The sequence below is a fragment of the Pelophylax lessonae genome (genome assembly GCF_965119305.1).
Source record: "Pelophylax lessonae genome assembly, chromosome: 1".
NCBI classification, from domain to species: Eukaryota; Metazoa; Chordata; class Amphibia; order Anura; family Ranidae; genus Pelophylax; species Pelophylax lessonae.
Genome location: NC_138768.1, coordinates 467,055,971 through 467,128,059, shown reverse-complemented (window position 1 = coordinate 467,128,059; position 72,089 = coordinate 467,055,971). Strand labels below are relative to the sequence as shown.

Genomic DNA, 72,089 nt, shown 5'->3' with positions numbered 1-72,089 from the left:
TTTGCCATCTCCCTGATGGGGTTGTTTTGTTTTTTTTTCAGCCTAATGATGGCTTGTTTCACTGATAGTAACAGCTCTTTGGATCTCATATTCAGAGTTGACAGCAACAGATTCCAAATGAAAATAGCACACTTGAAATGAACTCTGGACCTTTTATCTGCTCCTTGTAAATGGGATAATGATGGGACCAGCTGAGCACCCAATTGTCCCATTACTTTTGGTCCTTTAAAAAGTGGGTGTAATTCCTACACCGTTCACCTGATTTGGATGTAAATACCCTTAAATTAAAGCTGAAAGTCTACAGTTAAAGCACATCTTGTTTGTTTCATTTCAAATCCATTGTGGTGGTGGTGTATAGAGCCAACTAAATAGAATTGTGTCGGTCTCAATATTTATGGACCTGACTGTAAATAGGAAAACCCAAAGGCTCCATTTACATGGGACGTTAGAAAAAACGTGCTGTAAAGCTAGTTCTGACGCCGGGTACACTGTACCCCTACCCATTCACCCCATAAAAGGCAGTGTATGGAAATAACGACAGGAGACGTTTTGGAAAGTTTATTAAAAATCTTCATCCGGACTTCTCCGCTCTGGTCTTCTCCCTCTCCGCTCTTCTTGTCTTCTCCTCTCTGCGCTTCTTGTCTTCTGCTCTTTTGCTGTCCGCTTTTCTGCTGTCCAATCTTCTGCTCTTTTGCCCTCGGCTCTTCTTCTTCCCCCGGTCCTCCTCAGACGATGTCTCCGGTGATTATGCTGGTCTCCGGTCTCTGCAGCATGTTAAATAGCCATTAGGGGTGTGGCCTCCCGATGACGTCATCGGGAGGCCCCGTCCCCTCATGTCACAGATGACGTCAACCTGACAGCCTGGGTACATCTAGTAAATGTAAAAGCGGCGGTGGGTGTATGAAATCTAAATGACAGAGATCTCGGCTCCTTGATTTATATTTTCATACACCCGCCGCCGCTTTTATATTTAGTAGCCGAGATCAGGGAAGTGACAGGGGTAGGAGCGGAGATGACTCATGTTGCAGCCGAGCTGTTTTAATGTAACCACTGCAACAGCTGAGGCGTTGTAACGTTACACACACTACGGTCAACATTCCATACCCTCCGAGCATGTGCACTAGTAAGCTCCTTAGCTGTTCAATAACGTAGGTGCTGACATAGGTGCACCGGAAGTGACGAGGGTATGGATTTTTTACGGGTATGGTTTTTTCACGGAACACCGGAATCTCTGGGAGTTTCCAAGGGGCTGTAACTGACAGGGATATTAGAGTCGCGAACCACGTCCTCTTTGGCCACCAAGGAGCAATCAAGATGAGACGTAGTTCCGGACATCCACTGAGTTTCTGTAGAACTCTTGGAATCAGATTTTGAGGAGGAAATGCATATGCTAGTTTGAAGTGCCACGGCTGTGCCAGAGCAGCCAAGCCCAACATGTCCTTTTGTTGTGTCAGGGAGAAGAACTGGCTTACTTTTTTGTTTTGCCAACTGGCAAACATATCCACCTCCGGCTGACCAAACTTTTGAACTAGAAGCTGAAATATTCTAGGATTCAGTTCCCACTCTGTCTGCTTGATGGAATGGCGACTGAGGAAGTCCGCTTCCCAGTTGTTCTTCCCTTTTATGTGCACCACTGATAGGGAGATCATTCTCTTTTCTGCCCAGCCCAGAGTCTCCAGGGTTAACCTTAACAGGGTGTCTGATCTGGTCCCTCCTTGATGATTCAGGTAAGCTACTGTTGTAGCATTGTCTGAATTAATCTGGACTTCTTTTCCTGAAATGTCCCTTTCGAATGCTTTTATGGATTCTTCTACTGCCTTCAGCTCCTAGTAATTGGATGAGGCCTGACATCTGTATATCCCAGGTGCCTTGGACATGAGCACCCTCTAGGTGAGCTCCCCACCCCTCGGAGCCCGTGTCCGTGGTGATCCTTAAGGGTTGCTCTTGTCCCCTGAATCTGCCTTTCCTTAAGTTTTGTGGGACTGTCCACCACCTTAGGGACGATATTATTTGAGGGGACAGCGTAATCTTCTAATCTAGGGACTCCTGTCTCTTGTTCCAAGAGAACAGGTGGAAAAATTGGAGGTCTCGTGAGTGAAGTTGGGCCCACTCTACTGCTGGGATACAAGCTGTCATCAGACCCAAGACCCAAAATCCTCATAATCTGTCTCCTGGAACACAGAGGGTGAGAACAGACATTTTTCACCTCCGATGCCACCTTTTCTTCTGGGAGAAAAGGTTTCTTCACCCTGGAATCTATAATCTGGTACCCCAGATAGACTTGGACCTGTGCTGGCTCTATTGAAGATTTTCCCACATTTATAAGCCACCCTAACGTCTGTAGGACTATCTAAATTTAGATATGGGTTTCCTTACTCATTATCCCACAGTTTTACAACCCCTTCTGTGACTATCCCCCCCACCTTCCCCCGTCTTCAGCTCTCCCTCTGTCTTATCTCACTAACTATGCTAATTTTATTACCATTGCCAGTTAAATTTGTTTATGTTTGTTTGGTTTTCTCTTTTTTTTTCCTTTGGCTTAGAGATTGTGCTTTTTTACCATTCTGCTAAACATTTTGTGAATCAGTACTGCTTGGATCTTGAAGAAGGGGACATACCCCGAAAGCTTGTCCTGAAAAATTGTATGTTTGTGCAAATAAAAAAAGTATCACGGACAGTACTCAATTGTTCCTTTTGGAACTATCCCTTTCCTTCTCACTATCGCTGTCTGACCCCTCCTCTGAACTGGAAGGGGATCTGATCTGACTGGTACCTTCCCCTGGATCCTCCTCATCCCTTGCTTGTGCCGAGGGAATGGGTTGGGATCCCGAAAGGAGAGATGAGGGTCCTGTTCTAGACCAAACACTATCCTGGGAGGATAGACTATCCCTGGAGATTTCCTCTGCCTGTGTAGGGGTCTGAGGGGTAGCTGCTGTAGTCCTGAATGACCGAATAGTAGCTAACATCTCATCCTGCACTGATTTAAGAAAATCCTTCATTAAAACAGATGCTTCCTGCCCTGCCAGCTTATTAATACATGTATGGCAAAATGGCTTTGTGTAAGATCTAGACAGCCTGTCCCCACAATTACCGCACTTCTTAGACATGCTAGTGCTAGCTGAATTTGATGGGGGTCTGACAGGGGCCTCTTGGGTTGAGGGAAGACCCGGTCTCTCTGAATTCCCTGCAGCCACCTGCACCGCCGCTTTTTCCTCTATGGGATGTGCAGTTGTTCTTGTCTCTTTGGGGTGTTTCAGCCCCTTAGTAGCCGGAGAGTCTGCCATGATTACTCGTGGGTCCGGTGTCTCCTCGATCTTGAGCTTCCTTCTGGGTTCCGCTCGCTCCTTCTCTTGACCGGAACTTCCCGTCTTCAAAGCGAGGCTTGAGGTGCACTCGCTTGGCAGGAAATATGAATCCTTACCGCTTCCAGCTACAGGGGAGCCATGGAGGAGACTCTTCCTGCAGAGACAGCAGGACTTCAGGTATAGAGGGACCTTCTCATTAAGGTAATCGACTACCTGGCATGTTTGGCGACCTGTAAGCTCCTTGCTAAAGGACACAGATAGGGAAGAACCACCCAGAGGCTGTCCGTACCTGCCTTACAGGGGTACCTATCAGACACTCATTTGCCTTCAGGTCAAGAAAAAAAACAAACGTTCCGAAGTAGGTTGGAAACACAACTCAACTGAAGCTCAAGGTATGGGTGGGAACTTTTTAACAGCTGCAAATTAGTTGTGTTTCCTGTAGGGTGGAGCCACAATCTCTCATATGTAGGCCATCCTGGAAGGGTGAAATGAGAAATAGGGTTTCCATCCATCCAGATTTGACGGATTGGATGTCAGCGGCATGTCTCCGCTGACATCCGATGCCCCATAGAGATGCATAGGGTGTCCATTCAGATCTGTCAAAAAAACTGACGGATCTGAACGGTCCACCTGTGTGAAAGGGGCCTAAGGGAAAAGATAGTAGTACCCTCTTAAAGGAGGGAGTGCTATGACAAGCCCAAGAAACCACCTGGCTGCTATAAAGGATACTGCTGCTAAGCTCCCAAGGCAAAGGGAAGTACTCACCACTGTGGTTTTCCCCCTTTACCACAGCCACAGGGCTTGCTTTTCTATCCTCATGATCACATGGAAAGGAGAAAATCTTACATTAACTCTGAGGCCTCCTTACCAACCAGTTTGTTAATACACCTATAACAAAAGGGCTTGGTGTGAGAACTGGACAGTCTCTCACCGCAATTACCACATTTTTTAGAGGTGCTAATGCCAGCAGGTACAGGGGGTGCTTTATCAGAGGCCTCCTGGGTTCCACATGGGGATTCTGCAAGAGAAGAGGAGATAAACAGATCACTCTTCCTGCCCCATAGTAAGTTGACTACAGGCCCCGCTTATGGGAGAGCATGGGAACTACCAAGGATTAAGCCTAATACTGGTACCAGTCCCAAACAGCAAAGAAAAATGGCACTTACCCGATAGCCACCTGAACCGATCCTTCCCTTCTTTTCCACGAGGTGGGTTGCGGCAGGCTTCATTTCTTTGGCAGCTTTCCGGCCTGAGAGTCTGCCTTCCCGCCAAAATGCGGGTCCGGCGTCTCCTGCGTTTTTGCTTCCCTCTTCCGGGTAGCGCTGTGCATGCTCCGTGCTCCGCCTTTCCAACACAAACCAGACGTTCCAGTTGCCAAAACGAGGCTTGAAGCACGCTTTCCGGCATTTTTTTTTAAATTTCACAATGCAAAAAAAAACAGTACAATGGCCCGGGAGAACCGGAGGAGACCCCTGCTGAACAGCAGGTTACAGGCCTGGAGGGACCACAATAGTGACTGACGGCCTGTACTTTGGGGCGACCTGTGAGAAGCCTAGGAGGTGGCAGGTAGAGTGTGGCTTTCACCGGCGTTCCTGAACCTGGCTCACACGGGGACCATCCAACTCAAAGTCTTCAGGTCAGAGACAAAAAAAATAAATGTTTAGCTGTGGGAGAAATACAAACTGAGGGAAAAGGGCAAGGGTGGGGCCTATTAACAAGCTGTGAACAGATTGTGTTTCCTGTAGGGAGGAGCCTCTCATCTTTTATACGTTTGCCATCCTGGAAGGTGAGAGGAGAAAGCGTAAATCAGACTATACTGACTAGGCCTGCGGAATATAATCGGAGCATCGATGCATCGCGATTCGACCCTTCGCGATTCTGCATCGATGCGGGGTGCCGGCAACATCGATTAGGAAATTACGTCATCAGCCGCGGCCACGCCCTATCGCGCATAGGAGAAAAAAGTCACAAGATCACAGCTGATTGCTGGATTAGTGCGGGAAATCACAAGAAGACAGCTGATTGGTGGATTAGTGCGGGAGCTTGATAAAAAGGCTCCGCCCCTCCTCTTCCGTCTCTTTGACCCGGGCCGAGGCGCAGCAAGAACATCCTCCGCGTTTATCGGCGTCCCACCTGCGGCCTTGCAGCCAAGAAGCCAGTCAGCCAGCCAAGCCAGTCCACAATCCACACAGGAGCCCCGAGTGTTGCATGCAGCCAGCATCTAGGACCTGGAGCCCAAGCGTCCCCATCGCAGCCAGCCAGCGCCGCCCGCCTCACCGTGGTCGTCACAGGCCCAGCCGCCACACCACTGACGCCAGCCACCCGCCACTGAGCCCAGAGAGCAGCACAGCACCTGTCCTCCTCTGCAATGCAGTGCACAACAAACCACACAGTCACACAGCAGGTATGTTAAGTCTGAACGAATAATTGTATTAATCATTCATGGGGGGTCTCAAGTCTGTATCTCTGGGGGATGTCTGTGATGGGGGTCCTGGGACAGGGGACGGTCGGTCGGGGCCCGGGGGTACTGTTCTGCGGTGGCAGGCTGGCAGCCAGGGGGGGTCTCTGAGTGTCAGTGGGGGGGTCTCGGTCAGTGTCAGCTGTGGGGGTCTGGGCAAGGGGGGGACTCAGAGTTTGTCAGTGCTGTGGGGGATTGGGGAAGGTGTGGGACTTCCAGGTCTCTGTCAGTGTGTCAGGCTGTCAGCTCAGCTGTGGGGGGGAGGTGGGTCTCTGTCAGTGTCACAGGCAGCTCAGCTGTGGGGGAAGGAGGGGGGTCTCTCTGACTGTCAGTGTCAGTCAGGCAGGCAGGCAGCTGTGGGGTAAGGGGGGGTCTCAGTGGTTCTGGCTCAGTGCATGCATAAGAGGGACTGACAGACAGTCATATTTTATGAAAGATGTTGCTTGCTTGTTGCGGCTTAGTTTACAAGTGCTATTTTTTATTTTTTTTTAACACTGACAGAGTTTGGAAACTTACGTCATCTGTCTCCGTCACATACGTGGTAGTATGGTAATGGCAGAAGGAGAGAAAAATCGAGAGATAAAAAATGCACCTAGCGTTTTAAGAGCAAACATCTGGGCACATTTCAGATTTTATGAACACACAGGGAAGCGTGAGTTGGACAAGACACAAACCGTGTGTAAAGCCTGTCACACAAAAATTAAATACCTAGGGAATACTTCGAACTTGAGAAACCATGTTAGCCGTTTTCACTCTGAGTTAGTAACAACTGTCGCCATCAGCAGTGCCACCACTGCCAAGGAAAGACTGCTAGACCCAGATCAGCCAAGAATTGATGCCATACTGTCAACTTATCCGCCCAACTCTGAAAAAGGGAAGAAACTAACCAAAGCTGTGGCAGCTTTCATCGCCAAGGACCTACGGCCTTACTCAGTTGTGGACAACACCGGGTTTCGCTAACTTTTGAAGAGGCTAGAGCCACGTTATAAGATCCCATCACGCAGTCACTTTACAGAAAACGTTATACCTGCACTCTACCACGACACCAAAGCTCAGGTACTTGCGTCAATGAACCAAGCCAGTCGAGTCGCAATAACGTGTGATTCATGGACTTCAGTCACAACGGAGTCCTATGTTACAATAACAGCACATTACGTTACTAAGGACTGGCAGGTCTTGTCACATGTGTTGCAAATGAGAGCCATTTATGAGTCTCACACAGGTGCTCATCTGGCAGAGCTACTGTCTCATGTCGTGGAAGAATGGCAGCGGTCTGATAAATCTGTAGTGCTTGTGACCGACAATGCGGCGAACATGATAGTTGCAGCTCAAGTTGGTAAATATCCTCATGTTAAATGTTTTGCCCATACACTCAATCTTGCATGTCAGCGGGCACTGAAAGGGGCCACGCTCTCCAGGCTTTTCGCCAGAGTGCGACGAATATCCACATTCTTTCATCGCAGCACTAGAGCAAGCCACTGTCTAAAAGAGAAACAGAAATGTCTGGGGCTGAAGAATCATAAGCTAATAACTGATGTGCCAACAAGATGGAACAGCGCATAAGACAACCTGCAATTTGTGCCACCTTGCTGTCTCCAGAAGTCAGAAAAGGAGAGTTTGATCTCTGCACTCTCAAATAAACAGATGTGTCAAATGCAGAGGATGCTTTGAGTGCATTAAAGCCAATGAAGGATGCAACCTTGCTGATGTCAGAAGAGCGCAACCCAACAGTGTCTCTCATTGCCCCTCTAAATGCACAACTGCTCCAGAGCATGACAGACACCATGGGAGACACACCCATGAGATCAAGAATGCCATCAAAACAGATCTCCTGAAGAGGTACAGCAGTGAGGCAGAGAAGAAGATCCTTCATACAGCCTCTGCACTGGATCCTCGCTTTAAAGGACTGCCTTTTATTCTCACAGAGGAGGAGAGATCGGAGATATACAGAGGAGTGACTGAGGAGGCTGCATCTTTGGAGGTAATTAGAATTTCATCATGTTTCCTCCCAGACAGCTAGAAGCTCAGCTACATTGTGTTGTGTAATAACAAGCCCTGATTCACTGATGGCTGTGTGGAACTGGAAGTGGAACTGTATGGTATGGATTACCGTGCGGTTTCCCACACCTCATCAATGAATCACACTCTTAGTCAGTTCAGCTCTTCTTATACTATTATCTTTTGTTCAAACACAGATTACATCTAATAGCAGGACAAATGTGGATGAAGTGCCTAGGGAAAAAGCAACTGTGGAAGAAGAAACACCCATTGAGGACAGCCATTCTCCTCCCAAAAAAAAGGCCACAACATCGCTGCTCATGACTTTGCTGGGGCAGTCTTTCACTGATGGTGCAATAGAACCTAAGACCCCCTATGCCAAGGCAGAAAACGAAATGGAAAAATATTGTAAAGCCCCACCTCTGCCTCTCACCGAGGACCCTTTGAAATGGTGGCGTGAGCATGAGGTCATATTTCCCCTCCTCTCTCAGCTGTCAAAGCAATACTTGTGTATCCCAGGTACAAGTCTATCTGCAGAGCAGGTTTTCTCTACTGCAGGAGATGTTAGAACAGCGAAAAGAAGCAGTCTGAAACCTGAGCATGTGGATCAGCTAGTGTTCTTACAGAAAAACCTACATGTTCCCAAATGCTAAGCACTGCAATAATTACTAATTCATGTTTTTAATGAATTAGTAACTACTAATTCAGTCTGCCAGTCACACCAGTGTTGTTTTATAGCTTTATAGCACTGATGGTTTGTTTTTGAAGATTGTCCTGTCCAATGTGTCCATTGCCAATCCATAATCCGTTGCTTCACACTAAAAGTGTCTAGGCAAGTAGGCAGGGGTTCATTTAACCCTCAACCAAATAAATAATATTAAAGTGTATTTTCTTCTAGACAACTGACACCAAGCCAGCCACGTTGCCAGCATTATAGGAAGGAAAATCATTGAGAGAAATAACTTGTACATTTGAAGCTTAACCTCGAGTAAATCTTATCTTATTGGATCACAAATAAATACACCAATTGTGGATTCTTGTGTAATATACTATATTTGTGAGTTTGTGAATGTGACCCCATAGGATTTCTTCAAGTTTAAGCTTCAGTTGACAATTTATTCTCTCAAGGATTTTCCTTCCTCTAATGGTGGCTTGTTGGGTAGCTTGGCTTCAGTTACAGATGTAATCGACGTGGTAGAGTGCTGATCAGTGCAGTGCAGGTAAAGTTTTTTTTCTGTAACGTGACTGACTGTCGTGACAACTCAAGAGCTTATAACGCAGCTCTAGCATTAACTCAACACACACACACAGTGTGTGTTGAGTTGATGCTAGAGTTGCGTATAAGCTTTTGAGTTGTCACGAGTCACGACACACACACTCACACAGACACACTGTGTTTAGTTGACTGGCAATGGCAGGGGCAAACACAATCACAGTGAACCTGGAACATTTTATATTTTTACAGCTTTTCTGGCACTGGAGAGATGGAGAATGGCTTGTTTTCAAAAATGGTCCATTCACATAAGTGAATTGATATTTAAGCTTAAATTTATATAACTCCCCTCTAGCAGCCATCAACTCACTTGAGTTGACTGGCATTTGCAGGGGGAAACAAACATCACGGTGAACATGGAAGTTATGCAGCAGTGCACTATTGCCAGATTCACCTTTGATGTTTGCTACTAGTCAGGAAGTGCTCTGTTGTGTAGAGGACAGGTTATGGCAGCACACACCTGGAATTTATTGCAATGCATGTCTGTCTGGTGTCTGTTGTACTCTGTAGCAATAGCAAGTGTAGGGGGTTCCCTCAACCAAACAAATACTAAAGGTAAAAGTGTATCTATCTAGACAACTGAAGGCAAGCCAGCCACGGTACAGGAAAGGACATCCTTGAAAGATTAAATCAATCATACATTGAAGCGTAAAACCTTGATTAAATCTTTACTGGATCGCAAATACACACAAACCTGACCTACCTAACCCATATGCCTTGAGTTGTACCAGTGCCAATGCCAAACCTTTCTTCAGTTCTCATGATTCTGATGCAGACAATCGTGTTGTGTGTTTTTTTGTGATCGCATGAAGATTTACTCAAGGTTTAAGCTTCAGTTGATGATTTACTCTGTCAAGGGTTTTCCTTCCGCTAATGGTGGCTTGGCTTGGCTTCAGTTGGGTTTAATCGTGGTAGAGACAGAGACTGTCTGCAGGACAGGTAACGTTTTCTGTAAAGTAAGTGACATAAGTGAATGGATAAGCTTAAAGATTATATTTATAACTCACCTCTAGCAGCCATCAACTCACTTGAGTTGACTGGCAGTTGCCGAGGGAAACAAACATCACAGTGAACATGGAAGTTATGCAGCAGTGCACTATTGCCAGGTTCACCCTTGATGTTTGCTACTAGTCAGGAAGTGCTCTGTTTTGTAGAAGACAGGTTATGGCACACCTGGAATTTATGGCAATGCATATATTCACATAAAAGGGATTTATATATAAGGTTTTGTGGGAATTTATGATGACCATTTTCACAAGAATATTAGCTTGGCTGGCTGGCTGGCTTCTTCTATCTTGGCTTTAAAGTACAACTATAAGCAAAACTTTATCCAAAATCAAAAAAGTTTTGCCTTTAGTTGTACTTTAAAAAGGTGGTAGACCTTATATTAATATTTTTTTTTTTTTATGAAGCAGTAAACTGCACTACTACAGTTTTTTTTACTAATTTTACTGTTACTTCTAGTAAAATACTAGTGTTGTTGTCTGTCTCTGCTATTTTCATTTTCAGACCTTCCTATATGTTTGCAGTGCAAGTGCACTAAAGTATGCAGGGCTTGCAGGCCATGACAGGGTCCAGGGAAGTGTCCTTTTAAGCAAATGAAAATAAAAAGGATTCTTTAATTTGTGACTGCTTGATTGTTTGTTTGTTTTTTTATAAAGTTTTGAAAACCATTGGGCAGTGGGCTGGGCATGGGGCGGTAATCGTGATGCATCGCGGAATCGAATCGTATCGAATCGCAACCCTAATAATCGTAATCGCATCGAATTGTGAGGTAAGTGAAGATGCGCAGCCCTAATACTGACCCCAAGGGGCTACCAGGGCATCAGCCAGAGGATCCTGAGACTTTGACACAAACCTCTGCACCTTCCTGTTAAGACGGGAGGCCAATAGGTCCACATCGGGGGTCCTCCACCAGAAACACATCTGATGAAACACCTCCAGGTGAAGAGACCATTCTCCTTGATCCAACATCTGCTGACTGAGATAGTCCGCTTGCTAGAATGTGTACAGCAAGAGGGCCAGAACATATAGTTCTGCCCACCTCAGGATGTCGGCTATTTCCCAGGCCGCCAGGGCACTCCTTGTGCCCCCTTGGTGATGGACAATGCTACGGCGGTGGAATATGTCAGATTGAATCCTCACCGGGCATCCCTGCATACAATCCGTCAACTGAAACAGACAAAGCCTGATCGCCCGAATCTCTAGGATGTTGATCGGCAGACTGGACTCCTCTCGAGTCCAAACACCTTGAGCTGAGAATACTCCCAAGACACCTCCCTGCCCAGACAGACTTGCATCTGTGGAAATCACTGTCCAATACAGGGGAAGAAAGGACTTTCCCAGGCCAAGTGCAGGGGAGCGGAGCCACCATATAAGAGACCCCCTCATACCTCGACTCAACAGGATCAGATCGTCCAGCGACTGCAGATCCTTGTTCCATTTGGCAAGAATCTCTCTTTGCAGAGGTCTGGTATGGAACTGAGCAAACGGAACCACCTCGAAGGTGGAGACCATCAGACCCAGCACTTGCATGCAAGTCCTGAGCGACAACCAAAAGTCGGAGGACAACAGGAGCCGAATCACATCCTGCAACTTCAGTAGTTTCACCTGTGGACCCATGCTGAATCCAGCGTCAGACCCAAGTACTCCAGCTTGTTGGACAAAGGTTAAAAAAAAAAAGTAAAGCCACAAATTGATAATGCTCCTCGCCCACGGCAAAAAGAAAAAAAAAAAAAAAAAAAAACGCTGGTGCCCGACTTATATTGGAATATGAAGGTAAGTGTCCTTGAGATCAATAGAAGCCAAAAGATGCCCTTGACGGAGGAAAGCTACTACTGTGTGAATGGACTCCATCCGAAATTTCTTAACACACACAAAGTGGTTCAGAGCCTTGAGGTCCAAGATCAGGCAGACCTTGCCTTCCTTCCTGGGAACGGTAAACAGATTTGAAAAAAGGGGGAGGAGAATGAGGCATATATGAACTTTAATGGTACCGTAACAGAATTGGTAATAAAAAGGTTTCTTAAAACATATTATCCGAAAATATATGAAAATGAAGAAGCATCTCCCTATTTAAAACACAAATACAAAATGTTCAACTGCGAATATTCAGTACTTTAACACTTGTGCTCTACAAATGATACATCACAGATGGGATCACCCTAAGGGTATCATGGCTATTAGTATGAACAATACCATCTGGATTGATTGGACTCAAACATGTTTCGCGGGACATTTGCCAACTCTTCAGGAGCTTATTATATCATCATACAGAGCATCTAATACTCTCAACCATGATAACCATACATGTATATCTAGGGACAAAATGCATATCCATAGAATACCTTGTGGGTTGACTGAGGGGGATATTTCCAAGAGAAACAGATATCACAGTCCTGGACCACAGGGAAGTAATAATCTACCAGGGAGGAGCCCCCCCCACCGCAGTGCAATAAATGTGCCAGTGGCACACTCCCACCACCCTCAGGCCCAGCACCAATTTAAATACCCCCAACCAGAAACACCCATGCACCCCAAAAGGGGGACTAGGGGAGAGGGCTGGGGGCAGGTTAGGGTGATGCAGGAAGAAACCCGCTGGGGGGGGGGACTGAGGGGAGGAAGGACACAGGGGGGCCTACCATCCCCAAGAAGGACCCACGACCACCCCAGCAATTCCCAGAGAAAAAGAGGGGGGGGGGGGGGGACAACTCACCACACCTTGGCATTAGGCGAGCACCACTCCCAGCAGTCCACCGCACCATATTGTAATGGGGGTGCTGCGGCCAGAGGTAGGTGCGACTCTGATCATGACCGTTGTCAAGGCCAGGGCTATGCGACCTCAGGAGGTGTTTCACTCACCAGTCAGCCCCCATCAAGTGGGGCTATGTCACAGCCAACCTAGCGTGGAGCGAATAGTTGGGTCTTGCGCACAGGCCAAACTGGGAAGGCCATAAGGATCTAGGATATCCAGTGCATCACCCAGTCCAGCTGTTGGTAGTAGTTCACACAGGAACAGAAAAAGCGAAAAGAAAAAATTTCATTTTAAAAAAAAAAAAAAAGGAAAAAATGCCAGGACCGCAGATCCCAGCAGGGAGCCAGGTCCTTTCTCCTGACTAGGCAGAAAAAAACTGAAGTCCTATAGCAGGAAATGATGGTATACCCCCTGGGGCTGCCTCAAGGGCATAGTCAAGATTGTTTCCGCCTAGTCCCACTCCTGAAGAGAGCAGCATAAGCCCAAGGGTCTAAGAAGACATGGAGCTGTGTCAGTCAGTGAATGTAAGAGAAATGCTGATTTATGCAATTCAGACTGTCCTACCTGACTGGATTGTTAGCATTTATGAGAAGCACAAACATGTGCAGCTTAAACTATACTCATTCAGTCAACAAAACAAAGTTTCATGTAGGGATTGCATCAATGTTTTAAAAAAGGAAAAACCGGAAATTCTTTATTGACTTGTATAGGAGAATGTATATTAAAAGTTACCATTAGCAAAAGCATTCTATCTCAATGGTTAGAAAGAAAATGCACACCATATCAGATATACTTTTATTTTCTTTATTAAATATTTTTTAAAATAAAAGCAGAGAAAATTCAAAAAACCCACCCACAAACCATGGTAAATCAAAACCCCACTTAAAACAGCTGTGAACTAGACTACCCCAAACAAAAGTAAAACAGAATGCGTGTCTTCAGAATAGTAAAATCATCGTAACCAACCCGTCAAAATAAAACAAGCAATTCAGTGTAAGCAACCTACACGCTCTCTCATAGCCCAATTTCAGCCCTGCACTGCAGCCTGAAACAGCCCTGGTAACAGTGAGTTAAGCAGCAGAACTTGCAGAGCACTCTGGTGCACTCAAGTGGCAGAAGCCTGTACTGCAAGTATTAAGACACGTCTAAAGCTCAAGAAGCATTCCTGGCACTTCAAATTAAAAAGCTCAGAACTCCCTCTTTTCTCTAGCACTGCACACATCAGGTGACTGTTAGCCAACAAGGTCACTTTCTCAAGTTCTTGCAGCCTGGCCACAGAAATAAAGACTGAAAATGTTCAGCATCTGTTTTATTAACAGGAAGAGAGGGTAAAAAGGTAGGCACCAGCAGGAAGAACTTGCTGGAAGCAGGAAGGGTCAGGATTCTTCATTGCCAGAGTCATCCTGGTCTTCATAGCAGCTGTCACCCTCATCCTCCATGTCATCTTCATAGCAGTCATCATATAAAAGATCAGATCCCTCATCTGGAGCTGGAACTTTTGTTTTTATACAATATTCAGCCAGTGTTGTTGGGACCTTGACTCCATCAATCTCTGCATCTGCATTTGTACTGAGAACCTGTTTTCTGTGAACGTAAACAAGAAAGATGAGTAAATTCTTCTGTTTTTAGTGCCAAAGATGACCTGTATTGAGAAAAATGAAAAGGCTTACTTACACTGTTGACACCTATTGCCACCTACTGTCAATGTTGTATGCCTGGTTCTCCCTGTGATCAACAATTATTGACCCAGCACAAATATATATATATCAGGAGTTTTGACCTCAGTGACGTAACTTGCTGCATACCTATTCTGGGTCAGTGTAAAAACAACCTTGTATTTTCAGAAAGAGGCAGCCTTTGCATGTCGTTTAGTAAAAAGGTATCCAAAGTGTATGTGTTCATTCTGCTTAAAGGGCAAATCCAGGAGACAAATAATAGCATTCAAAGAGATGCATGGCCAAGAACTGTAGCACCATGGAATTCTCCATTAACATAGCCAACATAAAGGAACACTTTGAAAACACATCAGATTTCAATAGGGAAAAATATCATGCTGAATATCTATACTGATATGAACTGGGTAATGGGTTAGGAATGAAAGGATGCCACATCGTTTGATGGAAATGAAAATAATTCAACCTGCAGAGGGCAAAAATCAAAGACACAACAAAAATCAAAGTGAAAAAATTATGCGGCAAGCTAGTCCATTTTGCTGAAACTTCATTGCAGCAACTCAAAAAAGGTACCCAGTAGTTTGTATGGCTCCCATATGCTTGTATGCATGCCCGACAACATCGGGGTATGCTCCTAATGAGATGATGGATGGTGACATGTACATGGGGTATTTCCTCCCAGATCTGGATCAGGGTAACAATGAGCTCCCGAACAGACAGAGGTGCAACCTGGCGGCATCAGATGGACCAAAACATAATGTCCCAGAGGTGTTCCCTTGGATTAGGTCAGGCGAGCCTGGGGGCCATTCAAAGGTATCAACTCATTCATCCTCTAGGAACTGGCTGCATACTCTCGCCACATGTGGCGGGGCATTGTCGTGCACCAGGAGTCACTGCACCAGCATAGGGTCTGACAATGGGTCCAAGGAGTTTATCCCGATACCTAATGGTAGTTGGGGTGCCATTGTCTAGCCTGTAGAGGTCTGTGCATCCCTCAATGGATATGCCTCCCTGACCCACCACCAAACCCATCATGCTGAACGATGTTACAGGCAGCATAACATTCTCCACGGCTTCTCCAGACCCTTTCATGTCTGTCACATGTGCTCAGGGTGAACCTGCTATCATCTGTGAAAAGCACAGGGCGCCAGTGGCGGACCTGCCAATTCTGGTGTTCAATGGCAAATGCCAATCAAGCTCCACAGTGCCAGGCAGTGAGCACAGGGCCCACTAGAGGATGTCTGGCCCTCAGGCCACCCTCATGAAGTCTGTTTGATGATTCTGCTTCTCAATGCTTCTGAGACTGTGCTGGGAGACACAGCAAACCTCCTGGCAATAGCACGTATTCATGTGCCATTCTGGAGGAGTTGGACTGCCTGGGCAACCTCTATAGGGTCCAGATATCGATATCGCCTCATGCTACCAGTAGTAACACTGACCCTAGTCAAATGAAAGACTAGTGAAAATAGTCAGAAAAGAGGAGTAGGGGAAAAAAATGTCAGTGGCCTCTACCTGTAAAACCATTCCTGTTTTGGAGGTTGTCTCATTATTGCCCATATACTGCACCGGTTAACACCAAAGCAGCTGAAACTGATTAACAACCCCCTCTGCTACTTAACTGACCAGATCAATATCCCAGGAGTTTAATTAACTTGATGCTATACTCAGATTAAAAAGGGTTCATTTATTTTTTTTTGAGCAGTGTAATTCGATGTCTTCATGCTGTGGGGATCAGGATGTACAGATGTTAGCATTGGCTAATAATTTTAAATTCACCATGCATGAAAACCATTGCCATTTGTAGACATTTTTGTACAGGAGAACAGGATGCTTGGCACATCACTATATAGAAAACCAACTACTGAGAATACCATCCTCCATGCAGGTAGTGCCCATCCTCAACCTTAAAGCAGAACTAAAGTTAGCAATACTTACCTCTCCTTCAAACAGTCCAGGTCCCTCACCAACATCTTCTATTTAGCTTCTTTCAGGTGCAGGACTGTGGTCATCTTGATGGGCCAGTGGGATAAGGTCAATCCTATACATGCGCAGGAATCAAGTCATCCCTGCACACAGAATCTCAGTCAAAAATGTAAACTGAGCTGCGCAGGCAGATTTATTACTGAAGAGGAATTGCATGTCTCTCCTGAAATGAACAGAATGTTTGCTCACAGTTTTTTAATTGGAGACTTTATTTCTGCTTTAACTAAAACAAAAAACATTTTACTCCTGGCTGTTGTGGTTAGAAATTTTCCTTCACTTCAGCCTTTTACCAGGAATAAAGTGAAAGACCCTCTGATTGGATATTTCTAATTCTTCTAAAACATCTGGAACCACAAAAATAGGTAATAAAAAGCCGACAAGGGTTCCAGTAAAAAAAAAAAAAAAAAAAACCCCACCACACAAAAACACTTACACAAACGTACATAGGACGCATCTTAATCCCTTGTCTACCAAGGCACATTTATAAGCATCCTGATATTCAAGGGGTTGAAACAAGGACACAGCTGCTACATACAGTATCTCACAAAAGTGAGTACACCCCTCACATTTTTGTAAATATTTTATTATATCTTTTCATGTGACAACACTGAAGAAATGACACTTTGCTACAATGTAAAGTAGTGAGTGTACAGCTTGTATAACAGTGTAAATTTGCTGTACTCTCAAAATGACTCACACAGCCATTAATGTATAAACCGCTGGCAAGAAAAGCGAGTACACCCCCAAGTGAAAATGTCTAAATTGGACCCAAAGTGTCAATAATTTTTATAGACCCCCACTAATGGTAAGAAAAAAAAAATATTGGATGAATGTTTTTAAAATTTTTTTTTTAAAAAAAATGTAGTTTGTGTATGGCCAGCATAAGTGACAGCAGGTGCACAGAGCTTGTATAAAGCCACCTGCCTATTAATAAGGGAGTCTATCATGAATATTATTATACCAATCCGGTCTGAAAATTTGCAAAACAGTGTTTTTGGTCTTTTAAAAACATTGATCTCGGAGTCTGACATGTACCACATTTAAACCTCTAATAATACATATATCTGTCTCAGAGTGGATTAAATATCCAACTAAATAGCTGGATGTTTATATTTAACACTGCATTTATATATTCAAGAATATTAACTAAAGTATACACCAACCCTTTTTTTTTTAGGTTTTCACCCATTAGTCGATTAAGGCTGCATTCACACCTGAGCGTAGCGTTTTTGCGCGTTTTTTTTTTACCGCGATTTTCAGGCTTTTTTTCAGGCGTTTTTGGAGGCAGGCATTGACATCTATCAAAAACGCTGGTAATCAGCCCAAAAGAAGCTCATGTACTTTTTTCAGCTACAGGCGTTTTGCTTCAGGCGTTAAAACGCTCAGATGTGAACAGGGGCCATTTAAATGAATGGGGTTTTACTTGTTGGGCGTTTTGGAGCGTTTTTGGAACTGAAAAACGCTCAAAGACGCCCAGGTGTGAATGGAGCCTAACAAAAAAAAAAAATCGGCCAACTAATCGATTATAAAAATAATCGTTAGTTGCAGCCCTACTTGTCTTTCTACTCCTTACCTGGTTTCTGCCACACACTAAATAAGTTTCTCTTGGTCTCATCAGACCACAGGACATGGTTCCAGTAATCCATGTCCTTAGTCTGCTTGTGGGCTTTGTGCGTTATCTTTAGAAGAGGCTTCCTTCTGAGACGACCAATTTAATGCAGTGTGCGGCATATGGTCTGAGAACTGACAGGCTGATCCCCCACCCCTTCAACCTCTGCAGCATTGCTGGCAGCACTCATACATCTATTTCCCAAAGACAACCTCTGGATATAACGCTGAGCACGTGCACTCAACTTATTTGGTTGACCATGGCAAGGCCTGTTCCGAGTGGAACCTGCCCTGTTAAACTGGTGTATGGTCTTGGCCACCTTGCTGCAGCTTGGTTTCAGGGTCTTGGCAATCTTCTTATAGCCTAGGCCAGTGATGGCGAACCTTGGCATCCCAGATGTTTTAAAACTACACATGATGCTCATGCACTCTGTAGTGTAGTTAAGCATCAAGGCAAATGTAGTTCCAAAACATCTGGGGTGCCAAGGTTCGCCACCCCTGGCCTAGGCCATCTATGTGGAGCAACAATTCTTTTTCAGATCCTCCGAGAGTTATTTGCCATGAGGTGCCATGTTGAACTTCCAGTGACCAGTATGACAGAGTAAGAGTGATAACAGCAAATTTACCACACCTGCTCCTCATTCACACCTTAGACCTTGTAACACTAACGAGTCACATGACACCGGGGAGGGAAAATGGCTAACTGGGCTCAATTTGGACATTTTCACCTAGGGGTGTACTGACTTTTGTTGCCAGTGGTTTAGACAATAATGGCTGTGTGTTGAGTTATTTTGAGGGGACAGCAAAATGTACACTGTTATACAAGCTGTACACTCACTACTTTACATTGTAGCAAAGAGTCATCTCTTCGGTGTTGTCCCATGAAAAGAAAGATATATAATAAAATAAAAAAATGTGAGGGGTGTACAAAAAAGGGGAGAATGATAGAGAAGGATAGCGATAGTTAGAGATATATATATATATATACATACACACACACACTTACCATACAGTATACATACAAGATATTCCCAGGAAGTGACCTCACCTGATGATATCCGTATACTCGCGATCACATCCCTTGCTTTCTTTCCATCTTCGATACATAACTGATGCATCCACATTAGCCGGAGAGAACGTGTTTGGTTCGTTCAGAAGGGAGATTACACTGAGAAGGATTGTTCTGTGAAAATCCATTATACAATATCAAGTTAGGTTAACCATTTGATTATCTCGGAATACAACAATGAAAATCAAGCTGTAAAAAACAAATGGTTGAGAAATTAACCAGCATAGGGGGTCAGTTTATCTTTTTTTTTAATTAAACAAAGTCTTTATTGAGAAAAAATAAACTCAGAAGGAATACAAGTACTTTTTTTGAGACAACGCATCTCAGGAATACAGCAGGTCATGTACAACGAGTAAACAATACATAACATCTCATCTGTAGTGGAAAAGTTATGTAGGGGTCAGTTTATCTTTAATCTGAATTTGGAGCACACAATTTTTTATTATTTATATATATATATATATATATATATATATATATATATATATATATATATATATATATATATATATATATATATATATATATATATATATATATATATATATATATATATAAATATAAAAAAAAAATAAATAAATAATATTAAACTTGCAATAAATTCCTTTTCTTTGAGGGACACTTTTGGTAATAAGCAAGCAAAGGTTATTTTTCCACTCACAGGAGAAAGGGACACTAGACCTAGAAACAAAAGACTGCTCCCCTAGAAGCTAGAATGCCTGTCACCGCACACCTGCTCTGGAGTAGCAAGCTATTTTCTATATTATCCATTTAGGGACACAGCTTTGTGGTAATAAACAAGCAAAATTACATTTAAAAAGCAGTTCAAACAGAGGCAGGCACACCAAAAAACACAGGCAAAACTCAGAACAAGGGAAAAGCAAGGGTTGAGCAAAGCCACTTGCAGATTTATCAATCTTGCAAAACAAATTGTGTTACCAGAAGACCAAGTTGCAGCCTTACAGATCTGAGATACAGAAGCCCAAGAAGTACTTCTTGCTCTAGTAGAGTGGACTTTGACAGGAAAAGGATGGGCTTTATCTCAACTCATGCATAACAACCCATCTAATCCACTTAGAAATAGTGGAACCGGAAGTCTTTTAGGACTTTCTGGAATAACATAGTGAATCAGACTAAAAAGAAGCAGTGGCTGAGAGTGAAATTGTGTGAAACAGTTAACGCTTAGTCCTCTCCAACACAATCTGTCATTCACACAACATCAGATCATAGCTAAACTCCAACCATCCCAACCTAGTAATCAAATCCTATAATAAAAGGGAGGTAACAATGTTCTTTTCATATGCATTAGCGAGAAGATGTGCTTTGATGTATTCTCTTATAAACCATGTGTGACAGAAGGCGGACACCCCGACTGGGTATCTCCGCCAAGAACCTGCTTCCCAAGCTCTGGAACCTGGGATCCGTGAATCTGGCTATAGTTACCCCAAGAACTCAACAGTACAAGTTTTGGAGTCAAACCAGAATCAAACTGTTTATTGAAACACAAAGCACAACAGATATACACTCTAGGACAACCCCTCCCCCTTAGAGCCAATCCACACACACATACACATCCCATAATAAGCTTACTCAAGGCAGACAGGAACAATAGAACAATGCAATGCAGGTATTCAACAATAACAAACCCCCACCCCCACTAGTAAGGGTCTATGAAACACTTCTGCAATAGCCTAGCAATCTGCAATATATTTTTATATTTCCTGAGGGACACTGTTCAGAAATATTATTGTCCCAAGTGAAAGAGCCCCTTCACTCTTTCAACACAAACCACACATATAGAACCCAGGATAACCGGGGTAACATGAAAGGCTGAGTCCAGTGTGGTTGTACAGCAAGTCTGATTAGTGCAGACCCGACTGGGGTTCTTGGTCACCCTGTGCCCCTAATAGACACAGGGTGACTCACACATAATAGGGGCTGGGGAAGCTGGACAAGTAGTCTCCCAACCTCCCTAAAGCAATCTGGGTTCCACAAGCCCCCCCAACCAAAGTGACTCACGTCACACCATGGTACCCCCGCATATTGGAGGCGCACACTACGGGGTTTCAAACCGAGGATAAATCCCTTATTGGGGAGGCCTACCAGGATGGACTCCTTGATGTGGACAGGTATCATTTTTACAAAAGGTTCCCTCGGGAGGCAACGTTTTACACATTGCCCAAGACACATAAAAGTCTTATTTCACCCCCTGGCAGACCCATTGTGTCTGGAATTGGGTCCCTTACGGAGAATGCCAGTAGGTTCATAGACTTCTTGTGCCCCATGTTATTCGGTTACCATCCTATGTAAAGGACACGCCTGACTTACTCAAAAACATCAAAGGAATGGTAGTCCCTCCCAACGCCCTACTCGTGACTTGGGGTGTTGAGGCCCTCTACTCGAGGATCCCTCATGAAAAGGGCGCTGAAATGGTACGCACCTTCCTTATGGAACAGGACAACACTTTGTGGCCCTACAATTTAATTTTTCCTAAGACTTATGCTTATCCTTCCACACAACTGTTTTTTTTTTTTTTTTTTTTAGGGCTCCCACTACCTCCAGGTACATGGCGTGGCCATGGGCACTTATTGTGCACTGGCCTACACCAACTTGTACCTGGGTAGGTTGGGTGCGTGAACTGTTTTCAGACGACACACCAGGGACATACACCAGCTATGCATCTGTAGAGCTGTGTTATATTGATGACATTTATTGTCTGGACAGGCACCGACCAACAGCTTAGAGCATTTGTCGATCTGCTCAATAACAATCGTTTTAATCTGAAATATACTCAGAATAGCCACCCAGACACTATTACCTTTTTGAACCTTCAAAGGATTCTGAGAATTATTTGGCCACCAGTCTTCATCGTAAGGAGACCGCTGGCAGCACCACCTTTACATGCCCACAGTGCGCATCCCACTGCATAAATACGCAGCATCCCCATACGCTCAATATATCAGGCTGAGAAGGAATTGTACACACCTCTCAGACTTTAAACACCAGGCTAACCTGCTCCGACAATGACTTTTACAAAGAGGCTATACCAAATCCCTCTTAAGAAAGGCCTATAACAAAGCCCTCAAACAATCATGTAACTCACTTTTATATAGAGCTAATACCAAGCAGCAAAATATCCCTACTGTCATCAAATTCCTCACGAAATTCTCTGGTCAGCAACACCAACTAAGGAACATACTAAATAATCATTGGCATTTACTACACAACGACCCTACTTTAAATATAAACTACTAAAAATATTTACGAGAATTCCCCGAAATGGTCTTTAGATGTGCTGTGTTGCTCCGGGATAGGCTTACTAGCAGTCACTATGCTCCTATCCAGAAGCGAGGCAAGCGTTCTAGAGGCAGTTTCAAATGTGGTCATTGTGCCTCCTGCCCCTGGGATTTCCCATTGGCTCTAGGTTCATGCTTCTGAATGGGGAGATTTTTCCCCCCAAATTTCAACCAGACTGACACCCAAAGGTGTCATCTACCTAATGACCTGCAATTGTGGGGAAGACGGTTCGACAGCTGCAACAGACTGAATGATCACATTTATTCAGCAAATGGGAAAAATGCTTACCCCTGTAAGCAGACATTTGGATCTATACTATAGATTGAATACAACTTGGTAAACTTTTTGGTGTTTGAAGTTGTTCCCCAGAACCCCAGAGAGGGGGGGGGGGGGTGGGAATTGGGATAAATGAATACTTCAAAAAGAAACCTTGTGGATAGAGCGACTCAACGCCAACTACCCACCCAGAGTTGATGAATTACAGTCTTGAGCCTTTTCTTTAGGTCTATCCTTACTATGCAGTGATCCAATCTTTGGGATACAATGTCTAGGTCTGAAATACCATATATATATATATATATATATATATATATATATATATATATATATATATATATATATATATATATATTTTTTTTTTTTTTTTGTTTGGTTATACCCATGTGACATATGATAATCAAGTTTGACCTATGATCATTCAATGAGGGTTGTTCTTTTCAAAGAATTTACTTTATTTTTTTCTTCTATTGGCTTTTTTTTTATAAAAGTTTCTATAAACCGATTTTGTGTTTACACAGCTGTGTTGGAGGTCTATGTTCACGTGTGGAACTGTGCATGCTCAGCCTTGCTGGGCATATGTGTGGCTGGAAAGCCGCAGCCTAGCTGTCCCCACTTTGTCCCTTGGATTGGGGAGAAAGAAAGGACTGCAGCATTCAGGGGCTACACCAGGAGGCCTGGCGCCTGAGTGAGCTGCTCCGTCCCAGCCTACTCTATGGGCAAGCGGTCATCGATCGCTCGGGCATGCGCACTGTGACTCAGGCATGCGCACTGCAGACCGGCTGGGTGACGCCACAACCAGGACACACATATAAGGCGCATATGTGGGCCTTCTAGCATCAGACACCACCATTCACTATGAAGGACATGTGGAGAGCCTCGGTGACCCCGGTATGTGGAATGCTCCGTTTGGCCCGGTTTCTGGCTACATTCATCTCAGTCTCTATCCTACTGTTCGTTCTATCATACACATTCTTTGCACAGTTCAGATGCCCTTTTGGTTACTTGATGATCTTTTATATTGCAGATCCTTGCACTTTGGGAAATCCCCTTTGTTGGGAATATAGTGTTATACAACAGCCCTATTCTTGATACAACTAGTGACCCTGCTCTAGCTGGATATCTTGTACCTCGACTGCTTACAGCTAGAGATATATAAATATATATCCCCAACACTTAAATCTGGGCCATTCCCCCTTTTTTGGAGTATACTGTGAGGTTAGCACCCATATATTACCAATTATGACAAGTTAGGGGCTGATGCAGCCTCTATGGGCTGTCACATTCCCTCAGTCCTTGTTGTTGCAATACATGTTTTAAATAAATAAATACATATATATTATATATATATATCCTATAGTTGGTTTGTACCTATCAGATCAGCTTGTATTACGATACAAGTTGATCTGATTGATCCTCCATTCCATACACACTGGTGTAATTGCGAGGAAGTGTTTTCTAGGTCTTCCTCTATGTCCCATTAGTGGAGATATGTGGGGTATGTGCCTCCATATATTATCTACCTTTTACTGCTCTTAGAAGGTGGCGTGTCTCTCTTTCTCCACTTCTTGGCTATAGTTTCATCCCTTTAGATCAGGGATTCTCAAACTACGGCCCTCCAGCTGTTGCGGGACTACACGTCCCATGAGGCATTGTAAAACTCTGACATTCACAGATATGACAAAGCATGATGGGAATTGTAGTTCCTAAACAACTGGAGGGCCAAAGTTTGAAGACCCCTGCTCTAGATAGAAGGAATACTTTACTATATTATGATATTGGTACCGTGTGCGTCCCCTCGTTTGCCCTTGGCCTCTCTGCGTTCAGTTTTCCACCTCTGGACCTCAAGCATAGTCTTTTTATTTTTGGCCTACTTAGTAAAAATTGCCTAAACAGGTTATAAAATAAACTTCTGGTTATGTTTTCTATCCATTTAGAATACTAAAATGAGTTCCTGAAGAAGCGAAATATCACAAAATATGTCGAGCTTGTGATATTGATGCTGGCCAATTTCAAGTGTAGCGGCTATCACTAGTGGGCCCTGGGTTGCCAGCATATCCCAGTTAGCGCTAGCTTGTGGTTTGGTGGTTTGTTCAGAACCACTGCTTGGAGGACTTTCCTCCTAAAACGCTTGATCCTGGCTACCCAAAATGTCCAAATCAATAGTGTCGAATAAGGGGTTGACATACTTGACAATGTGACCGCTTTACATATTTGTTCTGGGGTAGCTACCGCTCACTCTGCCCAAGATGTGCCTAATGCTCTGGTGGAATGTGCATTCAGCCCCTGTGGAGGGTTCAAGTGTGGAGTCTTGCATCCCTCTGAGATGGCTATCTTTATCCAACTAGCTATAGTCCTATGGAGGCTTGCCTCCCTTTACGCTTTCCTGAGGGGAGGATAAACAATGCCTCTGATCAGGGGCATAACTACAGGGGTTGCGGTCGCAACCGGGCCCCATGCTCCAGGGGGCCCTGTGCGGCTCCCATGTACACCTGGATAGGAGGGGCAGCAGGGGCCGCATGTAGAGAAATCACTGCCCTCCTTTTTCCTCCTGTAGCTGCAGGGGGAAAATGGAAGAGATTGGTTCCTCTGTATGCTGCCCCCGCCCCTCCTCCTATCCATCCAGTTCACTTGTGTTCTGCTGTCTCTGGGCCCCTGTGTGCTCCCCTGGTCCCCCCCCCCTACTGTGCTTCCCCCCCTACTGAGCTTCCCCCCCCACTGTGCTGCCCCCCCCTACTGTGCTCCCTACCCTCTCCTGCCGGCTGCTGCAGGGGATGTGTCACAAGAGTCATAGTCAGTGACATTGTAAAAAAATAAAATGATAAAAAATAATACAATTAAAATACCAAAAAAATAAAAACAACTGACACCAGTGGGTGAACTTCCAGGATCGTAAAGGTCACACTTGCAACCGGGCCCTGGCATTCCGCCACTGTGGGGAGGCCCCAACATCGCAGGAAGGTGGCCCACTGCAGAACTTGTGAAAGGGTCCCGCAACGAGAGTAAAGGGCCCCAGGATCAGTGGGAAGAGTCCCAGGCTTGAAGGGAAGGGCCCCGGCCAGGGGTCCAGGGGGCCCTTCATGGTTTCCTGCACCGGGGCCCTGAAGGTTCTAGTTACGCCTCTGCCTCCGATGTTCTAAAGCTCTTTATTGCTTCCAAATAAGCCATAAGACCCCTTCTGACATCTACCAAATGTAACTGCTCCTCTTTGCTATTAGATGGTCTATTGCAGAGAAAGGTTAGTACAAGATCCTGACTCCTGTGAAAAGGTAGAGGCGACCTTGGGAATAAATGCTTGATCAGTCTTGAGAACAACCCGATCCTCCAATATCTGTAGGAAAGGCTCTCTGACTAATAAAGTTTGTAGTTCGCGGGGCAGACGTAATTGCAATGAGAAAAAAAGTTGAGGTAATAAGAGAGCCCAGATTTCTTGGGCCCATTGTCCCTCCACATGGGCCCCCCATCCCCGGCTGCTGGCATCTAGTCAGTATGCTGGAGATCAGAAAAGCCCATAGCAATCCCTCCCGTAAAATGGCTTTCACCACCATAAGGCCTGCTTTGTTTTGGCTCAGAGGAATACCCTGTCCTCTAAGCCTTTCTTCTCCAAGTTTTAAGGAAAGGAAGTACTTAGTTTTAAGTAAAAGGATTGAAGTGGTCTCTGGGGAAATCTGGCCCATCCTACTGCCGGGATTGAGGCAGTCATAAGCCCTAGGCTAGACATTCTCTCGCTTATCGAGACCGGGAGATTGGTTTGCCTTTCTGCGGTCTTTTGACTGATGCGATTTACTTTTTCCTCTGGGAGTACAATCATTTGTTCCTTGAGTGGATTAAATAACACAAACAAAATTTCTTGCGAGGGTAAGAGATTTGATTTCTCTATATTGATAATCCAACCTAGACGGATAACCACTGCTGTGCAACCATCAGGTTTTCAAGTAGCTTCCTTCTCGAACAGTTTTTATGCTTTTTTTTTTGCATAGTAAAGATTAGTAAAAGAAAGAGGGACAGTAGGGGAGGAGAAGGGGGGGAGGGAAGGGGACCCCCGCCTCCAAAAAGGTGAGGGGGGCAGGAATGTGCTCAATTGGTAGGAATGGCATCCCAAAAAGGACAACAGAGGCGACCTCAACCCGAGTGTTGCCGGTCCTCTACTTCGGGCCAGTGAAGGCCAGATACTCATCCGAGACACCTAAAAAGGTTCCAATGCATCCACCCATTCCAGTGTGCCTCACTCGTCCCCAGGATGGCCGACGCAAGATCCTCCATATGTTCAAGCTCGTTCACCCTGGCAAGCCATTGAGAGGTTGTTGGTGCGGACTGCTGTTTCCACATAGCCGGGATGCATGCACGAGCTGCATTCAACAAATGTTTAAAGCGGAGTTCCGGGCACAGATCTCATTTTTTAATGAGCATACCCCCGGGACTGTCAGGGCTAGCACATTCCACAATGGCTAGCCTCTGATCTGTCCCGGTTCGCACTTACCTTTTAGAAGAAATACTTACTTTGAAAATTTCTTCCACAGCGTTTCCATCTCTCTTGTGGGCAGCTGAAGCCGGCGCGGTCCTCTTCGGTGTCTTCTTCCGCGTCTTCTTCTCCCAGAATGCGCCGCACCGGCCCCTCTCGTCACTTCCGGTGCGGCGCCGCATTCCTAAACAGCTTCTGGGCATGCCCAGAAGCTGTTTAGCAGGTGAATGCGGCGTCGCCCGGAAGTGACGTGCGGGGCCGGTGCCGTCGCATTGATTCCTGGGAGCGATGACGTTCAGCTCCCAGGAATCATCGCGAGGCAGGAAGTGACGGGGTGAGCCTCGGCGCTGGAGGAGGAAGTACCCTGAGGTGAGTATTTACGATCTTCGATTACAAGGTGAGTATACAAAAAAAAAAAAAAAAATAAATAACTATCCAATTCCTTTTCAGGTTATGTGTAGCTAGCGGAGGGGCACAAAAAAAAAAAAATACCGATTTTGTGCCCGGAACTCCGCTTTAAGTAAAGATTTGTAATACCGGTTCTTTGACATAGGAGTGAGGTTAAGCAACACCGCTTTTGAGTCGTTCTGCAACACCATGTCCGTGAACCGCTGAACAAGCTGGAGCACCGGTCCCCAGAAGGTAGCAAGCACAGGACAATCCCAAAAGATATGCAGGAGGGTACCCTCAGAAGAGTGGCACCTCCAACATTTGTCACTTTGTTGGGGGGGAACAATTTGGCCAGAACTGAAGGCGTCCTGTACCATCTTGTCATCAATTTATAAGTGGACTCCTGGTACCTGCCACAGATTGAGGATTTGTGAGCGAAGTAAAGTATTCGATCCTCTGAGGATTGGTAAAGGCGGCCCCAAGCTCCCTCTCCCATTTTGCCAGAAAGGGGGGCTCCGAACAGGACTTGAGCTCCAACAGAAATTCTCACAGCGCTTTTAATTAAAAGTCTAGATTTCTTGCTACGCAGGTCATGGCTAATGCCAGCCTTAGGTTGGTCATAGAGGTATCCCATGATCTTTTCAGGATTATATCGCTCCTATTGTCCATGGGGTCTGCTAGGTGCCCCATGTCCTCGAAGGCCAGATCTGAATGTATTGAAACCTACGCTATGAGGGCATCCAGCTCTGGGCACCGATTCCAGACTGACTTTAGGTCCTCATCGAAGGGGAACCTTCTTTTTATGCTCCTTGAAAAAAGGGCCTTCCTCTGGTTCTGATCACCATATCCGTCATGACTTGGTGCATATCCGTCATGACTGGGAATATCTCGGGCTTCTTCTTACTCAGTCCTTGGTACACTCTACAATGCTTTGATAGCAGAGCTGCTTCTTCCTTAATCTCTAAGGTATCGTAGATAGCTCCGAGATGTTCATCCACTTCCTGTAAAGAAAGTCTGAACCTGATAGACTTTGAGGCATCTCCCTGACCCTCCTCCTGTCCAGAGTCTGATTGGGAGGAATCCGGGTCAGTAATCTTAGGGGGAGAGGTCTCCCTACTCTCTGTAGGCTCTCCAGAACCTGAAGATAAAGGAGTAGGAGAGGTGGGCACCTGATCTGAAGTGCGCACCATTCCCCAAAACTCGGCTGAAGAAACGGGAGGGACCATTGGTCTGAGTATACAGGGGACTTCTGCTCAAAGAGATTGAGAGCTGATGGAATGTTGGAAAAACATCCTTTACCTCATACGTTTCCTTTTGGTGGAACAAAAGTGTTTATGACCTGCTGGTAACACAGGGGTCTTACAGTGAATTGAGCGCATTGTATTGCCTATGGGTGAAGGGATTGTCACCTGAAGTGGATTCCCTCTTTCCTCACAGCTTGTCTCACTGGATATGGGAAATCAACCGTATACCAAGGGACTTTTGGGCTTTACTGATAGATCTGTGTCTGATGTGGTATATGTTAACTATAGAGATCACCATTTATTGCACTGCACCGTATATTGATTGATGGAGTCTTAGTAGTGTCCTTAGACTCCTGGGAGGGGACAGAGAAAAAAAAAAACAAAAACACAAGGGAAAGGGTAATCCGTTTAATAACACCACCTTTCTGATCCCTCCACAGTGCCTAAGCACAAGGTGCCCAAATAGATGTAAAGATTCCCCCAGGATGTTCAGCGTTCTCCCTGTAATGCCCAACCACCTCCACTAATCAGAAAAGCATACACAGGAAATAATGGTTCTGGCCACTGCCAGCCTACCTGCGATGAGCCGTTGCCTGCCTCCCCTGGAGCATGGGATGCCTCCATGATGTCAATCTGCTCCCGGTCGCTGGTGCCTTAAGCCCGTGCGGTTTCACCTTTAAGACACCAGGTCAGCCCTTCCCTTGCTCTCTGCACCTGAAAGCCTAGAACCGCGACCTCCAGTTTCTCCAGGCAACAGAAAATGGTTTCTCCAGGCAACACATCTTCTCTGGAGCGAGGAAACAAAACTGGCCAGGTGCCTGAGGGACCGCCTTTTAAAGAGCTAGTGGCAATGTGTTTCCTGTCCAGTGGGAGGAGCGCCATCTCAAGGGCTGTCCTGTAAGACGACTGGGGAAAATATCCATATTAAAAAAGGTGAAAGGCAGAGACCACTGGGCAAAAAAGGAACAGGCCCTTGATCTCAAACAACCTTGCCTTTTTGCAAAATCAAATGAGACTCCTTGCTGGCAACTCATCACTTCTAGCCAAAGTGATGGCCAAAGGAAAGGCCATCTTACAAGATGCTAACAAAAAAAGAAAAAAGTGGAAAGCCACAAGCACAAATAGCAGTACCACGGACACAGAATTAGAAAATTATGTAAATAGAGGTGTCCTGGTAAACCCCTTCACTCACAACGGTGTCAATTGTACAGCGCAAATGAGTGATAATCTTAATGGTAAAAGGCATATAGAAAAAACAGGGACAACCAGAATCAAAGAGGGGGAAGGCCCTAAAGCACCATATAAGAGTAAAACGGGGTATAAATGAAATAGTTCCCTAACAAAAAATACTGACAGAAATATATCAAAATGACAATTTATTAGAAATACAATGTAATCCAATGTGAAAGAAAAAAAAAAAAAAAAGGAACCAAACCTTCCCCTTGATCACACTAAAAAACAGACTATATAGTCATTAACCGCCTTAGCGGTATCCCCGAGCGTGACTCGGGGTAGGAATTTTCTGCTATTAGCGGTATCCCCGAGTCACGCTCGGGGTCAATGGGCAGAGCTTTGCAGAAAGCGCAGCGGAGCTTCTCTTACCTTATCCTGGCGATCCAGCGATGAGCTCTCATTGCTGTGACCGCCAGTGAGATCTCCGCCGCTCGTCTGTCGGTAGGAGGACTTCCTAGTTCCGTTCCCTGCAGCAGCAATGCTGCATGGGAGCGGAACTAGGGAGGGAAATTAAAAAAAAAAAAAAAAAAAAAAAAAAAAACGTTGCACAAAACACATTTTATATTATATATATGCATATATATCTATATACACACACACACACACATATATATATATAATATATAACGCATAAATTATAATCTAATCAATAATTTTATTATATATATTATATATTAAATAATAAAATTATATTATTGATTCGATTATAATTCACTTGTTTGTGTTTCAAATTTATCACATCTGGGATGTCTACTAGAGACTTGTTTTGGTCAGGTTTAAGTCAGTAATTACTAAGAATTGTAGGCCTATAATACATAACGCCAAATTTCCATGAAAAGAATTGTACCGCTTTTGGAACAGAATTCCTGACAGAATCATACCGCCAGGGAGGTTAAAAACAAGAACACATGCACCCCACACACATACTGCTGCGAACCACCAAAAAAGCATATATTATATAGAATAATTGATAACTAAGATAATCAAATCAAAATCTTGGGTCAAACCAGGGCTATCACACAAAGCCAATCAGTGTCAGGACCCTTACACATGCAAGGATGGACATTTGCTGAAACCAGTGAAGGATCCAGGCACTGAGCTAAAGATGACGAACAGCCGCTGGATAGATACACACACACACACACACACACACACACACAGGCAGACCAAAATTTGCGCGTCCCAACCAATCCGGCAAGGGACCAGTACTGTCTGGGTGTGGTAAGCCAGCCAACAAGATGGAGCCTGTCTAACACTGGAAGTAAAGCATTACCTCATAAAGCAGGAAATGCACAGCAAAGCCATATCTCAAAGAGAAAGGGCATAAAAAGAGGGGGCTCTAACAATTCCAGTGATAGACAGAAAGGAGCCTAGCATAATCGCATAAAAAGTTCCAATATCCATAGAATAAATAAATGAATTGGGTAAGTGTGAACTAGGCAATAAACAGTGTATTCATATAACCAGTTCCTCCTGAGAGGCGCAACGAGGAACCGATACTCTAAATGGAATGAAGAGAACGATGTCCCACATGGATAGATTAAATCCCTCCACAAGTGATAAAGCCAATGAGCTATGGAGCTGAAAAGGACACAACAGAGTCAATTAATGATAAAGACTGATACCGTCCATACCGTCCAGCGGGGTACCTTTGGAAAATTGCATGCCAGAGAGTGCTTCTCAGTAATTTGCTTCCATCGAACAGCCCAAACACTTTAGAGTGATCCAGTATATACTTCGGAGGCCGGTAAATGAAGCTTCGTCCTGACGAAGCTGATTGGTCAGCGAAATGCATTGACGTCACACCACCTGTCTGCTGTGTCTCACCTGAGCTCTCGTCAGCCTGGAGCATGAGAGGTTGAGATTGAATGTCAGCCTTTAATGTTTGAGCTATTTGGAGATGCCATGGACTCTGCAGTTTTTCGGTACTGATCTACCATACATTTGCTGATCCATCCACTATGATTCCTGTGAGGTACCTTCATTTTTAGTGCTTCTCTTTTTGTGTGCATGCCCTACGGGCTCTGCATTGACCCCCACCACCTCTATTTCTGGAGTGTTCACTCGGCCATTTGATCCAGGGCCAATCCCAGTGTCAGACTCTGTACATGTGCCTGCAATGGTGAATATATCCTTTATTCCAGCCCTGGAGACCCGCACTGAATGGTTCCATCTTCAGTGCTATTAGTGATAACTTTGTATCATTGTATCCTGTGAGTTACAGCTTTCCAGTTGCTGCTAATATTCAGAAACAGTATAGCTCTAAGTGTGTGGTCGTGACTTTGAAATATTTGCTTTCCAATTTTGGAGACCCGCATTGAGTGGATGCACTGATCTGCGGAGGTTTTCTGTTACTCACTATATTGCACCTATTTACGTGCTGATCTATGACTCCTGCTGCATCAGGTGCTACATGATTGCTACACATTTACCGGCCTCCGAAGTATATACTGGATCACTCTAAAGTGTTTGGGCTGTTCGATGGAAGCAAATTACTGAGAAGCACTCTCTGGCATGCAATTTTCCAAAGGTACCCCGCTGGACGATATGGACGGTATCAGTCTTCATCATTAATTGACTCTGTTGTTGCCTTTTCAGCTCCATAGCTCATTGGCTTTATCACTTGTGGAGGGATTTAATCTCTCCATGTGGGACATCGTTCTCTTCATTTCATTTAGAGTATCGGTTCCTCGTTGCGCCTCTCAGGAGGAACTGGTTATATGAATACACGGTTTATTGCCTAGTTCACACTTACCCAATTCATTTATTTATTATATGGATATTGGAACTTTTTATGCGATTATGCTAGGCTCCTTTCTGTCTATCACTGGAATTGTTAGAGCCCCCTCTTTTTATGCCCTCTCTCTTTGAGATATGGCTTTGCTGTGCATTTCCTGCTTTATGAGGTAATGCTTTACTTCCAGTGTTAGATAGGCTCCATCTTGTTGGCTGGCTTACCACACCCAGACAGTACTGGTCCCTTGCCGGATTGGTTGGGACGTGGTGTGTGTGTGTGTGTGTGTGTGTGTGTGTGTGTGTGTGTCCAGCGGCTATTCATCATCATCTTTAGCTCAGTGCCTGGATCATTCACTGGTTTCAGCCAATGTCCATCCTTGCATGTATAAGGGTCCTGACACTGATTGGCTTTGTGTGATAGCCCTGGTTTGACCCATGATTTTGATTTGATTATCTTAGTTATCAATTATTCTATATATGCTCTTTTGGTGGTTCGCAGCAGTATGTGTGTGGGGTGCATGTGTTCTTGTTTTTAATGACTATATAGTCTGTTTTTTACTGTGATCAAGGAGAAGGTTTGGTTCCTTTTTTTTCCTTTCACATTGGATTACATTGTATTTCTAATAAATTATTGTCATTTTGATATATTTCTGTGTCAGTATTTTTTGTTAGGGAACTATTTCATTTATACCCCGTTTACTCTTATATGGTGCTTTAGGGCCTTCCCCCTCTTTGGTTCTGGTTGTCCCTGTTTTTTCTTTCTTACAAGATGTCAGCATGTCCCAAATAGAACTGAGTGGGGCTTTTAGTAAAACACTGACAACACAAAGTTTAAAATCACACAAGTGGAAAGGATTCAAATGAAAATCAGACAACCTGAGGAAGGAACAACGGACAGAGGCAAAGAACCAACTCATCTCTAAACCACCACCATGTATGGTGGACAACAGGATAATGCCGCCAAATTCCGACAACCTGCGCGCAGAGGATATATCCACCAAAAGGCCAACAGCGAAAGCAGGGGAATCTCCTGAAGGACCAAAATTAAGGCTCGGTTTCCACTAGTGCGACTTGCTGTGCGACTTGACATGTCAAGTCGCACAGCAAGTCAAAAGCCATTGTTTTCAATGTGGCCCGTTTCCACTGCCGCGTCTTGGGTTGCGGCGACTTCAAAAGTAGTTCGTGCACTACTTTTGAGCCGGCTTCAGTGCGACTTCCCTCTAGTCTCACTGAAACAAGTCTCACTGAAAGCCGCAAACAACGTTAGCTACGAAGTCGCGCTAGAAGTAGCACGACTTCGTAGCCGCACTAGTGGAAACCAAGCCTAAAAGGTCCCAAGGCGGTAACAGAGACCACACTGGAGGAGCCAAGTGCTGAACTCCCTAAAGAAAAGCATGCACCAGGGAGTGTGTGGCCAAGGGCCGTTGAAAGAAGACCGCTAAGACCGACACCTGGCCCTTGATATTACTCAAGACCAGTTTCTGCTCAACCCCCCTGTTGAAGGAAGGTCAAGATCCAAGCCACCGAAAAAGAAAGAGGATGAACCCCAAGAGACTCACACCACCTAGAAGTAGATTTTCTACCTTTTAAAAGCGTTGGAATCACCGACTTACACAAACCTCTATTTGTCAGCACCTGGCGTTCAACAGCCAAGCTCTCAAAACCAGTGACTAAAGCAGGATGGAAGATGGTCCTTTGAACAGCAGATGCTTCATGAGAGGACACTTCCAAGTAACGCCAGCCACCAGCTGCAGCAGATCGGCGTACCAAGCTCAGCGAGTCCAGTCTGAGGCCACCAAGATGATCGGAATGCCTTCTGCCTCAATCCTGCATAGAGGTCTTGGCAGAAGTTTGAGAGGAGGAAAGCCTTAAATCAAACAATACTGACCCCACAGGGCCTACAGCGCCTCTGTGGCATCTGCCAGAGGATCCCATGACCGAGCCACAAACCTCTGTACCTTTCTGTTGAGCCAGGATGCCAAAACAGATTTACCTCAGGAATACCCCACCGGAGACACAAGTGATGAAACACTTCGGGATGAAGGGACCACTCCCCTTGGTCCAAAGCCTGCAGACTGGAGGTAATCCATCTGCCAGTTTCCACCCCGGGAATGTATGGTGGAGAGGGCTGGAACGAACTGTTCTGCCCACCTTAGAATGCCGACTACTTCCAGAGCCGCCAGGACAATTCATGTGCCCCCCTGGTGATTTACATAAGCCAGTGGCATTGTCCGATTGAATGGTAACTGGACATCCCTGAAAGACGATCTGTCCAATGTTCCAGGCACTGTCTGATCGCTCAGAGTTCCAAGACATTGATTAGTAGTCTGGACTCTTCCAGTGTCCAGATCCCCTGAGCAGATTTTTTGCCGAGGATGCCACCCAGCCAGACAGGCTGGCATCTGTGGTGATCACTGTCCAATACAAGGGGAGGAAGGATTTGCCCAGCCAAAGCGCCGGAGAACGAATCCACTGTATCAGGGACTCTCTTTACCCAGCTCAGCTGGACCTGATTGTCCAGAGACTGCAGAGTCTTGTCCCATTTGGCCAGAAATCTCCCTTGGCAGGAATCTCGTATGGAACTGTGCAAACGGAACTGCTTTGAAGGGCGACACCATCAGGCGCAGCAACCGCAATCAAGTCTGGTGGGATGACCAGCTGCTGGACAGCAGGAGATGAATCGCAGCCTGCAGTTTCTGGAGTTTGTCCTGAGGAAGGAGCACTCTGGCTAAGGCCGAGTCCAGAGTCAGACCCAGATACTCCCTCCAGCTATGTGGACGTAACCAGAGCAGACTTCTGAAAATTCAGAATCCAGCCGAACTCCCTCATAGTTCGTACAAGGATTTCCAGGTTTTCCACCAGAACAGTAAAAGACTCTGCTCGCAGAAGGAGGTTGTAGAAGTAGCCCAGTACCGCCAACCCCGATTGGCATAACAATGCTAGCACCAGGGCCAACACTTTTGTGAGGACCCGAGGAGCAGAGGCGAGACCAAAGGATAACACCACAAACTGAGAATGCTCCTCTCCCACGGCAAAGTGGAGGAAGCGCTGGTGACCGGCGCATATTGGAACGTGAAGGTTAGCATCCTTGATGTCGATAGAGGCAAGAAAATTCCCCCGATGCAGGGATGCCACCACCGCGTTAATGAACTCCATCCTGAACTTCTGCACCAGCACAAAGCACTTCAGTGCCTGAAAGCCCTGAAAACATTCCGATGTCAGAACTGGGACAATCTGGGAGTAAGAGCAAAACTTGATCTTGCAGCCGGACTGTATGACTGTGGACCTACTGTACTTGTCTTGTACCAGGGAAGTCCACGGGTCCACAAACCAGCGAAGACATCCCCCCATCCTTGATGCAGCTGAGGGCGCACCTTCATGCTTAAGGAGCCTTGTCCGCGGGTAAAGATAAAGCCGCTCTTGACTTGCCAGGCCAAGCCACAGAAGGACCACTGCTGAAACAGAGCCTAGCGACTAGGCGAGCTGCATCCAAGGAGGCATCATAGATAAACTGCAGCCCCTGGACCAACTGGTCCACCAGCTCAGCAAAGGCAAGGGGAGCTGCTCCCTCTCCAGGTCACGGCATAAAATCCAATAGGTCAGCGTTTGTGTCTAGTGACACTCCATTCCCAGTTGATGCCTGCAAGAGGGGAAAACGCATAGGACGGAGTAGCTAGCACCAGTTACATTCACAGGGTCCGCACTGCAGGCGGCTGTGTGTGCTTCCCATTCACTTTGTTTGGCTTTTTCTCTTGTCATTTGATGGAAGTGCATTTCTTTAATCACAATAAATGGTTTTAAATGGTAATGCACTACGAGTCCTCTTTTTTTCCCCCCTTGTATGCTGATTATCCACAGAGCTTTCTCAGGTGAAGTTGAGAGTGAAAGAGGATCGAGATTATCTTTCTGAAGAGAACAGCAACTCAGGTCTATGCCAGATGCTTTTATGGAGAAGATGCCTGCTTAAGAAAACATACGGGGGGGGGGGGGGGAAATCACATTCCTGATTTGTGGAGTTGGGTTATATTAAGCTGCATTCCTGCAGCCAGCTGGTAAGTGGCTATTACCTTTCTTACACACAGAGGGTATCCTAATGTCTCACATGCCAGTACCTATCAAGAGTTACTGAAGAGGATTGCATATGGGACTCACTTCAAATTAGTTTTTCTATGAACTTATTGTCGGGTTTTCCATTAGCTCATAGGAATTATTTGCACGAGTATTTTACACCGTATCAATTATATTTTCACCAGTATATATTTATTTTTCACCAACCTCTTGAATATCATCATATTTATGTGCATTGGTCATTACTGATGATACACACGCTCAGAATCAGGATTCTGATTGAATCCTCACAAGTTTTTATTTAATTATATGGTTTCATATCACCTTTGGTATATGTTGCACACACATAATCATCTACTTTGATGTCTACTTTGACAGCGCACTTCACTTTATACTTTATCATAACTTTACATACCCTGGCAGAATTTATGATTTCTTGGCCATTTTTCAGAGAATATGAATATGAATAACAAAGAACTTTTTTCACTCATGGTTAGAATTTGGCTGAAGCCATTTATTATCAATCAACTGTGTTTACTCTTTTTAAATCAGAATGACAACAGAAACTACCTAAATGACCCTGATCAAAAGTTTGCATACCCCAGTTCTTAATATCGTGTATTGCCCCCTTTAAAATCAAATGACAGCTTGAAGTCTTTTGAGGTATTTGTGGATGAGGCTCTTCATTTTCTTAGATGGTAAAGCTGCCCATTCTTCCTGGCAAAAAGCCTCCAGTTCCTGAAAATCTTTGAACTGTCTTGCATGAACTGCACGTTTGAAATCTCCCCAGAGTGGCTCAATGATATTGAGGTCAGGAGACGGAGATGGCCACTCCAGAACCTTCACTTTATTCTGATGTAGCCAATGACAGGTCAACTTTGCCCTGTGTTTAGGATCATTATCACGTTGGAATGTCCAAGTACGCCCCATGCACAGGTTTTCGGGCTGATGAATGCAAATTTTCCTCCAGTATTTTTTGATAAACTGCATTCATCTTGCCATCCATTCTGACCAAATTTCCTGTGCCTTTGTAGCTCACACATCCCCAGAACATCAGCGATCCACCTCCGTGTTTCACAGTAGAAATGGTGTACCTTTCATCATAGGCCTTGTTGACTCCTCTCCAAATGTAGCGTTTATGGTTGTGGCCAAAAAGCTCAATTTTGGTCCCATCACTCCAAATGACTTTGTGCCAGAAGGTTTGAGGCTTGTCTCTGTGCTGTTTGCCGTATTGTAAGCAGGATACTTTGTGGAATTTGCACAGTAATGGCTTTCTTCTAGCGACTCGACCATGCAGCCCATCTTTCTTCAAGTGCCTCCTTATTGTGCATCTTAAAACAGCCACACCATGTTTCCAGAGAGTCCTGTATTTCATCTGGAATTATTTGTGGGTTTTTATTTGCATCCCGAACAATTTTCCTGGCAGTTGTGGCTGAAATTTTAGTTGGTCTACCTGACTGTGGTTTGGTTTTAACAGAACCTCTCATTTTCAGTTTTATACAGTTCAACAACCTTTTTCTGCAGATCCTTTGACAATTCTTTTACTTTCCCCATGACTCAGAATCCAGAAACGTCAGTGCAGCACTGGATGAAAGATGCAAGGGTCTGCCAGGAGTCCAGAAACTCATTGACCTTTTATACATACACACTAATTACAAGCAAACAGATCACAGGTGAGGATGGTTACCTTTAACAGCCATTCAAACCCCTTTGTGTCAACTTGGGTGCAGCATGTTATCAGGCCAAAAATCACCAGGGTATGTAAACTTTTGATCAGGGTCATTTGGGTAGTTTCTGTTGTCAATATGATTTATAAAGAGTAAACACAGTTGATTGGTAATAAATGACTTCAGCCAAACACTAACCATGAGTGAAAGAAAAGTTTGTGTTATTCATGTTCTATGATTAATGGCCAAGAAATCCAATTCTGCCAGGGTATGTAAACTTAGGAGCACAACTGTATTGGGGGCCACAGCCTCTGCCTTCCTGTCAGCTGGGTCCTTAAAGGCGGGGATCTCTTCAACCGGAATCATGGTTGCTTTGTTCAATCGGGAGACCAGAAGGTCCACCACTGGTGAACAGTCCACTTCTCAAGGGACTCCTCATAGGGGTACCGCAAAGTAAAATCCCTTAGGGACCACAAGGGTTCCCACTCTTTAGCGACAATTCTTTTAAAATAGGGGGAGAAAAAGGCAGAGAAAGGAATGCCTTTGCTGCTCTGGATGGCTTGTGAGTGCCAAAAGGGAACCAACGCCTCTGTTGCAGCTTCAGCTGCGTCCTCAATTTTTAAGGTCTCACGCACAGCTACAATCAGTGCATCCACCAGCACCTTTTCGTGCACAGTTGCAGTCGGGGCACATGTTCGCAGACCCAGCAGAGTGCCCCACGTCCGCGGCAGCCTCAGAGAGGGGGGGGGGGGGGTGATTACTTGACGAAATGTGCTCCAAAGACTCAATGAGTCACTAGGGGGGGGGGACTCCCCACGAAAAGGTGTAAAAAACACTGCGAAGGGACCCCCCCCCACACTGCTCCGGCAGTACCACTTAGTCGCCAATAACAGAGCACCTAATCGATCCTCCGCAGAGAGGGAGAGGATCCCACCAGACCTAAGCACCCAGCAGAAACCGGCACCTGCATCAGGATAATCTGCACTCCACGTGCGGCGATCAGAAAGTGAAAAGATCCAGGAGTCAGCACCAGGGGATGAGGAGGGGCTCCCACTGCCAAAAATCACCACCCGCAGGGCTCAACTATCATGGCCACCGCTATTTTCAATAGCGTACCACCGCAAAATGGCCCCCGGACTAAACAAACATGGCCGCCATGCATTGAGCACACAGGCTACAGCAAAATGGAGGCACCACGAGGCTCTCAGGGATCCCTAGGCCTCAGAAACCGGGACAGGCAGGATCCCCCACCAGACACAGCCCCAGGCCACCCCACAGCCCCAATGTCAGTAAAGGAGGGGGGGGTGATATGGCCCACAGGGACCACCAGACCGATAACGAGGGTGCCCAAACAGGAAGAAGGAGGGGAACACAGGGGTTCAACCATCCCATGGAGGGGCCCACGTCCACCCCAAAACCCTCCAGGGGGAGGGGGGGGGGGGGACAGTCACTTGCCATACCAGGAACCATGCAGGCACTGATCCAGACAGAACTGTCTCTCCATTGAAATGGGGGGGGGGGGGGGCTGACGGCCAGGAGGAATGCTGCGATTCGGAACGCTGTTTAACTCGCAGACCAGCCCCCTGTAAAGGTGGGGCCATGTCACGGCCATCCTAGCGTGGAGCTGAGGTCTGCGCGCGCTCGCTGGCCAGACTGGGATGACCACTGGATCTAGATTATCCAGCCTGTCGCCGAGTCCGCCAGTTGATTGTAGATCCCACAGACAAAAAAAAAATAAAAAAATTCTAACACAACAAAATTGCCAGGAACTAAGTCCTTTCTCTTGACTAGGCAGAAAAAAAAACAGAGAGGGAGTATACCCCTGGGACTGCCCATAGGCGTAGCCAGACTTTTTTTCTGCCTAGTGTTCTCCTCCTGTAGGGGGCAGTATAACCCAACGATTAAAAAGATCAGGAGCTGTGTCCATCAATGAACGAAAGAGAAATCAAGGTGCAACTATCTTTAGCAACCAGTCATCAGCTATGGAAAACAAGAAATTAATGCTGCGCTATGGTGATATGTTAGTGCCTCAAAAGTGCTGCTGTGCGTAAAATCAAAAGGATTTTAAAATGTGAAAATACAAGGGAACAGCGCAGATTTGGTATGATAAACCATAAAGTGCTGAGCGTGAGTAAATATATATATATAATATAAATAATCACGATTCAAACTCTAAATATAAAAATACATTCAATTATTAAAACACCCCATGAAGTGAATAAATAAAGTTCATAAAAAATATATCCGTAGATCTCAAATAACAGTCCAAATATTATGTGCTTCAGCAAGTAGCCAGTGAAAGTTATTAAGTAAAAAATAAAGTGCTCAGGTGCTGGAGATCATGTGCAAATTCAAATAGTGTGATATTGCTACAAAATCATGTTTATTAAACTTGCAGATAAAAGACTCACATTTGATGAAATAAAAACAGGCGGTGTATAGTCATATGTCGGTATAGCAGATCGCTAGGATCACGGTGTGCAGCGGGCTCCTCTATCACATACGTCTGTGATAATGCCCAGTGGGAGGCGAAACGCGTCAACGCAATTTCCGGTTCCACGCCTTTCGTGACGTCATTTCCGGTAGCGGTGGAACGCACGCCAGAGCCCGCTGCACACCGTGATCCTAGCGATCTGCTATACCGACATATGACTATACACCGCCTTTTTTTAATTTAATCAAATGTGAGTCTTTTATCTGCAAGTTTAATAAACATGATTTTGTAGCAATATCACACTATTGGGAATTTTTTCCTTCTACATATGGTCCTATCCTGCTGAGAGCCTGTAGGAGACCCCTTAGTGGTCATAACCAAGATCAAAGGAGTATTGCCCGGATTGTATGCCGGACTTTGCCTGTGTGACCCTTACACTATACGGTCTAGGGGTCCACTTTGTCCGGTAAGTGGAACATCCTGGGGGAGAGGAAAAAGTCACCATATCACTACACCATTGCAGCATGAATTTGCACATGATCTCCAGCACCTGAGCACTTTATTTTTTACTTAATAACTTTAACTGGCTACTTGCTGAAGCACATAATATTTGGACTGTTATTTGAGATCTACGGATATATTTTTTATGAACTTTATTTATTTATTCACTTCACGGGGTGTTTTAATAATTGAATGTATTTTTATATTTAGCCCCCGTTCACATAGGGGCGACGCTACTTCGCACCGCAACCTCCGAGGTCGCGGTGCGAGCAGCGCGCCGCTACCTCGGAGCGGCCGCCACGGACTTCATAACATTGAAATCTATGGCGGTCGTCTCCGGGTCGCCCCAAAGAAGCTCCGGACCCTTTTTCTAGGTCGGAGCGACTTGTGTCGTTCCTATTAGAACGGATCCGCAGCTTCCCTATGGGAGGCGACCAGGTCGCCTCACAGGTCGCCCTAGTGTGAACCGGCATTTAGAGTTTGAATCGTGATTATTTATATATATTTACTCACGCTCAGCACTTTATTGTTTATCATACCAAATCTGCGCTGTTCTCTTGTAGTCATCAGCTATGCAAGCTCCCCAAATCTCTAAAAAGTCTTTATACATCTCACCCACCTGGGAGGAAACTGGTGGGTACAGACCTTTTTAATGATTTCATCCTGTGAAGATACTACTACAGTTGCTCTGTTATCTGGACAGAAGAAAGGTTTTCCCAACACAGAACACAGTCAGTAGCCAACCTAGCATGACACCAAACAACAGGTCATCTGCTCAAGCAATGAAAAACCAATGACAACATCCCCATATCTACATAATGTTTTGGGCCAGTCAAATTAGCAACAGAGGCAAGGAAAGGTTGAAGGACCCTTAAATTAGGGAGTAATTGGACTGAAAAACTAATTCTAAATTTTGATTAAATAGGATCCCTAAAATAATGAGCATCATTTACAGATGTTTGACTAGTCCTCCTCAAAAGTACAGAGCACATGGAACCATCTGGGGACAGTCCAGTGGTTTCAAAAGCTTTGAATTCCACTTATTGAATAATGCACGAAGAGGAGAAACCTTGATGGAAAGTTTGGGTCTATGAGAATCAAGGACACTGTGGTAGGTGAAATAACGGAGCAATGCTTTGAATTTAAAGTGTAATGTACAGCTTCAAATGAGAAAATAACAGTTTCCTTTTCTTTTGGAGAAATCTGCTGACTGAAATTAAGCTGACAGGGTTACCTTCTCCAGGGAAGAGAGATTCAGCATGGACAAAGAATTCTCCAGAGGGTCTCAGACAGAATCAGAAATATTAGTTAGCTCTGCATTAAATTCCACTGGGAAAAGTGATGGAGGGTGTTTTAACTGCTTCGGATCATGGGGAGCAGCAAGTTTCTTTACCCAAAACATAAAGGTAGAATAACAGAAGTCAGCCTTAGGAAACATATACAGAAAACAGAAAAGCACCTCGAAGTGTAATATTTTATTGCAGGGGGATGACAGCAATGACAATTGCCAACTCACAAGATAGGAGTAGGATAAAGGCTCATCAAGGCTATGAGAATAACCGTATAAGGAAATACTCGTACTACTAAAACAGTGTCTAAAAATTATAGGACAGTGTGTGGCAATAGTGGAGTTTGAGTGTTTCCATATACTGTTGTTCATTATCCTCATTTACATGTATATTGCTAGCATCAAATCAGCTGTAATCCCATACATTCCCTCCAGTATATTTGTGGCTCTTATCCTTCCTGGTTACACTTGATAGAGGAGCGCATGCTCCGTAAGAGCTTTGCGCATGCTCTGAAACAGGTTATGGTCTCTGTCCCCCCGGTGACGTCGCACGCTTCCTCTGCGCTGCGTTTCACACAGTGGCCCAAGAAAGACACCCGGAACGACAAGGAATCTGCTGGCAACATCTCCCTGTCCATAATGCAGGCTCTGCATACTTGGATCGGTGTGGTTGGACTCTTCACCTGTGGGAGAACATTTACTACATAGATGAGCCTTTATCCTACTCCTATCGCGTGAGTTGGCAATTGTCATTGCTGTCATCCCCCTGCAATAAAGTATTACACTTCGAGGCGCTTTTCTGTATATCCATTTTCCAGGGTTGGTTTTCACTTCTGAGAAGAGCTGCCTTGCCCTAAGTGAAAACCAATATACAGACTTTTTTATCCCCATGGACTGGTCTTCCACTTGATATCTGACCATTATATGGTTAATCCTGAGGGCAGATATGGGGGGGGGGGTTCAGATACAGCTTCTGATGCAATGGTTCCGACAGACTTGTAAGCCTACAAAAAGCCCATGCTTTGCCAGTGCCAAGTTCAGCCTTGTACAAGGTGAAAATTAGGTCGTGACTAGAATATTTGCCCACCCACGGGATGACTGCTCTTCTCCACTTGGAGCTAGAGGTTTTTCAATGAGCAAAAAGGGTGTATACCTTTTTGAAAAAAAAAAAAAAATACTACGCAAAACCCCCAGGAGTGTTCACAGACCAAAGCTGGAGTGGTGTGGTAGGGGTTAACATCCACAATGTCTCTGTGACCAGACAGCTGGGTTCGTAGGGAAAACCAGAATGGTGTTCTAAAACACAGCATGAACAAAATAAGGCAGAAATAAAAGTGGTTGGCGGTGCTCCTAGTCTATCTGTGAAAATCTTTGGGAGGCAAAAGCGTGGGACTCCAGTGGCACAATTTTAAGCGACCAGGTCATCAAATCTCGGCAACAGGGCAAGGGCGTCAGGATGATGTAAACAAGTAGTAAACCGCTACTGTTCACTGAAACAAAGTGCCTCACAAGGGTCATGACTGCAGAGAAAAGGTGAGGGGAAGTTTAAACTAGCTGAAGAGGCTTACCTGTAGGTACTGTAAATATCTCCTAAACTTGCACCGTTTAGGAGATTTTGACTTTTAATGCAGCCTATGATGTCATCGGCGCATGCGCTCTGAAGGAACGGCCACCCATGCCGTTCCTTCAGAGCCCTGTGCCATGAAAAGCAGCATGCGCAGGAGTGATGTCATCACGCCTCCGGCCAATCAGATGGCCCAAGGACGGGATCCAGGATGGCCGAACCGGTCGGCCTTCCTGTCGCTGAGCGGGCGGCACTGCGGGGGCTTCGTTTTACGGTATTTCATAATGAGCTGGTATGCAATGCATACTAGCTCATTATGCCTTTGTCTTACAGGGGGTTTTTACTTCCTCTTTCAGAGCTCTGTGCTGCAGTCCTAACACCTGCGCGCATGAGTGACGTCATTGTGACTCAGCCATTCAAGCGGCCCACAAACTTGGAAGGAAGATTAAGATGGAAGCTTCCAGCAGTGAAAGCGTGCAGCTGAAGTGCCTCATTTTGAGGCAAGTGTTAAATAATGTGCCATTATGCGATGCATAGTAGCACATTCTGCCTTTACCTTGCAGAAAAACTGAATTTTTGTAAAATCTTACCTGTAAAATTCCTTTCTCTGAGTCCTCCGACAGTCGCCGCCCCTTCATATTCGTCACAATAGGGTTATTGACCTTTTCTCCGTAGGAGTAGCTAGGCAACAGAATATGTTAATATCAAAGCTTTTAGCATACCCCACCCCCAGGGGGTGGTCCCCTCAGTCAATACCCTCCTGCTTAATGCATTCCTACCTCAGTTTCAGTAGCATAGCAGTAGAGTACATAAACAAAACCCCAAAAGAGGGGCAGGGGCCGCGACTGTTGGAGGACTCCGAGAAAGGAATTTTACAGGTAAGATTTTACAAAAATTCCGTTTTCTCTTACGTCCTCCGACAGTCGCCGCCCCTTCATATTCGTCACAATAGGGACGTCCCAAAGCAGTGTAGACATGAGGGGTGGGAAAAAAAGCAGCCGCGCCTAAGGCAACCTAATACCCACATCAGAGAAAGGAACCTTACCAAAGGAAGGAAACCAACTGGGCAACATGAAAAAAACTTGCTCAACAGGAGCAACAACCCAGGAAAGAACAAGTAACCTAGGGGTAAAAATACCCCAACAGCCAAGGACCCAAACAAAAGGACCCTAAGGCACTGCCGCACTAAGAACTTTACGGCCAAAGGAAGCATCTGCCGATGCCTGAACATCCACCTTGTAGAATTTTGAGAAGGTGTGAACGGACGACCAAGTCGCCCGCCTTACACACCTGGGCCACAGAAGCCCGATGATGACAGGCCCAAGACGTACTCAGAGATCATGTAGAGTGCACCTTCACAGTCATGGGAGGTACTTTCCCCTTCAAAGCATAGGCCTGTTCAATGACCTGCCTGATCCATGTGGCGATGGTAGAGGCCGACGCCGCCATGCCCTTCCGAGGCCCCTCTGGAAGGACAAAGAGAGAATCCGTCTTGCGAAAGGATTCAGTCGATGACGGGTAAACCCTGATCGCCCGAACAACATCCAAGGAATGCAAAGCCACTTCCTTTGGATGTTTAGGCTTTGCGCAAAGCGAAGGCAGAACAATATCCTCATTGAGGTGAAATTCCGAAATCCTTTTCGGAAGGAAAGACGGGTTAGGACGCAAGACCACCTTATCCAAGTGAACCACCAAATACGGAGATCTGCAGGACAAGGCAGCCAGCTCCGACACACTACGAGCCGAGGTGATTGCCAGCAAAAAGGCGACCTTCCTGGACAACATAGACAACGAGATCTCCCTGATTTTTTCAAAGGGAGCAATGTTGCAACACGGACAGAACAAGATTCAAGTCCCATGGAGGCAAAGGCTCCCTCCTAGGAGGGACCAGATGCCGCACCCCTTGAACAAAGGTGCCAACTAAAGAATTAGACGCCACAGGGCGTTGAAAGAGAACGGCCAGAGCAGAAATCTGACCCTTAATCGTGGCCAACGCCAAACGCTGGTCCACGCCCGTTTGAAGAAAAGCCAACACCCTCGATACCGAGTATGAGCGAGGGGAATACCCTCTGGACTCACACCAGACAAAATAGGCCTTCCAAGTACGGTAGTAAACCTTCCCCGAAGAGGACTTTCTAGCCTTGATCAAAGTGTGAATGACCTCAGGGGAGAGACCCCTATCCTTCAGGATCTGGGTTTCAACAGCCAGGCCGTCAAAGCCAGCGACTGTAAAGCAGGATGAAATATCGGCCCTTGAGACAGAAGATCGTCTTGAAGAGGCAGATGCCACGGAGCGTCGACCGCCAGATTCACGAGGTCTGCGTACCAAGACCGGCGAGGCCAGTCTGGTGCCACCAGAATCACCGTTTTCGGTTCCGAGGCCAACCTCCGGAGGAACCTGGACAGCAGCTGAAGCGGTGGAAAGGCATACATCAGACGATACTGATGCCAGGGCGCCACCAACGCGTCTGAGGCGTCTGCCCGAGGATCGCGCGTTCTTGCCACGAACCTTTCCACCTTGTTGTTCAGACGAGACGCGAACAGGTCCACATCTGGGGACCCCCACTTCTCGCACAACATCAGAAAGACATCCGGGTGAAGGGACCATTCTCCCTGGTCCAGGGTCTGGCGGCTCATAATCCGCCTGCCAGTTTTCCACCCCCGGAATGTGAACAGCAGATATCGCCGGGACGTGCATCTCGGCCCAAGACAGAATGTCGGCTACTTCCCGAGCCGCTCGAGCACTCCTGGTGCCCCCTTGGTGGTTGATGTAGGCCACCGCTGTGGCATTGTCCGTCTGCACCCGAACCAGATGGCCCTGCAGTCTGTCCGACCAACGCCGAAGGCAGAGATTTATCGCTCGCAATTCCAGAATGTTGATCGGAAGGGAGGATTCCTCCTCCGACCAAGTTCCCTGGGCAGACAGAACGCCCAGCACACCACCCCAGCCCGACAGGCTGGCATCCGTGGTGATCACTGTCCACGAGCAAGGGCGAAAGGACCTGCCCCCCGACACCGCCGGGGACTGGAGCCACCACAGAAGGTCCCTTCTGACGCGATGACTCAATGAAATCTGGAGATCCAGAGATTGCGGCCGTCCGTCCCACCTGGCCAGAATCTCCCTTTGGAGACCCCGCGTGTGAAATTGGGCCAAGGGTATCGCCTCGAAAGCCGAGACCATCAGCCCCAGACACCTCATGCACATCCGGAGGGACGAGCACTGAACGTCCCTGAGGGACCCCACTTTGTCCTGAAGCTTCCGGAGCTTGTCTTCTGGCAGGAAGACCTTCGCCTGAACAGAGTCCAGGATCATACCCAGGTAAGGAAGACGAACCGACGGACACCGCGTCGACTTTGGAAAATTTATCGTCCAACCGAACTCCTGCAGAGTCTGCATCGTGGCGGACAGGTCGTTCACCAGGCCCTGACTGGTCGCAGACTGAACCAGAATGTCGTCCAGATACCCCAGGATCGAGATGCCCTGGGCTCTCAACAAAGCCAGAACCGGCGCAAGCACCTTGGTGAAAACCCGCGGAGCCGAGGCGAGACCAAAGGGCAACGCCACAAATTGGTAGTGATCCTCCGCAATGGCGATTCGAAGGTACTGCTGGTGACCCTCGAAAATGGGAATGTGAAGGTACGCATCCTTCAAGTCGATAGAGGCCATGAATTCCCCCGGAACCAGGGCAGCCACCACCGAGCGCAGGGATTCCATGCGGAACTTGCGAACAAGCACAAAGCGGTTCAGAGCTTTCAAGTCCAGAATCGGACGTACCTTGCCCTCCTTTTTGGGCACAGTGAACAGATTTGAATAGAATCCCCGAAATCTGTCCCGATGAGGCACCGAAATCACTACTCCCTGAGGCCGCAGGTCCCGCACCGCCAGGTGCAGATCCCGCAAGCGCTCCGGAGACAGCTGAAAATTTGAGGGAAAAAATCTGCCTGTCGGCCGAGAGAGAAACTCGATCTTGTATCCGGATCGAACGATTTCCTGAACCCACCTGTCCCGAACGCGTGCCAGCCAGGGTTGAAGAAAACCGAGCAAACGTCCCCCCACCCCAGAACTGGGTGAGGGCGCCCCTTCAGGCAGCATTGTTATGGGCAGCGGACCCGGACTGGCCGGACTTCTTCTTACCTGCCCACGGCTTTTTCTGGGAGCCTTGTCCCTTGAAGGGCTTACCCTTATAGTGTGACCGAAAGGCACGAAAGGACCCTTGAGAGGGTCTAAACGAAGCATTCTTCTTACCGCGAACTTAGACTTGTGAGTCTGGGGCAAAAGACTACTCTTACCCCCAGAAACACCCTTTATCAGAGTATCCAAAGATTCGCCAAAAAGGCGAGAGCCCGCGTAAGGCAAATTAGCCAAAGTCTTGCGAGAAGATTGGTCAACAGACCAACATTTCAGCCAGATCAGGCGACGGTTCAACACCGCCACACTCTGCAGACGCGCAGCCAAAGGGACCATATCTAGGTCCGCATCACACAAATACATAGTTACATAGTTAGTGAGGCTGAAAAAAGACACAAGTCCATCCAGTTCAACCTATGTGTGTGTGTTTGCTTTTAACCGTACATTGTATACCCCTGTATGTTGTGGTCTTTAAGGTGTCCATCCAATAGTTTTTTGAAACTATCAATGCTCCCCGCTGATACGACTGCTTGCGGAAGAGAATTCCACATCCTTACCGCTCTTACAGTGAAGAACCCCTTACGCACTTTAAGGTTAAACCGCCTTTCCTCTAGTTTTAGTGAGTGGCCACGTGTCTTATTGTATTCCCTTACTCTAAATAGTTTGTTCCTTATGCTAGGGTCGCCAGTACAGTATTTGTACATTGATATCATATCCCCCCTCAAGCGTCTCTTCTCCAGAGAGAATAGGTTCAGTGCTTGTAGTCTTTCCTCATAGCCGATGTCCTCCATTCCCCTAATTATTTTTGTTGCCCTTCTCTGGACTTTCTCCAGTTCCAGCACATCCTTCCTGAGGACCGGTGCCCAGAACTGGACAGCATACTCCAGATGTGGCCGGACCAGAGTCTTGTAGAGTGGAAGAATAATCTCTTTATTTCTGGAGTGAATCCCCTTTTTTATACAACCCAGTATTCTGTTGGCTTTGCTTGCAGCGGCTTGGCATTGCATGCCACTTCCAAGCCTGTTGTCTACCAGTACCCCCAGGTCCCTTTCCATCCTAGACTCACCCAGAGTTTCCCCCCCTAGTGAGTAGCTTGCTATCTGGTTTCTGGCCCCCAAGTGCATTACTTTACATTTTTCTACATAAAATCTCATCTGCCATGTAGTTGCCCACCCCGTTATTTTGTTCAGGTCTGCTTGCAAGATTTCCACATCCTGCATAGAAGATATTGGCATGCCTAATTTAGTATCATCTGCAAATACCGAGATTGTACTAGATATCCCCTCCTCTAGATCATTTATGAATAAATTAAACAGGATTGGTCCCAGGACAGAACCCTGGGGGACCCCACTTTCCACACCCGCCCAATCCGAGTACTCCCCATTAATCACCACCCTCTGTACTCTCCCCTGGAGCCAGTTCTCTATCCAGGTACTCACCTTATGGTCCATACCTACCTTCCTTAGTTTGTACAGTAAGCGTTTGTGGGGAACGGTGTCAAAGGCCTTTGCAAAGTCCAGATACACCACATCCACAGGCTTACCTTTATCTAAGTGGCAGCTCACTTCATCGTAGAAGGTTAATAGATTGGTTTGGCATGAACGATTTTTCATGAATCCATGCTGATTACTACTTATAATACCGTTTTCATTACTAAAGTCTTGTATGTGGTCCCTTATCATCCCCTCCAAAATTTTGCAGACTACTGATGTTAGGCTGACCGGCCTATAGTTACCCGGGATATATCTCGGCCCCTTTTTAAATATTGGTACCACGTTGGCTTTTTTCCAATCAGCTGGCACCATACCTGTCTGTAAACTATCCTTAAAGATCAAGAATAATGGTCTGGCAATCACCTGACTGAGCTCATTTAGAACCCTTGGGTGCAAGCCATCTGGTCCCGGGGATTTATTTATGTTAAGTTTCTCTAATTTAGCTCTAAGTCTATCCTCTGTTAGCCATGGCGGCACTTCCTGAGGTGTATTATTTAGTTCGGCCTTACAAGCGGGGTTCGTGTAGCCCCCCGATTCCTTTGTGAAGACTGAAGAGAAGAAATTATTTAACACTTCCGCCTTTTCTCTGTCCTCAGTGGCCATTTTTCCTTTATCATCTTTTATGGGGCCAATGTGTTCTGGCCTCGCTTTCTTACTGTTTATATACTTAAAGAACTTCTTGGGGTTCTTTTTACTCTCCTCCGCTATATGTCTCTCGTGTTCCATTTTAGCCGCCCTGATTTCATCTTTACATTTCTTATTACACTCTTTGTAATGCTTAAATGCTGCCAATGACCCCTCAGTCTTGTATTTTTTGAAGGCCTTTTCTTTAGCTCTAATATACATTTTTATGTTGGAGTTTAGCCACCCAGGGTTTAGTTTTGCTCTTTTAAATTTATTTCCCTGTGGAATGCACTGGCCCACCCCCTTGTTAAGTATGCTCTTGAAGCACTCCCATTTTTCCTCCGTGTTCTTTGTTCCCAGGATTCTATCCCATTTGATATTTTCTAGCAGCGAGCGCAGTTTAGGGAAATTGGCTCTTTTGAAATTCAGTGTCTTTATATTACCCTTGTGTTTCCTATTACTGTAATTAATACTGAAACCAATTGACCTATGGTCACTGTTCCCTAAGTTGTCCCGTATTTCTATATCCGTGAGCAGGTCTGTATTGTTGGTAATCAGTAGGTCAAGTACCGCATTGTTTCTTGTCGGTGCATTCACCATCTGACCCATGAAATTGTCCTGCAAAACATTTAGGAACTGCCGAGCCTTGGCTGAATGCGCGGTTCCTTCTGCCCAGTCTATATCAGGATAATTAAAGTCCCCCATTATAATGACATTTCCCATCCTTGCTGCCAATCCTATCTGTAACATGAGGTCCACCTCACCCTCCTCCCTCTGGTTTGGGGGCCTATAGCATACGCCCAATATTACCTTCCCCACCGTGCCTTTCCTTTGAAGCTCTACCCATAGGGATTCTGCCTCGTCCATAGCTCCATTATTAATATCATCCCTCATATTTACCTGTATACTGTTCTTAATATACAAACATACCCCTCCCCCTTTTACATGACACCCTGATGAATCTGATCCACCATAGCCAATGTCGACGGCGAAGCAGAGTCAGCCACCAGAGTGCGCCTGAGCACCTGCGTCCAATCGGCAATAGCCTGGGCTGCCATAATGAAAGCAAAAATAGGCTTCAGCATAGAGCCCGCAACCGTATAAGAGTGACGGGCCAGAGACTCCAATCTCCTGTCCGTAGGGTCCCGGAACACCGGGGTATCCTCAGCAGGAATCGCAGTGGATTTATTCAAAATCGCCACCGCGTGATCCACCTGAGGCGGCACACACCAACACTCATCAGTAGCTGGTGTAAAAGGATAACGCAGCTTGAACCTACTCGGCACAGCAAAAGGCTTCTTTATGTTGCGCCATTGCTCCTCAACAGCGCGCTGAAATTCCGTAGAGCAAGGAAAAACCTGGGACGTTTTGCGTTTTCTCTGCGTCCCATAAGAGGACATCAAAGCAGGAGGACATGGTTCATCCTCCAAATGCAGCGTTTGTTTGATAGAAGCAACCAACTCATCCATGAGTGCAAGCTCTTCAGACGAGCCAGGGGGAGAATTATCAACCCCTTCCACCTCAGCCTCCCCTTCAGACCCCGCAAGGTCTAGAGAAGAACGAGACCCTGAGAAGGGCACTCCAGCCATAGCATCCCCATCGCCCTCTGAATCAGAGGAAATGGACACTCTGGGCCTTTTTGTGGATCGATCAGCCACCAGCATCTGCACCTGAGCAGCAAGGTTAGCCACAATAGTAGCCAGATCAGCCCCCTCGGGGGAAGCAGCAGCAGCCCCCTGGCCCCCTACCAAGGAGGGAGGAAACTTGCTTTCCTGAGAATCCATGCCCCAATAACTTAGGAAAAAAAGGAGTACTGCCCCTTTAAGGTCGCGGCGATCGTAGCCCACCGCACTCACAAAACACACTGACCCACCGGGCTAGGAATACAAGACAAGGAATACAGGAATGGAAGGTAAAACCTGGAGAGGTCACACAGGCTGCTGCATCGATCGCTGTCCTCAGAGCAAAAGGAAGTGATGCGAGACTGACCGCCCCCATAAAGCCTATGTAAGGCTACACAAACATGGCCGCCGGCCGAGGCTGTAGAGGCAGAAACACTGACATGTGGCCCGCGCGATCGCCGCCAAAATGGCGGCGTTTGGCACCAAAACTGCGATCTCACCACACAGGATCGGCCACCACAAAACGGTCACAAAAAAAATGGCGGACCGCAGCAGCGGTCGCCGCACAGTATGCCCACAACATGTCTCACAATCATGTCCTTCACAGCACACAGCATGTCACACAGCCTGTTACACAGAGCAGAGCAGGAGAGCCCCCCCCCCCCCCTGCAGCCCACAGAGAGCAGCTATACTGACAGGGAGCTCAACATTATGCACAGACATGCAGGGTCCCACAGTCCCAGACTGACACCCAAGACAGACAGGTCCCCACACAGAAATACACTTACCATCCGGATGGCGTGGGGAGCCTGCACAAGCGATCAAACTGCTGCACTAAGGACAGGGAGAGTCGCAGCCAGGACGCAGTGGAATTGCGGTGCGAATCCGCATGGCGTCCAGTGAGGTAGCCACCTCACCGCAGCATCCCTGCAGCGAACAGGGATGGGTCGTTCATATTTGCCAGGGAAACCTAGCTGAACGCTCGATAGCAGGCTGGGAAGCCACTGGCCCTGAACCCCGGATAACCAGGGAGGCCAGCCCGAGACCCAGCACCGCACGATCATCTTCATCAGAAGATCTAACTAGAGCTGAAAATAAACAGCTAAGTAAAAAAAGAGAAAAAAACTCCAAATAAAATCAAAAATAGAAAAGAAGCTGAGACTGAAAAGCCCCAGCACATGAAACGCCTAACCTACTCCTGAACTAGACAAATGAAACTGAGGTAGGAATGCAGGAAGCAGGAGGGTATTGACTGAGGGGACCACCCCCTGGGGGTGGGGTATGCTAAAAGCTTTGATATTAACATATTCTGTTGCCTAGCTACTCCTACGGAGCAAAGGTCAATAACCCTATTGTGACGAATATGAAGGGGCGGCGACTGTCGGAGGACGCAAGAGAAACTGGATTTTTGTCTTCACGTAAAATCCTTTTCTTGGATGTTCATTGATGGATACCCAGTGTCATATTTTCCTTGACTGATGGGTTATGCTGCCCCCTACAGGGAGTAGGACACTAGGCTGAAAAAAAAAAAAAAATTGACTACGCCTATAGGGCAGTCCCAGGGGGTATAACCCCTCTTCCTGCTATAGGATCTCAGTTTTGTAACAAGCAGAGTCAGAAAAATTAAGAACATATAATAGGGATAGACCGATTATCGGTATCGGCCCCGGAACTGGCCGATATTTTTGTGACGTCATTCTGCCTTCTTCGCCTTGGACAGCCTCATCTGGAGTCAGGACTAGTCTCGCGGGAGTGCATCACAGCCATACACCCACCCACAGCAGCCCGGTGCCAGCCAGCCACCCACATCCACAGGCCCTGTACCAGCCAGCCACAGGCACTGTACCAGCGAGCCAGCCACAGACACCCACAGGCCCTGTGCCAGCCAGCCATTAAGCATTAAACAAAAATTAACACGTTCTGTACCATATTTGTGTCAAAAATTGTCATTTTTCAAAACTTTTAAATGTACAAAATATCGGCCCATACCGATACGTTGTGACCAAAATATCGGTATCGGCCCTGAAAAAAAAACATAAAATCGGTCTATCCCTAATACATAAACCCAAGTCCACAGAGGGGTGGGTGCTGTGTCTGTCAATGAACATCAGAGAAAAGTATTTTACGGTTAGACTAAAATCCAGGTCTTTCGTTCATTGACTGACACAGCGTCATATCTTCCTTGACCGATAGGACGTCCCAAAGCAGTGTCAGCATGGAGGGGGATGGAGAAAAAAAAAAAAAAAAAAACACACAGCAAAAATCCCGAATTCCCCACAGGGCTTAAAGCCAACTAGTAACAACTGGAGCTCACCTACCAAAACAATTACACCCTCAAGAGGTGGAAGCCTCTGCAACAGCTGCCTGCAAAACTTTGCGGCCAAATGCAGCATCTGCAGATGCGAAAACATCCACCTTGTAAAACCTGGTGAATTGGTGAAGACCAGGTGGCCGCTTTGCAAACATGGACCTCTAACGCCTGATGACAACAGGCCCACGAGGCAACAAGCGCCCTTGTAGAATGCGCCTTAACAGGGAAAGGAGAAACCTGACCCTTAATGGAATAAGCCTGCACCACCGCCTGGACAAATAAGGATTTCAATTTGCGAATCCACTCAGTCGCTGCCAGGTACACCCTAATGGCCCGAGCCACATCCAGGGAATGCAAGGCAATTTCTTTTGGAGGTTTTGGCTTAGGACACAAAGGCAACACAATGTCTTCATTTAAGTGGAACCCTGAAACGACCTTAGGAAGTAACGATTGACAGGGAAGTAGCACCACTTTGTCCCTGTGAAGTACCAGTTAAGGAGGTCGCAAACTCCCTGCATGAAAAAGTGTGAATCAAGGAATTTGCGGCCAAAGGCCTCTGGAAGAAAATTGCTTAGGCTGAAATCTGGCCCTTGATGGTGCCCAGGGCCAAATGCTGATCTACGCCTCTTTGTAGAAACTCCAGCAGGAGTGATACCGAAAAGGAACGGGGGGTGGGGGGGGGGACCCCCGAGACTCACACCAAGCAATGTACACCTTCCAAATTCTATTGTAAATCTTCCGAGAAGTAGATTTCCTAGCCTTTAACAGAGTAGGAATCACTGAGTCCGACAACCCCCTGTCCTTCAGTACCTGGATTTCAATAGCCAGGCTGTTAAAGCCAGCAGCTGTAAAGCAGGGTGGAAGATCGGCCCTTGAGACAAGAGATATTTTCTGAGAGGAAGTCGCCACTGAGCATCGGCTACCAGTCTTACCAGGCCTGCGTACCAAGACCATTGAGGCCAGTCTGGGGCCTCCAGAATTACTGGAATCCCTCCTGCGTCGATTCTGCGCAGAAGTCTCGGCAGAAGTTGAAGCAGAGGAAAGGCATATATTCTGCGATACTGGCCCCAAGGCGCCATTAAAGTGTTTGTGGCATCTGCCAGAGGGTCTCTGGACCTTGCCACAAACCTCGGAACCTTCAGGTCGATGCACGAGGCTAACAGGCCCACATCAGGGGTCAACACAGTTGTTGAAACCCCTCCAGGTGAAGGGACCATTCGCCCGGAGTCAGGTAATCCGACTGAGGTAATCCTCCCGAGACCAGACTCCCTGGGCTGATTGCGTGCTCAGGACACCCCCCCATCCACACGACACCCCCCCCCCCCATCCAGACAGGCTGGCATTCTTGGAGACCACCATCCAGTACAGGGGAAGAAAGGACTTCCTCTCTCGAAGAGCCGGGGAGAAAAGCTACCAAATTAGGGATCCCCTCGTACCCCGGCTCAACAGGATTATTTTGTCCAGGGACCGTGGATTCTTGTCCCATTTGGCTAGAATCTTTTTGCAGAGGTCTAGTATGGAACCACCTTGAATGTGGAGACCATTAGGCCCAGCGCTTGCATGCAAGTCCTGAGAGAAGGCCAGCAGTTGGATAACAGGAGCCGAATCGCATGCTGCAACTTCAGCAATTTTGTTTCTGGAAAAGGCCATGGTTGATGCTGAATCCAGAGTCAGACCCAGGTAGTCCAGCTTGTTGGACAGAGTCAGATTGGATTTCTGAAAATTCAGAGTCCAGCCAAACTCTTGCAGAGTTCGCACCATGATGTCCAGATCATCCTTCAGGACAGACTGAGACTCTGCTCACAGAAGGAGATCCTCCAGGTAACCCAGTACCGCAATCCCCCTCTGCCTGAGTAAGGCCAACACTTTTGTGAACACTCGGGGAGCTGAGGCAAGACCAAAGGGTAATGCCAGGAATATGAAGGTAAGCGTCCTCGATATCGATAGAGGCAAGAAAATCCCCTTAATGAAGGGAAGCCAATGCCGTGCAAATGGACTCCATTCTGAATTTCTGAACCCGCATAAAGCGGTTCAGGGCTTGAGGTCCAAGATTGGATGGACCTTGGCCTCCTTCCTGGGAACTGTAAACCAGTTTGAATAAAACCCCTGAAAACATTCAGAATCTGGGACTGGTACAATGACTCCTTGTGAGTGCAGATCCTGTACCGCCCCGAGAAGGCCCTGAGGCTAATCCGGGGACAGGCACAGGTTGAAAGGAAAGAACCTTGCTGGGGGCAAGGACCGAAACTCGATCTTGTAACCAGACCAGATCAACTTGCAAACCCATCTGTCTTGAATGAAAGAGGTCCTCTGGTATGGGTGAGGGCGCCCCTTCAGGCAGAGGAGGATTTGTCTGCAGACCCAGCGGAGCCCGCTTTTGACTTACCAACCCAGGGTCTCTTGGAACCTCCCGAGAAGGCACAAGAGGATTTTGAACCCTTGTCCTGTGGGACGAAAGTGCCGCTTGTGGGCCGAAAAGACAGGACCATGTTTGCGGCGAGGCTCTCTGCTTTTCTGCAACCTGAAGCAGGGTGCTCTTGCCTCCTGTGAGACCTTTTATGACCTCTTCCATGGAAGCTCAGAACAAGCGTTCCCGCACGAAGGACAGGTCTGTCAGCACCTTTTTGGAGGCCTGGTCTGCAGACCAGCATTTCTAACAGTTCATGCGGTGCAGAGTCACTGATGTCACCGACACCCTGCAAGCTAAAGAGGTTGCGTCCAGGGAGGCATTACAGGTATACTGCAAACCCTGTATCAACTGGTCCGCCAGCTCAGGGGGATGCTGACCCCCTTCGAAATCCTGATGCAAAAGCTTCGCCCATTCCGTTAAGGTCAGAGGGACAAAAAATTATGGCAAACACCGGCCTCAAAATTGAACCTGCCACGGTGAAAAAGGTATCGGACCAGAGATTCATCCTTTCTGTCTACAGGGTCTTTAAAAAGACAAGGCATCCACCACTGGTAGCAACGTGACTTAATTCAACCTGGAAACCTGAGAATCCACCACCAGTGGAACGGTCAGTTTCTTTAGGAGGGGACTCCTCAAAAGGATACCTCCTAGCGAAACGCTTAGGTATCCCAACCATGCATTCCGGGAATCCCACTGACTAGCGACAATCTCATCGAAATAGGCTGAAAAGGGGGAACACCTTAGTCACCTTGGACGGTCTACGGGTGCCAAACTGCACTGGCGCGGCATTAGCTGTGTCCTCTATTTATTTTTAAAGTTTCCTGCATTGATACAATCAGTGCCTGCACAAGCGTCTTTTCTTGCGCAGATGTATTGGAAGAGGAATCATCCTCACTATCAGAGCACTCCAAGTGTGTGGATGCAGACCCCGTGGGATGACTCTGGTCCGAGGCGGCCAATTCAGCCTCAGAGTCTGAGGATGCAGAGTAAGCAGGTGAAGGCGGAGGGCCACATCCACTTTTGACACCAATGACTGCCATGATTGCCGACTGAGACCCAGAGGGTCCCGCAGCTTCTGAGAGTGGGTCAGGTGGTGACAAGGTGTGTCAGGGGCTCCATGGTACCCTGGGGACCGCCAGCAAAGTAATATAAAAACTGAAAAAAATAAAATAAATGCTACAGGACACTACAGGTCCCAGCACACCAAGCAGCACTGCTATAGCAGAAATAGGGGGTATATACCGTCTCAGGAACTCACCACCACCAACTTGGGAACAAAAAAGTGCCAGCTGCCTACTAAACGCCGTCAGAAAGGAAGAGGAAACAGCTGAGCTGCTACTAGAGGCCCCCCCGCCAAACACTGCTCCTTCGGCTTCAAGAAAATGGCCGCCGCATTAACCGTATGGGAAACCTACAGTAACATGGCCATCGATCTCCCATGCATGCAGCTACAGAAAAATGGTGAGCACGATTCCTGGGACCATACAGGGACTCCTGAGGTACTGTAAACCAGTAAGGGGGCCTGTACTGAGACCCCCCCAGGACAAATTGCAGACAGAGCCTGCGCCCTTCCCCCCTCCAGACACAGCAAGAACCCTTTCTCTCACCTCACAACCAGCTAGATGGGTAGGAAGGACAAACAGGGGACCTATCGATCCCGGGAGGGGCCCGCATCCACCCCAAATTTTCCCATGGGGGGGGGGGTGAACACTACTCACCACACCTTTGGAGTCGTGCGGGCAACATGGGCAGATCACCTCCCCATCTCGGGAATGAGAGGTGCTGCAGGCCAGAGGTATGCTGCGACTCAGGCAGTGACCAGGTCGTGTGTGTCCTCATGCAGTGTTTCACTCACAGGCCAGCTCCTGTCCTGTGGGGCTATGTCGCGGCCAACCTAGCACAGAGCTGGGTTCTGCACGCACTCACTGGCCAGACTGCATAAGGAAATAGAATACAGTGCGGCACCCAGTCCGGCAACTGATTGTAGTTCTCACTGGAATAGACTTGATTGTAGAAGAAAAAACAAAAAAGAAAAAAGTTAAGTTTAAAAAAAGGAAAAAATGCCAGGACCATAGATCCCAGCAAGGCGCTAGGTCCTTACACCTGACTAGGCAGAAAAAAAAAAAAAAAAAAACACTATGATCTTATAGCAAGAAGTGGGAATATACCCCCTTGGCCTGCCCTATAGGCGTAGTCAATTTCTTTCCACCTAGTATCCTACTCCTGTAGGGGGCAGCATAACCCATCAGTCAAAGAAGATATGACGCTGTGTCATCAATGAACAAAAGAGAACATTTTTTATTTTTTTTTTCTCCTTCAACCTTTACTACTGCTTTAATAAAGCTGCAAGGAATTCATAGAAAAAAATGGTCCTGAACTGAAAAGAGGACTACTGTGTCAAGCGGAACAAAGACAGGTAGTCGCTGATGACCGCAGGCCTGTCTTATGCCTCGTACACACGCAACGATTATTGGCCGACCGATCGGCCGACTTTTGTCCAGTGTTGTGTTGGTTGAAATGTGCTCTAGACTGCAGACGAATTTTCTCGGCCAACAAAAATCTACTTCAGAAGTGATGTCATGTGCTGGTTTACTTTCCGTGTGTTTTTTCTTCTCTGAGCATGCCCAGTCTTGCTCATCAGATTTTTGTCTGCCGAAACCTGTACTGACTGACGGAAAAATTGGCCGTTGTGGTGACGGCCAACAAAAATTTTATAGCCTGCACACCAGATTTTATTCGGCCAAAAAGTCGGAGTCGGTTGTCGAAAGCATCATACTAACAAGCCGAAAAATCGGCCGATCGGACGTTGGCCGAAAATTCACAGCCAACTATCGACGCGTGTGTACGGGGCTTTAGGGAGATACCTGCCATGCTGTCTGTGCGGAGAGCAGAGATGTAGGGGGGAACGCAGTAGGCCCAACAATTACAGGCTACCTGCAGAAAACTACTGGGAGAGGCAGATACAAGACCAATCACCCTGCATAGAAATTACTGCACGTATCTGGAAGAAATACCCAATGCACCAAGATTAATGTAAGAATACACAAGGCTCTTCTATTCAGCAAATATTGCCTATCCCAAAGTTCAGCTTTAAATTAGATAAGTTACTATAAGGGTACAGCAGACCTCTGATGGCAATTGCAAATGAATTCATAATTTGGTATAGGCCTTCTTTGAAGAGGTAAACTTATTGTTGACTTTGCTTTTGTGAGGGTTTAAAGTGGGAAGAAAAAAAAAAAAAAAAACACTCCAGCAAATTATTAAATCTGATGAATTCCAGACATTTCTGGGCAGATTTGTATTGCCCCATAGCTTCTAAAAAAACAGAGCAGTTAAATCCATTACTGCAATAAATAGGCCTATGGTCAGACAAATACAGAAGCTGATGGAAGGAAAAGGCTTACCGAACATTCTGAGTAGGGTTCCACCGTTCAGAAGCAAGTTCTCCACTCTGGAGGTCATCTACTGGAGGATGCAATATGGAAATACACACATCTCCATTCTGTTGGAAAAATTGCATATATTGAACAGAACTCTACAACCACTCAAAATAGTTGTTCTTCACTGCATTATTTGTAGATTCTTTCCCTAGATACCAAAATTTTTTTTTAATGAATTCAGTTAAGTTTCCCGACGCAAAGCTGGGATAAAAAAAAAAAAAAAATCAAAGCCTTTACATTTACACTAGTAACAAAAAAATGGCTCCTGCCCCATCCATAACTGGCCTTCACAGCAAGGAGCACATGGAAAGGCAAATGCATGAAAGACAAAACCAGAGAAAATTTCCAGCTCAACTCACCAACCGAATGAACCTGTCTAACAGTAAAGGCCCGTACACACGTACCGATCGTCGGCATACAAACGTCGGTGGACGAAGGATCTGCCGATTGTACGCGTGTTAGTATGGTGCCTCCGACAGATGTCTGCGCACAATCCGCGGACAAAAGTCTTTCGTGCAAACATGAAAATATTTGTATGCCGACACCAGAACGGACGATTGTTCGCCTGTCAGTACACAATTCGGCCGACAGACCGCAGATTTGCAAGACTGGGCATGCTCAGAAAATAGAAAACACAGGGAAAGTTAACCATTACATGACATCACTTCTGCAGTCGGCGGACAAAATTCTTGTGCTGTCCTTGTGCTGTCTTTGCACTTTTCAGCAGACACCGACATCCCGGGGAGAAAAGAGGAACATTTGTAAGCCGACCATCGGTACGTGTGTACGGGGCTTAAGCGTTACAAATGGGTTAGCACATGTTTACAACGCATGCGTAAGCTGCAAGGCCCCTTTACGGCACCCTGTATAACTTGCAGTTCTAACCCTTCTAAAAATTTATGAGGAGTCTCCACAATGGAAGCACATGAATTCTAATGGATAGACAAGGGGCAGGTGGGCCTGGAGGTAGCCCAACCCTCCTTAAAGGCGCAGAGGCACCCAGGACACCCAGCAAATGTGTGCTAACTAAACCCGTTTTTAACGCATACTGTTGGGACAGGTTAATTCGGTTAGTAAGCAGACTGGTTGGTGGGTTGAGCTGGGAATTTTCTCTGGTTTTACATTACTCTCTGCTCCACCTGCCAACAACTGTCCCAACTATCTGGATCCCCAAAGCAAAGCAACAGTGAACTGGTGATGAAATTTAATGCCCAACCCACACCATCTAGGGATCATTGAAGGTTGCTCTTGCCTCCAAAAAAAAAAAAAGGAGGGGACAGACAACTCCAACATGAGAAGGGTTGGAGAGGTTTTTTTTTTTTTTAAATCTTTGGGCATTCTGTCCCCTAAATACGAAGGAGGAGCAATCTCTCAGTCAGGGATGCTACTGTAGAGGAAGTTGAAATTAATTCTAAACCTCAAATGTGTGCTGATAGTTTATGTAGCGCAATATGATCTTGTGTATGTCTGGCTCCTAATTTTGCATTGACACGCAAATATGTACAATTTTTTCTCTTTTTTCCTATTATAGGTATCCAATTAGGGAAGGGAGGATGACCTTTCATTATTTTGCATAAACGAATGAAACTAAAAGTCGATTTTTCTAGCCATAAGCTTAGTTTGACTGCATACATAACCTGCCTTTTAAGAAGGGGTACAGCAAAGATGTATGCGTGCATTTATGTATTATGAGCAATCAAAGGGTTAAATAAAATAATTTTTTTTTGGCAACCATGGAGATTTACTTTCGTTGTTTAGGAGGAAAATATTGGTTTTCACGATACACTTTCTAAACCCCTGGGAAGAAAAAAAAAAAAAAAACACACACATTACTTACCTCGTAGATGTTTGGATGCCACATTTTTGTAAGGAATCGGAATGTTGGAGGAGAGTATGGATAATCTATTGGGAATTTCAGTTGAGCCTGTTAAAAACAAAAAAAACACCAGGTTAACGTATATGTAAACACCTAATGAAAACAAAATGAACACTGTTTAAATGGAAGGAAGGAGCCATCTAACAGTGGCCAGGGGTTACATAGTTACATAGTTACATAGTAGGTGAGGTTGAATAAAGACAATAGTCCATCCAGTTCAACCTGTGTAGGCATGTGTGGCTGTAATCATCTCCCATCTCCCTTGCTGTCAGCAAGAATCATTACAGTGCCTTGCAAAAGTATTTACCTCCCCTTTGCATTTTTCTTGTTTTGTTGCATCACAATCTGGAATTAACATGGATTGTTTGAGGATTTACATCAATTTACAGAACATGCCCACAACTTTGAAGGGTTTTTTTTTCTTTTTTTTTTTAAGTTGTGAAGCAAATGGGACAAAATAACAGAAAAAGTCAATGTGCATAACTATTCACCCCCCCTAAAGTCAATACTTTGTAGAGCCACCTTTTGTGGCAATTACAGCTCCAAGTCGCTTTGGCTAAGTCTCTATGAGCTTGCCACATCTTACCACTGGGTTTTTTTGCCCATTCCTCCTTGCAAAACTGCTCCAGCTCCTTCAAGTTGGATAGTTTGTGCTTGTGAACAGCAATCTAAAGCTGGATACACACTAGGGCTGAACGATAGTCGATATGATATCGACTATCGTTCTGCGGGCGTGGACGATATTCATCGCCGAAGACACGATATTTAGTATAGGCAGGGAGAAGTCGGGACTCGGCGGGGGGGGGGGGGGGGGAGGAGGAGGAGGACTCGCAGTGATTGCATATCCTGCATGAATGAAATTCCTTGGTACAGTACAGAACAGCACTGTAGGCAAAAGGATACCAAGCATTAGAGGTAACTTATTTACATTTTATTTTTGGATTGGTGGTCACTTGGACAAAAAGTGTGAGAAAATCTCCACAATTGGTACAAACCATTTCAAAGCCCAACAGAGGATTTCAATCTTTCCATATACTCTACCCAAATCCTACAAAATAAAAAAAGTTTGGCTGGGGTTGCAGGTTGCAGGATTACTATATAGTTTTAAATTACAGTGTTGGGAGTGGCTAGTGTAAGGAGTTCCACTTCCCTCAGCTACATCATACATCAAATACACAGCTGCTAAATTGCAACCCTGCCCACTGTTTATCCTCTGCTCCCCCCCAACACGTCTGGTCCTCCGTTCTAAGAACGGAGGTACCCGACACCAGGAAAGTCTATGGGGATGTCACATAGAGAGGAAGTAGGTGAGCAGATGATGATCCATGGCAGTGCAAAGATTTTGTGTCTGCAAATCTGGCAAAGGATGCCACAGAAGTTTACATTGCACATTACACCTGCCACCCACACTGACTGTCACTGGGAGAGTATCAGTTTACCATTCTTAACCCTGGCCTGCCCTGTATCTGCAATTACAATCAGAAGGCTGTGCTGCTGCCTGCATGCCCTGCTGCAATACTTCATGATTTCCATCCATTCTCAATATCGCAATATATATCGTTGAAAAAAAAAATATCGCAATATATTTTTTTTTCCAATATCGTGCAGGCCTAATACACACTATCCAACTTTTGTGATTAGATTGCCTTCAGATTTACCTTTTCTATGTAGTGCAAGGGCCTGCCTGATTGCATACAAACTGAATGTGTTTAGGTTTGACCTCAAATTATATGGTTTTGGTAAATCTAAAGGAAAAAGTCTTCAGAAAATTGTATAGTGTGTATGGTCCATTAGTCTGACCACAGATTTTCTATTGGATTGAGGTCTGGACTTTGACTAGGCCATTCCTACATGTTTACGTGTTTTCCCTTAAACCACTCAAGTGTTGCTTTAGCAGTGTGTTTGGGGTCATTGTCCTGCTAGAAGGTGAACCTCTGTCCTTGCCTCAAATCACGCACAGAATGGTACAGGTTTTGCTCAAGAATATCCCTGTATTTAGCACCATCCATCTTTTCCTCAACTCTGACCAGATTCCCAGTCCCTGCTGCTGAAAACATCCCCACAGCATGATACTGCCACCACCATGTTTCACTGTGGGGGATGGTGTTCTTTGGGTGATGTGATGGGTTGGGTTTGCGCCAGACAGAGCGTTTTCACTTGCCACTTCATTGCCCTGTCACAGTGTCACTATTATAGTGTACAGATCTTTTTTCTGATCACTGTATTAGTGTCACAGGTGACATCAGTTAGCGTCAATATAGGACATCGTCCGATTGCCCGCCGCATATTTAGTAATACATTTTAACCTTTTGATTGCCAGTGACACACACACACACGCCTCCATTACTAGTATAGTGTCTATACGGATCAATACCTTTGATCAGATCAGAACTGTACTAGCATCCAATAGTTTAGTATAGTGTTCCCCAAAACAGTGTTAACAGGATCAGCCGCGACACCCGACAGCCCTTGCGTTTAGCCCCTCTGCCCAGCCCCCCAAGAAGTACAGCATCAGCAGATTACTGTCACTTCCAATACACAGCACACTAAACCGCAGCATTAGAGTCAGGTCTGATCTCTGCTAGCACTAACCGTTAAACATTTTTTGGTAGCGGCGCAAACAGTCCTCGACAACCAGGTGCTTTTTTTTTTTAACCTGTGAGTCACACTAAGTACCTATAAATTTATTGGCCAAAATGCCCAAGACAGAGGTACACTAGTGAAGAGGCTTACATGATGCTGTACATGACCGATAAGAGCAATGGGGAAGCTTCACTGTCTGAATCAGGCTCAGTATTTGAACCTGTAGAGAGCAGCAGCACCCTGACAGATAGCTCTGACGGAGTAGTGGTCCCTGCTAAGGTCAGGCATACCCAACCCCAATCTTCTGTTGCTGAGGTACAACAGTCACTGGGTTCTTGTATGCAGCAGAGTGTCGGTACTAGTGCCACTCAACCTTCTGGTGAACTGGCAAGCACCAGCGGCCTAGTACATCCTGGGTCGTAGTCGAACCAGCACTGCAGTAACACTTGGTGGCAAGTCCCATAAGTACAGTTGCTGGCACAAGTAGTGTCCCGCAGCCACCAAGAAATCAAGACAGGCCTGTAGAGCCTATAATGTCCTCCCTGATGCGCTTGCAAACCCTGATTGGGAGCCTACCACTTCTGCAGCACCCGTACCGGAGGATCCAGAGACCTGGCCACAAACCTCTGGACTTTTTTGTTGAGGCGAGATGCAAACAGGTCTACTTCTGGAGTTCCCCACCGGACACATAGGTTATGAAACACCTCCGCATGAAGGGACCATTTCCCTTGATCAAGCACCTTGACGAGTCAGGTAATCCGCTTGCCAAATTCTCAACACCCGGAATGTGGACTGCGGAAAGAGCCGAACATTGTCGTCCACCCATACCAAAATCTCGGCCACCTCCATGGCCGCCAGGACACTCTTGGTGCTCCCTTGATTGATGTAAGCCACAGCCGTGGCATTGTCCGATTGGATCCGAACCGGAGAACCACATGGGTGTAAGAAGATGTCTGCTGCTACTTCATGTTCTGTCACATTAGTAAACCTATTGGAACGCATAGCGGCCATGCTTGGGGCGCATACGCAGTAAGTTTTTCTTTCCAAACGTCACTTGCCGTTGCAAAATCTGATAGGTAGCGATATTCTGATTGTTTGTCCCCGTGTTCTATCAGAATACCACTACCTATCAGATTTTGCAACGGCAAGTGACGTTTGGAAAGAAAAACTTACTGCGTATGCGCCCCAAGCATGGCCGCTATGCGTTCCAATAGGTTTACTAATGTGACAGATGCAAAGCAGAAGCGGACAACTTCTTACACCCACGCAAGTCTTCAATTTTACATTTTAGCAGTAAACTCACCTTTTATACTGAAATAAACTATTTCACTGCGACCGAGTGAAAGTCTATTTCACTATATATTCAGTTTGTCGCTGAGCAGTGCGGGGAGTACCAAGATGGCCGTCAACCACCTTCTACCCGCAGGTTACTTGCAATATTTACTATATTACAATAATAATAATAGAAATGTAATACTGTTATTTAGTCTATAAGGTTTACTGCCAAAATAAATGTAAAAATTCAAGACTTGCGTGGGTGCAAGAAGATGTCCACCACTGCTCCATGTTCTGTCACATTAGGAAACCTATTGGAACGCATAGCAGCCATGTTGGAGTGCATGCGCAGTAAGTTGTTCTCATCCGAACGTCACTGGTTGCAGAATCCGATAGGTAGCGGTATTCTGATAGAATACAGAACAAACAAGGTCCTTACAGGGATTGTCTCACACTTCCTGTTGTGGCTTAGTGGGATTTTCTCTCACTTCCTGTTGTGGCTTAGTGGGATTTTCTCTCACTACCTGTTGCGGCTTAGCGGGATTTTCTCACTTCCTGTTGCGGCTTTTCTCTCATTTCCTGTTGTGGTTTAGCGGGATTTTCTCTCACTTCCTGTTGCGGCTTAGCGGGATTTTCTCGCCCTTCCTGTTGCGGCTTAGCGGGATTTTCTCTCACTTCCTGTTGTGGCTTAGAGGGATTTTCTCTCACTTCCTGTTGTGGCTTAGAGGGATTTTCTCTCACTTCCTGTTGTGGCTTAGAGGGATTTTCTCTCACTTCCTGTTGCGGCTTAGAGGGATTTTCTCTCACTTCCTGTTGTGGCTTAGAGGGATTTTCTCGCCCTTCCTGTTGTGGCTTAGAGGGATTTTCTCTCACTACCTGTTGCGGCTTAGAGGGATTTTCTCTCACTACCTGTTGCGGCTTAGAGGGATTTTCTCTCACTACCTGTTGCGGCTTAGAGGGATTTTCTCTCACTACCTGTTGCGGCTTAGAGGGATTTTCTCTCACTTCCTGTTGCGGCTTAGAGGGATTTTCTCTCACTTCCTGTTGTGGCTCTGACAGGAAGTGAATTTGTAATCTCCTTAACAGGACACACAGTGCTTTAACCCTTCATAGCCCTATCTAAAACTAATAGAAAGAATAAAGTTTGGCCTCACACATCCTAGTCTTCCCCAGACCCAGAGCCCTTTATACAGAAGGCCATAGCTTAGCTAGAAAAACAAGGTGCACCCTGCTCCCCTCCTCACCTTGAAGTACCCTCCTTCGTAGAAGGTGCTGGGGGGCCCAAAGATCGCCACCTCCCAGTTGTACATATCCCCCTCATCCACCAGGGTGACCCGGAACCCCTCCACTGGCTCCTCCTGCAGCCCCTTCAGCTCTAAGAGGAGCGCCTTCTGCGAGCTGGGCACAGGCCTCAATTGCCGGGCCATGGCGGCTCTACTCCGGAGTCTCTGCACAGTCCCTGTCCGGATTACAACGGACACATAACACCGACAACAGCTCGCCGTTTAACTACCACAGAAAGGGGGAGGCACGAACTACAACTCCCAGCAGCAAGGAGGGCGGGGCCGTGACGCCTCTCAGCGGCGCTGCTGTTGTGTCATGCACGAGGGGGTGCTGGGAAAGCTCTGCTGTGGGGGAGGGGAGAGAGTGTCCCCTTACTGGGGCAGTGCTGAATGTGCAGACAAAGCTCCCAAACCTTAACAGTTCCTGCATGAAAGAACACAAGAAGGGATGCTTGTGTGTCCCTGGTTTTAGTCTCATAGCAAAAGTATTAGGCCTCATTCACACAACCATTAAAAAATAAATAGCATATACAATTACAAATCAGAGCGCAGCTGCATTGTTTTCAATGGAGACATTCACAAAGGTGTGTAAATATGAGCTAATAAACAGAAGTGAGCCTTTACCCACTGGCCTACTGGGCGCTTATACCCCCTTCCTGCCCAGGCCAATTCTCAGCTTTCAGCGCTGTCGCACTTTGAATGACAATTGCTCAGTCATGCAATGCTGTACCCAAATTACACACAACTAGAGCCTTATTTTGGTGGTATTTACCCACTTAAGCCCCGGAAGATTTTACCCCCTTCCTGACCAGGGCCTATTTTGCGATTCGGCACTCTGTGACTTTAACAGACAATTGCGCGGTCGTGCGACGCCCTACCCAAATTAAATTAATGTCCTTTTTTACCCACAAACAGAGCTTTCTTTTGGTGGTATTTGATCACCTGTGCGATTTTTACTTTTTGCGCTATAAACAAAAAAAAAGTGACAATTTTGAAAAAATAATATTTTTCACATTTTTTTGTATGAAATTCCCCCCAAAAAAATGTAAAAATGAAAATTTTTAACATTTTAGGCCAATTTGTTTTCTGCTACATATTTTTGGTAAACTAAATCGCAATAAACGTATTTTGATTGGTTTGCGCAAAAAATTAACGCATTTACTAAGGGAAAGATTTTTGTCATTTTTATTGTTTTTTTTTTAACGAGTAATAGCGGTGATCTGCGATTTTTTTTGCAGGACTGCAACATTGCAGCGGACAGATCGGACCCTTGACTGCCATTTTTGACACTTTTGGGGGTACCAGTGACATTACTACAGTAATCAGTGCTATACATATGCACTGTTAGGGCTCTTTCACACGGGCGATCCAATCAGATCTGCCTGTCAGTTTTTTAGGCGGATCTGATCGGATCCTCCATGCAGCTCTATGGGGCAGCGGATGTCAGCGGAGACACCTCTGCTGACACCCGCTGCCATCCGTATCTGATCCTGCCCGTGAAATCTGGACGGATGGAAACCCTATTTTTCCATCTGTTCAGGGATCGGATCGGATGAGAGCGGACAGACGGTCCACTCTCATCCGATCCCCCATAGAGAGCAGCGGGAGCTGTGACACCTCCCTCTCCGCACTGCAAGCGGAGACGGAGCTGTCATCTGTCGGCTCAGCGGGGATCGGCCCCCGCTGAGCAGCACGGATCCGCCTACAGAGGTGGACCGTGTGAAAGAGCCCTTACTGTAAAAATGACACTGGCAGGGAATGGGTTAACTTTATTGGTGATGCAGGGGTTAAGTGTGTCCCTAGGGGCGTGCTTCTAACTGTAAAGGGGTGTGGCTAGTGATGTAACCACAGAGACATACGATCTTACATAGGAGGATCGTATGATCTCTGCAGTTAGATCAGGGAAAATGACAGGCGGCTTTGTTTACATTAGCCACCTGCCTTTCTCCCTCTGCACCGGGAGATCGCGAGTGACTGGCGGACATCGGATCTGCCGGTCACACGCGCGGACATGTTAGGGAACACGCTCGCCCCCTAGAGGCTTTCAGGCTAGCGACGTAGTACTACGTCACTTTGCCTGTACGGGGCTGACTGCCGCAGTAAATATACTTTGGGTGGTCGGCAAGTGGTTAACGTTTGTTACACAATTTTGCAAACAGGTAATATTTCACCTTCATTGATGTGCGCTGATGAGGCTGCACTGATGGGCCCTGATAGGCTGCACTGACGGGCACGGATAAGGCTACATTATTAGGCACTGAAAAGGAGGCACTGATGGGTGGCACCAATGGGTAGCACTGAAAGGCACTGTTAGGTGGCTCTGAAGGGCACTATAGGTGGAACTCATGGGCACTGGTAGGTGACACTGATGGGTGGTACTGACCTGCACTGGTAGGTGGAACTGACCTGCACTAGTAGGTGGCACAGGTGGGCACACATGAGGCAGTAGTGTCTTTTCCTCTTCAGGACCAGTGTTCCTCTGATGATGGGGCACTAGTTGGCACTAATAGGTGGCACTGACCTGCACTAGTAGGTGGAACTGGTGGGCACTGGTAGGTGGCACAGGTGGGCACACATGAGGCAGCAGTGTCTTTTCCTCTTCAGGACCGATGTTCCTCTGACAGTAGCTGGCAATCAGCTTTTTTTTTTCTCAGCATAAGGGGAAAAAAGCAGATTACCAGCTGTTTACATCATGTGATCAGCGGTCATTGGCTGACCGCTGATCACGTGGTAAGGGGCCAGGACCGATCTGTGACCAGCTGAGTCTCATGGACTCACTGATCACAGAGCGCGCAGGCAGCTCATGCACGGGAGGACGTAAATGGACGCCCTCCCGGCAATTTAGGCCCACGATGTAGCCGTCTTTCGGCTATAGCGTGGGCTAGAACAGGGTAAACAAAAATATAACTAAATTCAAACATGAAAAAAATAAAAACGAATAAATATTGTTGTTAGACTCCATAAACAGTCCATGTGTTAGTGCCGGTTCACACTGGGGCGACCTGTGAGGTGACCTGGTCGCCTCTCAGGTCGCCGCAGGTCGCCTCCCATAGGGAAGCTGCGGACCCGTTCTAATAGGAGTGACACAAGTCGCTCCGACCTAGAAAAAGGGTCTGGAGCTTCTTTGGGGCGACCAGGAGGCGACCGCCATAGACTTCAATGTTATGAAGTCCGTGACGGCCGCTCCGAGGTCGCGGCGCGCTGCTCGCACCGCGATCTCGGAGGTCGCCCCTGCAAGTAGCGTCGCGGTAATGTGAACCGGCGCTTAGTGATTCCTTTACACAGATGATAGTCCACAATAGAGCCAACAATCCAGTGAGCAAACAGCAAGGCAATGGTATCCAATCAAATGTACCGCCACCAGTGGAAAGATTGCAAACTCACCAATTATAGTGGCCGCCGCTACCCATCAGAAAATGCAATGGAAGGAATGTTGCCAGCAAAATTGCTTACTGCGCATGCGCTATGCGTTCCAACATGGCTGCTCTGTGTTTCAATTGGTTTCCTAATCTGGCAGAACAAGAAGGCGGCAGCGGACATCTTCTTACACCCAAGCAAGTCTTCAATTTCACAGTTATTTAAGCAGTTAGATCACCTTATATACTGAAATAGACTACAGTATTTCACCGCGACCAAGTGAAATAGTCTATTTCTATATATAATCAGTGTGGCACTAAGCAGTGCGGGGTGTACCAAGATGGCCGTCACCACTTTCTGCCTGCAGGCTTGTCGCTGTATTTACTATAATAATAAAAATGTGTTAATGTATAAATATATTTATTCATATAACGAGAGTTTACTGATAATATAAGTGTGAAATTGAAGACTTGCGTGGGTGTAAGAAGATGTCCGCTGCGGCCTTCGTGTTCTGTCAGATTAGGAAACCTATTGGAACGCATAGCGGTCATATTGGAACGCATGGCACATGGGCAGTAAGCATTTTTTTGTTCAGAATGTCACATCCGTTACATTTTCTGATGGGTAGCGGTATTGTGACAGGACACCGCCGTTACAGCAACAAGTAAGCCTCAAAACACATATGGAAGTCCCTCTGGAAGTCACACAGTGGATCGTGTCCACCAATCGTTTATATCGGGGTCCCACTGGGAATAAATAAGCTCACCCAGAGCCCAGGAGTATTTACAAAGTGTAGTATGGTTTATTCCATGAGTAAAATACACAAGTGCAAAATGTAAAACGATAAAAACTCACATAGGTTGCTGCTGGCAACCACAATCGCTCAGTAGTGAGATGTCAATGCCAAATGCCACGCCCCGAGCTGCTTTTAGATCCATATCAAAAAATTGGACATGTCTAGGAACATGCACTTTACGTACGTACGCTTATAAATGCACGTATACGCATCTCTAAGGGCATATATTAAAGCAGAGCTCCACCTAAAAGGGAAAGCTTCACTTGTTTGCCTCCTCCCCCCTCCACTGACATATTTGGCACCTTTCGGGGGGGGGGGGGGGTTAGCGAGTACCTAAGTACCTATTTTTGACAGGTAACCATTTTCGGCTGAGTTTGCCGCAGCAAAGTTACTCGTTTGCCCACCAGTGCTGCCTGTCAGTGCCTCCTATTTAGTGTGGCGTATTGGTGCCTCCTCATCAGTGTGGCATATTAGTGCCTCCTTATCAGTGCGGCATATCAATGCCTCCTCATCAGTGCTGCCTATCTGTGCCTCTTCATCATTGCGGCATATCAGTGCCTCCTCATCAGTGCTGCCTTTCGGTGCCTCTTCATCATTGCAGCATATTAG

The 72,089-nt window shown here is 46.3% G+C and overlaps 1 protein-coding gene across 1 annotated transcript; it reads right to left on the bottom strand.

The window, feature by feature from the left end:
- Positions 1-13,758: 13,758 nt before the first annotated feature.
- Positions 13,759-67,519, bottom strand: CDC34 (cell division cycle 34, ubiquitin conjugating enzyme). The gene is made up of 5 exons (XM_082257295.1): positions 67,289-67,519; positions 62,148-62,234; positions 60,275-60,372; positions 19,101-19,235; positions 13,759-14,372 (listed from the first exon to the last, which is right to left on the bottom strand). The coding sequence occupies exons 1-5, from the start codon at positions 67,469-67,471 to the stop codon at positions 14,165-14,167; spliced, it is 711 nt and encodes a 236-aa protein (XP_082113421.1). The 5' UTR covers positions 67,472-67,519; the 3' UTR covers positions 13,759-14,164.
- Positions 67,520-72,089: the final 4,570 nt, after the last annotated feature.

Coding starts and splice junctions, on each gene's coding strand:
- CDC34 (XM_082257295.1), bottom strand. CDS start 67,471: ATGGCCCGGCAATTGAGGCCTGTGCCCAGCTCGCAGAAGGCGCTCCTC. Junction 62,235..67,288: donor ACGAAGGAGGGTACTTCAAG/GTGAGGAGGGGA, acceptor TGTTTTTAACAG/GCTCAACTGAAATTCCCAAT. Junction 14,373..19,100: donor GAGTATACGGATATCATCAG/GTGAGGTCACTT, acceptor TTACGTTCACAG/AAAACAGGTTCTCAGTACAA.